This window comes from Euprymna scolopes, chromosome 4 (assembly GCF_053919585.1).
Source record: "Euprymna scolopes isolate OS-2025 chromosome 4, ASM5391958v1, whole genome shotgun sequence".
NCBI classification, from domain to species: domain Eukaryota; kingdom Metazoa; phylum Mollusca; class Cephalopoda; order Sepiida; family Sepiolidae; genus Euprymna; species Euprymna scolopes.
Genome location: NC_136485.1, coordinates 151,664,022 through 151,736,110, shown reverse-complemented (window position 1 = coordinate 151,736,110; position 72,089 = coordinate 151,664,022).

The window sequence follows — 72,089 nt, the reverse complement described above, 5'->3', positions numbered from 1 at the left end:
TTTAGATAGGATTGGCGTAAAGAAAACGTGCCACGGAGGTGTAAGATATCGATTTGTCTGTCAGAAATAGTAAAATGTGAAGAGTTCATGCTCAAATGTAGCAGTGATATTACGATTGAAACAATTTAAAGTAAATAATAATAATGATAATAATAATAATAATAATAATAATAATAGTAATAATAAAAATGATAATATAAATACAAACATAAACGTAAACCAAGGAAAAGGGAATAAATAGAGTAAGAAATAGAGGCTAGAGCGCTTAATACGAGGAATGTTAAATAAATAGAATACGAGCATTTTACATAGGAGATTAAGCGAAAGACGAAGACGACGAAACCTAAATAAACCATTGAATAGAATTGCAGGTAGTTGATGAAAGAAGAAGAAGAAGAGAAGAAGAAGAAGAAGAAGAAGAAGAAGAAGAAAATTAAGAAAAAAAACCAATTAAACGTAGATAAAATAGAATTTGGAGAAAAGAAAGAAAAAACTTATTGATATAGAGCTAAAACAGACTATTAGTCCTGTCAAAGAACGAACGGATATAAAAAAAAAAAAAAATGTATTCCAAGATGTTGTCTTTTGGTTGTTTCATATCAGGTTGACTCAACGGTTCAGCATACAAAAAGTTGGAAAAGAGTCGAGCGTGGGAAAATTTTCCATTTCGAAGTTGAACATTTTCGACTTACGATTATTTGCAATCTATATTATAGATCTCACATGTCTGTATGTATGAATGTATGCATGTATGTATGCATGTATGTATGTATGTATGCGGCTCTTATATGTCAGGTCATGTCATATGCTACTGATACCATGTAACCCAGTACTACCTGCCTCATGGTCGGGTTACCGGCGACTAAACTGGTTCCCCCACCAGACTTGTTTGGTGAGGAGGGCGGCTAGTCTCCCTGAAGGATTAAAAACAAGACCTTCCAAAGGGCGAATGAACTCTTTTTCTGGGTCAACGGCCAACTATCACCGTGTATATTTGTGTGTGTGTGTGTGTATATGTGTATTGGGGTAGGGAGGGTTCCCGTAAGCCGTGGTGAAGGCAACCTTTCTAGGAGAAGCAAATCTCTGATTAAAAAAAAAAACATAAAGCGGAAGACCAGTACCCGCATTAAGCTGGTCTGCAGTTTAATTTGTTTCTGGCTATCTTGCTCTTGCTTGTTGCTGGATCTCAACATTTTGAACCGAGAGAGAGAGACTTAGCTGTCGTACAAAGCTAAGACTCGGTCATATCATAATTGTATAGATACTCCCTCAGACATTTGGGCTCATGGATTTTAAATGTCTGAGGGAGTGACACTCGTCTGACAAGACGTTGCAATCATCATGCGGCTCTTACTCTAGTCCCAATGCACTTTGCAGTGCTTCTTGCATACACATTTAAGGATTGCGGTAAACGTGTCTTTCTCCGCTTTAGGACTACTGGCAAACTATTTAATCCAAGAAAATTTAATGCCAATTCACAAACATTTGGCGGTCTAGTTAAGGAACTACTCTATGCTGATGATGCTGATTTTGTGTCATATTCAACGTGCGATATGCAAAATATAGGGACATATTTTCAACAGCATCTGACACCTTTGGCTTAACTATTAGAAGACGAAAGTGATGTTCACCCCTGCACATGGTGCTCCAAATATTGATGCAAATATCTATGTGGGGGAAAATAGACTGGTTGTTGTGGACACATCCCTGAACTAAGCTACCATAATCTCCAGAGATGGCTCTCTGGATGCGGAGATACGTCTTCGCACCCAAAGGGCTATCATGGATTTGGAACACTATAAAAGCGGTTGTGGTGTGATGGAGACATATCTGTTAAAGCCAAGATCAGTGTTTACTTGACCTGTGTACTTTCTGTTTTGCTTTACTCATCTGAATGTTGGACAACAAAACGTCGGCACTTGAAACAGCTCGAGATATTCCATCAGAAATTCCTCCGACGAGTTCTTAATCTGAACTGGCAGTCACTTACACCTGACACGGATATTCTTGGGAAGGCTGGGTGGTTGAGCATTGAAGCAATGGTGATGAGACACCGATTGTGCTGAGTAGGTCACGTTGTTCGAATGGAGGATGTGAGGCAACCTAAGCAGTTGTTTCACCGAAATCTTAAGGCTGGGAAATATCCTCAATATCGACTAACGAGGCGCATACAGTGTTGCATAAAAGACGATTTTACGAGGTGCGTGCAATAACTAATGCCCCTGACCCACTTTCATTTGTTTGATCTAGCTGAAATTTTGCATGTTCAATGATTTATATGTCCACGGCTTATGAGGGAAAATTCATTGCTGTTTCTGTTTTACAGGTGTTTGAACTGGGTCAGGTGTGAAATGGAGCCTGTTGAATGTCGAGACGTGATCCGGTTTTTGTATTTGAAAGAAGGAACGTCACAGGAGACTTTTGAAGAAATAAAACACACTTATGGTGATAATGCCCCATCATATGACCTTGTAAAACGCTGGTATCGTGAATTCAAACATAGCCGGAAATCTGTGGAAAATGCTCCCAGACCTGGCCGCCCCCGCTTCTGCCATTGATGAGCCATCTGTCCGCCAAGTTGAAGCTACCATTTTGGAAGATCGGCGCATTACTATTCACCAAATAGCCCAAGATGTCAAGATTAGGACAGGGTCTGTGGAAACTATCATTCATGACCATTTGTATATGCATAAGGTTTCTGCCAGATGGATTCCCAGATTGCTCACACCATTCCAGAAGCGAAAACGCATCGATTGCTCGAGGATAATTTTGGAGATGTATCAAGAAGATGAGTCAAAGTTTTTCAAAAGACTGATTTCACAGGATGAAACCTGAGTCCATCACTATGATCCAGAGACCAAAGCCCAGTCAATGCAGTGGAAGCACTTGGACTCACCACCCCCCAAAAAGGCAAGACTGCAGCCCTCCGCTGGAAGGTCATGCTCACAGTCTTCTGGGACTAGGACGGAGTAGTGATGACAGATTTCCTGGAGAAGGGTACCACAATTACAGGAGCCTATTATGCTTCACATTGGAGGAAATTAATGGACGCTATCAAAATCAAGAGGTGGGGAAAGATCAGCAAAGGTACACTCCTTCTGCAGAACAACGCTCCGGTCCACACTCGCATGTCGCCAGATCAGAAACACGAAATAATACCCCATCCTCCGTACTCTCCTGACTCTCACCCTCTGACTTTCTCCTCTTTCAAGCCATTGAGTTGTTTTTGAAAGGAAAGCGTTTCCCAGATGATGCGGCCTTGATTTCTGAAGTCACCTCGTGGTTGGAGGACCAACCTGGGGTGTTCTACAAAAACGGTATCCATAGCTGCATCAAACGATGGGAGAAATGCATACCTCTGGCTGGTTCCTATGTCGAGAAAGACTAATAACTGTACCAAGTTTCGTTGCTCTATGACTATAGGAAGTGGGTCAGGGGAATTACTTATTGCACGCCCCTCGTAAAGCTTTTAAGATTCCTGTTCAGAACTGGAAAACCTTGGCAGAACGCCGGCCTGAATGGAGGACGCTTGTTGTAGGGAGTTCTGAATTTTTTGCGAGGAAAAGACTCTATCATTCCAAACTCAAGAGACACCTTTGGGAGGGGAACGTGTCGGTTTAGCCGATTGAACTGAAAAGCTGGAAATGTGAGGCTTGTAATCGCGTGCTCCTCTCTAAATCAACTAACATTAACCATAAAAAACACATGCAAGGAGAACAGTGAGACAAAATAACGGAACCAGAAGTGAAACGAGTTTAACGCACAACTTTGTCTGCTATTTGTGTGGAAGACTGTGCACATATTATGCTGGCCTGAAAAGTCATCTTGGAACCCACGGACGTGGTTTAGGTGTCGCTAAGAATTGACCTGATAACTACGATGAAGTTGGTGGGGAGCATTGGGATTGCTAACGTCTGTAAAGAAGAAACAATTAGTATGCATTTATGCCGGCTTAAAACATTCGACAGAGGTGACGAATTTTCACAAACACGAAAGCATTTTGTAGATGGGTCCGTCGGACGACAAATATCGAATAATTGACCGAAAACATTTATATCTTCACCCTCAACTGATAATTTTTCTACAGGGAGGGGGTCGCCTTTTTGCCGATATTTTCAAAAGTCATCGCCTCTTTTCGATTGTCCATGCTTAAGTTCTACAGAGTTGAACTGCTTATGTACATTAGGATTGTCGTCTTTCAGGGCATACATTTTTGGACATACAGACAAGCAAACTTCAGATAATTCGGATGACCAACAGCCGCGAATACTGGCAGTCAAGCGGAGACAGCTTGGTATGCATCATTCAACACCCCATTCGATCAGCTTAAATAAGTGTCTCCGCTATACTTATACATAGTTTGGTGGTCTTGGAGGCCCTTGCTAGTTCATCCTTTTTTCAGTTAATTTGTTGTGAACTCTGTATAGCAATATAATTATGTAAATGAATCTAAATTACACTCGCCAGTCTTCGTCAACATGTACAATCGCTCAGATTCCTTCATTTGGTCCGGAAAACGAGGTTCATGTCCCATGACCTTGGCAGGTGGCCACGAAATGCTCGTTCCACTGCCTTTCCGCTTACCATGTGTACGACGGTTTTTTTCCATAGGTTGTATTGTTTGGTTTGAGTGTGTATATACACTGTATGGACATACTGCGTACGTTTCTGAATGCGTATACGTGTCACTCAATGTCTATGGTGGTACTTCACTAGTTGAACCTCAGCCTATTGTGTTGCATAAAATGTTTTTATGATCTCTTTGATCCCATTGACATCCATCAAAATCCCAATGGCACACCACACATTCATTAAAATATGAAAAGTGCAAACAACAGTATAATATCCCTGATTGAACTATCATCTCTATAATACCATTTTAGACGCTTTCCAAAATAGGCGTTGATCAAAAGTTATAATAGTCGGCATGATGTGTTTTGATGACAGATTGATTAAGGTGGACAAAATACATTTTTATTTCCTGGATCCATGCTATAATTGGAAGAAATTGTACCGAATATTGTCCCGAATATATACACTCCTTATACAGCAAATTCATCATGCCTTGCTAAATGGGCGTACTCTTGTTGGAACGAAAATAAATTTCTTTAAAAATGTCCGCTTTGCGATCACAGATATCAGGTGTGTATGGAACTGATAGAAATTCCAAGACACGATTGACATGTTTTGAAACGCAATAATCTTTAATATCAATCTTCGTCATTTCGACAAGTTTCTTCATAGGAGCAACATCAGCACAGTGGCAACTATCTATAGTGGAAGTAATTGCTATTTTTACCTCTAAATAAAAAGTACTCCTGCCGCTCCCAGTCAACACAGGGAAGTATTCTGCATTTTGGTCAGATATGGGGGTGCACCATATTATCTGTCTCATATGCTTTATACACATAACATAATATTTCCTTTACTCGATTCCAAAAATAATGATTTCTCTCTAAGCATATTTCACCAAATCTCATTGGCTGAAAACTGACTATTCTGTTTACTCCAGAACTCCAGTAACGCTCCACAGATTTACAAAAGTACATGACCATCGTTTTTTTTAAATAACCCAATTATAAACATATAAACACATCGAAAACTGTTCATAATGCAAGCCTGCTTACATGTTAACATAAAATATATTATACATATTTACTTTTCTTATACAGCTACGCTAGCTTGCTACATATTTTGTGTTACCATACTGCGTACATACTGTTTTCCGACACATCGTCACATTCTTATAGTCGTTATTTCTTTTTTCTTTTCTGAATGGTAGATCAACATTTCTTTAAAACATACATAATTGACTTACATTCTTTCAATATACAATAATGAGGAAAAAATAACGATTATTCGATTATTAAAGTCGAGACCCGGCTTTTGTATGATTTGGACGCCTTTTAATTGTCTTAAACCTGTGATTTCTTCTTAATTTTTAATCATTTAAATAAACGTTTTCTTTGTTTAAAGTACACCTGAGTAAATGATGTTTTATACGCCAAATAAAAATAAATAAATATAAAATGAATACGCGATTACAACAGTCAATACCTGGATTTTGTGTGATTTTACTACCTTAACACTTTCACTGTGTTTAATGTTATAATTTAAAATTAAACACATTGATTAATAAAAATAAACCATCGGTTTACCTTTGTAGTTCTACAAAAGAAACAATGCAGCATGAAGTTTTACAAAATTAAATGTGTTTGGTTTAAGGATGTCAATTTAAAACTATTGAATATTAAAAATAAAATGTTGTGCAATTTTACAACAGATAAACTTCTGTTTACACTTAACGAATAACCTGTGTCGACGAATGAGTCTATTGTTGTGATTACATGCATCGAGGATACTTGTACAACGGAACGACAAATCTGTAAAAGCGGTATTTCGAATGCTGTAATGCCGTAAGTTCGCCGCAGGCAATATGACTAAAACGTTCCTGGGGGGGGCGCAACTTCTTTTCCTCTTAGCGTTTCACTTTTAAACATTCCAACTGCAGTTAAATTGTCGCGATCACAGGAATTTTTGCTGCGATTTATATTTTTAAATAGGGTCGTTTACTTTTTTTTTCTTGGCTCGCACGAGTAATAACTATTATTACATGTTTTGAGTTTATATTTAAACGCAAATAGTTGACAAACAAAACAATTTTTGAGGGCCTAATTTCCGTAAACTGCATTCTTTGGGAGTATATTGAAAATGTTTGTGCTTACTTAAAATACTTCTAAATTATATTAAATATTTTGTCTTTATTTTTACACGAAAAAAGTCCCAAAACATAATAAAATTATTTTGTCTAATATCTCCCGAATTTTATTTCCTTTTAAGTATATATATATATATATATATATATATATATATATATATATATATATATATATATATATATATATGTGTGTGTGTATACACGGTATTATATACGGTATGATACGGTATAATCTCGTTGACACACCGGTTCCCGTCAGGTCACCTACGTTAAACAACGTGCCTGGCTATTAATAAAATGGGTGACCAATTTGGGAATATCCGGTGCTGTATGTAGGACGTCGTCGACACCTCCCTGCAAAAAGTTGCAAAGACCTAACGTCGGCATTTCCCCTCGACTGGGGACGGCTTGTGGATTTCATACTCCCATGAAACTTCCTCCTTCGGAGGAAGCCGGTTAAACCCTGAATAGGGTTGGTACTGACTGCACACACTAACACACACATATCTTTAAACACACACATACACACACATACACACACACACACACACACACACATATATATATATATATATATATATATATATATATATATATATATATATATATATATATATAAAGGGGGTTAGAACAGTAGTCTAAAGAGCAGAGTGTATTTTAATGTGATAGTTAAATTATGTTTCTGTTTCTATTGTCACACACTTAAAATTCATAAAGCTTTATATTGTTTCATATTATAAAGTGTTCTATTAATATTGTTTATAGTATGAATGAAATTCGGTATGTAGTGTGAAAAATATTTTTGTTTATTATTTTAAGAAAACGGCATGTTTATATATATATATATATATATATATATATATATATATATATATATATATAAAGCTGAATGTCTGTCTGTGTGTGTGTGTGTGTGTGTGTGTGTGTCGGGTTACGAATAGGCTCCTATATGGTTGACTATTTAAAAAAAAAACTGATTACATATAATGATAGAAGATGTATCGGGACAGAGGAATGGGTACGTTTGATCCTGCAGGACGGTGGTTCATAAAAATTGTGGGCCTGCGATCGGCCTGGTCCACAAAGTACAGAATTAAAAAAAAAATACAAAATTAAAAAAATATGGTTACAAGGGTTTTTGATATGGAATACTTTGATAAGTATGTTTTAACTTAAATAGGGATAGTATAATAACATTTTGGGATCTGCGTTCGCGCCTGGCCTCCATAGAATGGAAACAGGCACAAACTGTAATCAAGAATTTTCATATATGTCTGTGTGAGTATACTTTGATAATAATGTTTCAGTTTGTAGAAATATGGTATAATAAAATTATGGGGTGTTCATTCGCGCCTGACCTCCATAGAATGGAAATATGTCACAAAGTTTAACACGGTTTTTTAACATAGATCCCCATAATATGGTGATAAATGTTTCGGTGTCAACAGGTATGGCATAAGAAATTATGGGGTTTATCTATTTTATTTTTACTTTCATCATATTTTGCTTTGGTTTTGACACCCCCGAATTTGAAGCTACCTCTTTACAACCCTTCCTTTTCATAACCTATCATACTTTCATGAATCTGAGTCCATTTTCTGTAGGCTGTTATTGAACCCAGTCAACGACAGATACTTTTGCTGGTATATATATATATATATATATATATATATATATATATATATATATATATATATATATATATATATATTGCTTATTTTAAACTGTTACTTTCTGCAACATCGTTTACATGTTCACCTTATAACTTTCCGGTGACTACAGGAATTTTATTCCTTTTAAGTGATAGAGGGTTCGAGAATATTCTGCCACCTAATCTCCCCCCCCAAAGAAAAAATTACCATATTCTAAACCATAGCCTAAATCATACCCTATCCGCAAGATAAGTACGCACGAACCAAACGGCACTTCAGCCACGGAATTTTGTTTGTTTGTTCATAGTATTTGCACGTGGTAATCCTGACACGGATTGATAAAGTTTTATTTCGGGAAAATTTTTGACACCCCCCCCCACGAACAAAATAATGTGTCGATTCCGAAAGCAGTTTTAAACGTAGGGACGTTGTGTCTGTCCATTTCGAATAATGTTCTTAACATGAGGAGGGTGGGGCTGTCTTTCCCGAAAGCCGTTTTTAACATGAGAAAGTTTAGGCTAGTGCAACAACAATAATAACTGCCGTACTTTATTTTTTTACGCGTGGGACAAAGAACCACCGGGCCAGACTTATCAGAATAAATCAAATTCATTTAGCGGTTCTCATTCAAACTTAATATTGAATGACGATATTCTTCCGTGTAATCTGTGTTGATGGTTTTTTTCTCCTTTTAGTTAATTATCCAAAGTTTTATTTCATGTAATTAAACAATAAATATCAAATAGTGAAATACATTATCACATTACATAGAATAATTGAAAGCAAAGAGAAACCCACAATGAACGAACTAAAACATACAGCCACGTGACTCTTACAACAAGTGCCCACTATACAGAAAAAAAAACTACGTTTACATAAAGGAATATTAGTAACTCATTCTAAAATAAAAATAAATAAACTGAATTCATCAGGCATTAGCTCTTATGAAATTACAACGTATCGACCTCAAAAAAAAAACACAGTATATTTAATATCGGCTGGTACTGTATACTTTTTTGTGCATCTCTGGAGATAGACAAAAAGGCTTAGTATTTTATTTCAAATTATAGCGAGCGTATATTATAAGGATATTGAGAGAATATTACAACTAAAAATTCAGATAATAAAATACTGATTGTTATCATCAAGGAATAGGGCAAAAATTTAAATAATAATTTAAAGATATAATTATATTATTATAATCTTTGGAGATTACAAATTGTTATATTTATTCATATTTTGCGGACTTCTATCCTCATTTTTATACTTGTTATTTCTCGACAATTCGGTCAATTATTCCTCTGGCTTTCGTCAGGTCGTTAACACGACGGAATAAAATACTAGGATTTTAATATTATACTCAGTAATTACTTCGTTTTATAGTGGTTTCTGTTTCACCATAATTTTGACCAACTCCTACTATGGCCCGCTTTTTATTAGGATTAAACCGGTATATTCAGACAATGCTCATCTGGAAACGTAAGAGATTCAATGGCTCCGTGGGTGATCAAGCTTGGATTGTTTAATCTTATAAATCTAAGTGTTTCGTTCTTGTCTGATCTTCAACTGTCAGAAGGCAGTAAGTACCGAAGCTATCGTTAAGAGATCGTTCCTATCCGGTCGCACTTTACCAGCCGACGAAGGCCAGATGAATAGTTGGCCGAAACATCGTAAAACAACCACTATGAAGATGATAATGGCAGTCCACAAATGAATAACTATTTAAAAGATTTTGTGATTACTGAAAATTGGAGAGCTAAAAAACACTAAGGGGTTCGACAGATTACCTATTACTGATCTTTATCAACACCTGTATAAAGAAATCATATATAAGAAAATCGATGATCAAAGTAGGCAGAAAAGTAAACCCAAATTAATTCGCAACAACAAAAGATTGAGAAACCTGGCTCTGAACTCGTGAAAAATATTCACCACACAATTTAATGTAAGACTTTTTTTCCTTTATTTGATGTAGATATTTTTGAATAATAAAAAGGATGCCCGGAAAGCGGCACGAAAGACACTTAACGTATCTTATATCAATAAAAACTCACTGAATGTAGTAATTCGCTCGAACGATTAAATGTTAAATGTATCACACAAACTCAACAGCTACATAGAGAGATCAACGTAAAAACGTCCATTCGTATTGTTAGAGAATTGTCAACCTTTTTTTAGACATAAATAAGCGAATACTAGTTGTTGGCGATTCCGTATATTTTCGTTCTCGTATTTAGACGATACTGAATGCATTATAAACTGTTATGCAAAATAATACTCTATATCATTTTATGTCATAATATTTTGTAAACAATCTGATCAATGTATCTTTCTCCGTATTATCTATATATTTATACGATAGCGTGTGTAGTATTTTCCGTGCCACGCTTGCATCCGGGTCGTTTAATTGTTAGGTACTTCCATTTCTTCTAATAAATAATTTTTCCAAAAATTCTTCATACGTTTTGAGATCGCTCTGATTATAATTGATGCCACTTAATTCATCTATTTTTTTATAAATAATATTACCAAAGGTTTTGGTGGTAATAAAGATAATGTCACCCTAACAATCTATTTAAAAATAATAATTTTATCAAAAATTGTTCACAAGTATTGGTTTCGGGTTCAATTATGGCGGAAAAAATGAAAGTTATATATATATATATATATATATATATATATATATATATATATATATATATATATATATATATATATACATACATATTTAGTAATGTGATTGATAATTTAAAATTCAAATTAGAATTACAAAAGTAAAAATCTGTTTCATGAGAAGGAACAACGAGAAAGTCAATAATTTGTACGATCGTTTTGAAAACAATGTTTTTATTGTGATAGACATTAAGCCACGGAAAATAATTTTGACATAGTATTTTTTAAACAAAATCTCCTCATCGGCAAAAGTATTGCGTGTTTTTTTTTATATGTGAAAGACACCATAAATAAACTTAGCAATTGTTTAGTAAGGCAGATGTATCTGGAAAAAAACTAAAATAAAAAGAAAATATTTACTTGATAAGAAAAGTAATATGGGTTGAGAATAAAAAATAGAATAAAATTATAAATCGGAATTGGGTTTGAATACAAGGTTATAATAATATGTTTTAATAAAAGTTAAGTATTATATATATATATATATATATATATATATATGAATATATATATATATATATATATATATATATATATATATTTACCTTTTAATTGTTCGCCTGTTGAAAACCGTAATTATCGTCAAAGCATTGATTTGGATGTTGATCGTAGCTTATAAATGTACGAAATGTTGAAGTTTCAAAAAGAACGCCAATGGAACATTTTTTTAGCGGTTAGAATATTGTTAATTTTGCATTCCAATTTGAATTTTAAATTATCAATCACATTACAAAATATTAAAGTAGCTCTAGGATATTTGCTTATCGAGCTTATTATATATCTGAATTACAACGGGCACTGTTCTTTTCTTTTATTTAATTAAATTAGTAATTTTAGTATCACATTAAAATGCACTCTGCTCTGTAGACTACTGTTCTACTTTATTTTTTATTTATTTATTCACTTTGTTTATTTATTTCTTTTTTTGCTTTTACCAATTGTATACCTTCTCTTTAAATGTATTTATTTAATGCATTTTAATTACATATGCGTAAAAATGGTCTCTAACACTTAGTCCCACACGAGCCGTTTTTATGGTCAGAAGAACTCTACTCGATAACGAATAGCCTATGCAAGAATATAGAAGAGCTAGGACCACCTTTCTTTCTACTATAGAAGACAGAAGTTTAACCTAAAAATAAAGAACAAAATAAAAAAGTAAAATTACCATACACATGTGCGCACTATAAATAGATATAAAATCCGGGGAAAGGAAGTGAAGCCGTCACACTAACAGGGTTACGCCTCGCTGACAGACGCGACAATTTTGAAGATAGGCAAACAATATAAGCTAAGTTAAATTAACAAATCCTAATATTACCAAAATGGCAACTGTTTTTTTTTTCTTAATTTTGACAAATGTATTTTAACTATATGCGCATATATTGTCTTTAACTCTTTGCTTCCATGCGAGTCGTTTGTTCTATTACTTTATTTTTTATTTATTTATTCACTTTGTTTATTTATTTCTCTTTTTGCTTTTACCAACTGTATACCTTCTCTTTAAATGTATTTATTTAATGCATTTTAATTACATATGCGTAAAAATGGTCTCTAACACTTAGTCCCACGCGAGCCGTTTTTATGGTCAGAAGAACTCTACTCGATAACGAATAGCCTATGCAAGAATATAGAAGAGCTATGACCACCTTTCTTTCTACTATAGAAGACAGAAGTTTAACCTAAAAATAAAGAACAAAATAAAAAAGTAAAATTACCATACACATGTGCGCACTATAAATAGATATAAAATCCGGGGAAAGGAAGTGAAGCCGTCACACTAACAGGGTTACGCCTCGCTGATAGACGCGACAATTTTGAAGATAGGCAAACAATATAAGCTAAGTTAAATTAACAAATCCTAATATTACCAAAATGGCAACTGTTTTTGTTTTTTTTCTTAATTTTGACAAATGTATTTTAACTATATGCGAATATATTGTCTTTAACTCTTTGCTTCCATGCGAGTCGTTTGTTCTATTACTTTATTTTTTATTTATTTATTCACTTTGTTTATTTATTTCTCTTTTTGCTTTTACCAACTGTATACCTTCTCTTTAAATGTATTTATTTAATGCATTTTAATTACATATGCGTAAAAATGGTCTCTAACACTTAGTCCCACGCGAGCCGTTTTTATGGTCAGAAGAACTCTACTCGATAACGAATAGCCTATGCAAGAATATAGAAGAGCTAGGACCACCTTTCTTCCTACTATAGAAGACAGAAGAACTTTATTTAAGTAGTATACTTAATATATGCAATCACCATACGCTTGCTTGTATTTAAGTGTCCTCCATGATACCCATACCATACCAAACCACTGCACGTTGCTCATAATTTGACTGACACTATATTTGTAACTGCAATATACATAATCCCAGCTGTGATACTAGGGCTAATTTTCTGAATAGATGCAACACTCTGCGCCTGACCTTAATGACTACAATTCCAAATTCCAACGAACTAGCTGTCCCTATAACTGGGAGGGAAAAACCTAGTAGCTAGCTACGAAATCTTATACATTTTACCTCCAAGACGATTGCGTTTGTCTTACCTGCATGCATAAAAAAAAAAAATCCTCCCTTCTTCAAACTAAACCTTACCTGCAACTCAAAAATCCTAGTGGAAATCCATCTGTAAATAAATAACCCCTCTTCTCTTGAACGCTAACAAGCTACTCCTTCCAACCTATCCGCCACTAAACTCCCACATTGCTCCGCATCTGTAGTGGAATCGCTAACTTCCAGCCCCTAATCCCTCACATGCAAACTGATTTAATAGCCATCACTAAACATCTATACATTTCTACCTCTAAGGCATGCATTACAGCTCATTCCTATCCAGTAAGGGACATAACAGCCTATGCACATAAAGGCAGGTACTTAACAGCCAAAGTACCCAGAAACAAAGCGATATGCACTACACAACTGTCTCCTCGAGTTTTGCAACGACTAATTACGTTATTGAAACGACTCTCCTTGTTATGCAAAACGCCCCATGACTCTTACTAAAAAATACCTACAACTTCAACTCTATTCGCACCTACTGAAAACCTGCCCATATATCTATTCACCTAATTACGCATGACTCAAAACTTGCTGTCTTATCCATGCTATATTGCCCTTACATCTTAACCCTCCTATCATCTAAAAAACTCGGGCAAAACTCGTAGCTCAATTCTTAATACCTACTCATACTGTAACACTATACTAGACCTAAGCTAACATTAATAAAATAAAAAAAAGGGTAAGACTAAATCACATTATCTCCTCCCTAACAAGCCCTCTTACAAACATAGACGCTTACACTGCATGAACTTCACCCCCCCCCATTATCCATTAACAAGTAAATAGCATGTCCCTAAATCACTTTGAGGAGTGTAACTAATCAGTAGAGATAAAATCCCTCACAAACTAACCCAGTAACACTAACAACGCGGGGTCGCAGAAATACCTGGATTAGAACCTAGGCGCGGAGAAAACCCTCTCAGGGCTGACGGACCCAGTAGGTCTTCCCAGATCATCCGTCTAGGAGAAGGAAAACTCTGAAACTAAACCAAAGGGGAGAGAGGCCTCTTCAGTCTTGGATGACAACCTTCCTAGAGCTGGTGACTCAAACAAATTCACCGGTTTGCAAACCTTAATTGCTTAAGGAGTAGATAGGCTCTGTCTATCGCCCGGCTTCCATACTCCTTCTTTGCCTATTAGTCAAGCGCAGAGACACTATCTCAGTGATTCGACAGAAACACCCAGCGGTAGATCTTGTTTCCTGGCTAGGGCAATGAACGCCGTTCTTCCCCATTCCCAGCATGCCCCACCCCTAAAACTGAACATTTGGGAGTGCTTGAGTATAAGATATGCCTGAGCGATTAGATTGGGTTGACCTTCTTCTAAAGGGTTGAGGGTACCGGATTGACAGTTCCTGGCTGCTGTTCCCGACTGGTAGTACAGGAGCCCTAACTCTTTGGTAGCGCTTAGAGCGGCTGCTCCATCAACAGTTGAATAATATCGGGTTGTTTGCAGTGCCATGACGCGCATGGAAAGAGACCCTGCACTCATCCCCGGTGGGCTTTCCTGAGGCCACAATCCTAATTGGAGAAAATTCAGCTGATGGTCTACTTGTGATGCATGTCTGAAGCTCCGCATAACCTCTTGTTTAGCTCCCCCTTACCGAAACTCTTAAAAAAAAATATGACGACAGTACAATCTAAAAATAAGCTTAAACCAGGATTAGGGACAAACAAATTCAACTTGCCTCCTCCCTTGAGGCTCTCATTCACAAATATCCGTGGGCTTAGAACTAACTTAGCTGATGTTGAAGCATTTCTCTTAACAAATACCCCGGATATCTTAGCACTAAGTGAGACTAACCTACACTCCTCCATTCCCTCTAACCACTTTAACATGCCTGGATATCTCCCACTCTGCCGTAAGGACTCTGACAGACATATGCACGGACTTGGAGTTTACATTCGCAATACCCTTCCCTTGACTAGAGAAACAAACCTAGAAACAGATGATCAAGCCTTTATGTGCTTTAGACTAAACGTGCAACACAGTATTAGCTACTATTATTTTCTCTACCGCTCTCCCTCGACTCAGGACTGCTCCATAATAAACAAAGTATCTGACAGCATAGACACGGCACTGTCCCTCGACACTAGCGCACAAATACATGTGTTTGGTGACTTTAATGTCCACCACAAAAACTGGCTTGGATTCTCTACTCACACAGATGCAGCGGGCAGCACAACCCATAGTTTCGCTATATCTCACTCCCTATCACAAATTGTTACGTTTCCAACCCGTTTCCCTGACCAGGAAGAACAACACGCATCACTTCTAGATCTGTTTTTGACCACAGTTCCCGATGACTGCATAACGAAGGCCCACAACCCACTCGGGATCGCTGACCATGCAGTGATAATGGTTGAAATCGCCCTAAAATCTAGACCCAAAACTGAAGAGCCAGTGCTCAAAACAACGAGATATTATAATAAGGCTGACTGGGAAGCCATCAGGGAACTAATTAGAGATGCTCCATGGAAAAATATTTTCTCTCTCCCTGCTGAACAATGTGCAAACGAGACCACTGACTGGTTCAAAACTGCAATCGGAGCGCATGTTCCCATGCGGAAATTTTATAGTAAGCCCCACTCTCCCCAATGGTTTACGTCGACTTGTGCAACTGCCATTACTCAAAAGCAGCATGCATACCGTAGGTTTAACCGACATAAGTCCAGTTCAAACAGACTGAAGTATATAGAAGCTAGAAATAACGTTAAGAAAGAAATAGCGACAGCTAAGAGAGAATTTACGGAAACCACTAAAAAGCGCATCGAAGCACAAAAACTAGGAACTCGAGACTTCTGGAAAATCTACAACAGTGTAGTAAATAATGGGCAATACACAATTCCCCCACTAACCAACAATCACGAGGTTGTCTCCTCAGCAACCGACAAGGCTAACATGCTTGCCAGTCGGTTTGCCTCAAACTCCACACTGGACCCTTCCAACCACCCCCTACCTGACTTCCTATGCGGACAGACGCCACACTAGACGATCTGAAAACAACCCCTGCTCAGGTGCATGCTATCATAAAAAACCTTGACACCTCAAAAGCATGTGGACCCGATCTTATCCCAGCTGTGCTATTAAAAAAGTGCTCAGCCGAAGTAGCTCCAGTTCTCTCCAAACTCTACAACAAATGTCTTAATGAAGCTTGTTTCCGGGCTGTTGGAAAACTGCTTCTGTTGTACCAGTATTCAAGAATTCTGGCGAAAGGACAGACCCATCAAATTATCACCCAATTAGCCTCCTCCCACTTTTTGCCAAAATATTTGAGACCATAATTAACCATGCTCTAGTCCATCATCTTACAGATGCTAAACTACTGACTGACAAACAATATGGATTTAGACGAGCCCGTTCCACAGCAGACATCCTCACTGTGATCTCTGAACGTATATACCATTCACTGGACAAAGCGGGGAAGGCAGAGCGGTAGCTCTAGATATATCTAAGGCTTTTGACAGGGTATGGCATGAGGGTCTCCTCAGTAAAATCAGATCATACGGTATCACTGGTAGAATACTTAACATAATTAAATCCTTCTTAGATAAGAGAAAAATCCAGGTAGTCCTCGACGGTCGCACATCTAAACAATATGATATAAATGCGGGAGTGCCCCAGGGTTCTATCCTTGGACCACTATTGTTCCTGATATTCATAAATGACCTCCCCGACAACATTGCCTCTGAGATGGGTATATATGCTGATGACACTACACTCTATGGCAGACACGACAGGAAGACGAATGAACACATTTCTAAAGAAATGGCAGAAACACTAGAGGAAGACCTCCAATCTGTAGTGGAATGGGGACAAAAGTGGTTGGTCGCATTCAATGCTGCCAAGACTAAACTAGTTTCATTCAATAATTACAAGAAACCCTCTCTACCACCCATAGCAATGACCAACGACTCTTTATCTGAGAGTCCATCTTTCAAACTCCTTGGTCTAACGTTCACAGGAAACATGAGTTGGAACAATTACATTGAAGGCATTGCCAGGGCCGCTGCAAGAAAGGTAGGCTCTCTCTACCGTGCTAGAAAACTACTAACACCCGAAAGTATCCTGTACCTCTATAAGGCCACCATTCGCCCATGTATGGAGTATTGCTGCCACATCTGGGCTGGTGCATCTGCTACTAGTCTCTCGCTCCTTGACAAGGTTCAAAAGAGAGTCGCAAACCTGATAGGCCCTAAACTGGCATCTAAGCTTCAGCCTCTGTCCCATCGACGAAATGTTGCATCCCTCTGCCTTTTCTACAAGTATTTTAGTGGTGAATGCTCTGAGGAACTGCAATCACTTGTGCCCCCACGACGCGAGCACCCTCGACAAACCCGACAGGCTACTAGATCCCACCCCCACACTGTAGAGGTCCCTAGATGTAAAAAATCTTTTTACTCCAATAGTTTCTTCCCCAGAACCGCAAGACTCTGGAATTCCATTCCAGGTCCCTGCTTCCCCAACAGTACTGACGTGCAGAAGTTCAAGTGTAACGTGAACCGACACATTGCTGCCCAAATCCCTACATAGTACCCCAGTAGTTGTTGCCCCCGATAGTAGCCCCCTACACCAAAGTGGCAATTTGCCTTGTTTGGGGTGAAAATGTAATAAAAAAAATTAAAAAAAACCTATATATATATATATATATATATATATATATATATGTATATATATATATATATATATATATTAAAAAGTTTGGGATTCGGTTTGGATTCAAGCCGATGAATCCAAGTCATATATATATATATATATATATATATATATATATATATATATATATATATATATATATTATTTTTGAAATCGCAACTTTATAATATATAAAAATCGATAGTACATGAACTCTATAATAGTATATACGAAATCTGCAACAATTAAAATATCATATTTAAGCATATTTTACGGCGTCCTTGCTAGGGTTAATAAATACTTTTGCAGTTGAAAAAAATATTCTATGCTATGCCTCACCATTTACGCCGAATGTCTACAAAATGCTCACATCAATATATTACATATGAATCAGTCCCCTATAAAATTTCCACGGGTCCCGCTAGTTATTATTATTATTATTATTATTATTATTATTATTATTATTATTATTATTGACTCACGAGAAGCGTTTACACAAGTCTTCAAAGACCTTTCCTTGAAAACAGCCTGTGGTGTTCCATGGAAGCTGAGTGACAACAAGTATCCCTAGATTTCCAGTACTTTCAGCCTCTTTCGATGACATTTGGAAATTAGTTTGCCAAAATTTGAGTGGTAATAAACCTCCCCAAGATCCTAGTTCTCTTCGTACTTATTCGGATGTTTACTGATCAGTTCATCTGTTTTTCATACCACCTTTACTCTACTTGGTCTTGCTCTTTATTTTTGGGGATGGAGCAATGGGAGTGGGGTTATGTTAGAGAACTTGTATATATGCTGCCTCAGTGTTCTTGGTTCTATGTAGTGTTTCATGTTTCGCCTTTGTAGTAACTTGTCTCGCCCGTACATGTTGCAGTGTTTTTAGGGCTTTCTTTATATTTCAGCTGTTTTCATTATTATTGTTTGTTGTATTTTTCGAGTCATTCCTTTGATTCCAATTTCCCCAATTCTTTTTTTCAAAATTGTTCTGGATTGTTCCGTGTGCGTCTATTATTATCGGTATTCAGATCGTCCATGTACATCAGCTGGTTATTTTTTTCTCAGTGTTTGAGAACTTGTATCCGGCTTGGCATTTCTTAGTATATTGTTCAGGGGCATCGTGTTTATGATGAACAGTAATGTTGATAGTAGATCTCCTTGGAAGATACCTCTTTGTATATTGATTTCTGTTATGTGTTGTCCATCAGCTGTCAGTTCCAGTCTCCATGTTTTTATCCAATTTTCAATAACATTGATGATCCTGTTGGGAATTGTATACATTTTAAGCATTCTAATATCCATGCTTGAAGGATCCTGTTGTACGCCTTTTTATAGTCGATCCATGCCATTACTAAATACTTCCTTCTTCTTTTAACCTTTTTAGGATCGTTGGTTTATATATATCAAATAATGTGTTTCTCTTTTTCCTTTCTGGCATCCTTTCTGTTTCTTGGTGAGGAGTCCTCAATTATTCAGGGAGTGGTAGATTTGTTCCCTCAATTGTGCTGTCAGTATTTTCCACATAGTGGATAAGCACGTGATATCCTGTAGTTGCTGGGGGAGGTTCCTTTCTGTGTGTCTATCTGTATCAACGTAGTTCGGCATTTTGTCATCCAAGCTAGTACTGTTGTTTCCTGTATATATCTTTTCATGAGCAGGTCTTTCGTGTAGAGTTTTACATGTTTTTGAACCAGTATGCATGTATCCGTCGTGTCCTCGTGCTCTCCAGTTTTCCATTTTTCCCATGGTTTTCTTTATGGTTTCTTTGCTGATTTCATTAACTGTTGTTTCTTCGATTTGTTGTAACTCTTCTCTCATGACTATCAACCATTCGGAAGTTCTGTTGTAGTCTTGTCATTCCTCTCATATCTTACTCTAATAGAGTTTTTTCTTCTGTTTGGTTTGGTTGTTGCGTTTTAGTTTTGCCTCCGTTCACGTTTTGGTAGAATTGGCTTTCAATGTTTTCAGATGTTCTGTTTTGTTTGCATCGTTCAGATTTCCATCTATATCGTCTTAATCTTCCTTCTATTGCTGCTACCTTTTTGATTCAGATCATCGTGTTTCCTGTTTAACCTCTCCCTGCTAGTCACATATCCAATTATCGCGTTCTATCTGTTTATCGTTTTGGCTTCTTTTTCGTATTTGATTATTCAGGTTTCTAACCGTATTTCCCATCCAGGTTTTGTCGAGGAATCTTTCCCAAGCTGTTTTTCTGAGTTGAATTTTATAGTTGCTATCTTGGCTCCTGCATGAATTAAATTGTTTACGTCTGTGATTGTATCCGTTGTGATTCGTTGGAGGAGCTTGTAAATCTTCTCTGTTTTTGTGTTTAATTTCTTCTCTTCTTGATACCTTCCTCACTGGTTTCGGTTTTTTCAATCATCATTATTATTATTCCCTAGACGTTTTCACACATGTGATTATTAAGGAAGTCTCTTTTAAAATAACTTGTGTTGTTCCCGGAGTTTGAATGACAACAAGTTCTTCCAGATTTGAGGAACTCATCACCTCTTCCAATAACATTTGCATATTAATTTGCGCTATCACAATATCCGTTTACCACTGATTTTTTCGTTAGTAGTGACCATTGATCCTACTTTGGATCTGGGTGACAATAACCATCCTCAATATTTTAGTCTTCTTTGCAATCATGTTGTGGAGGTCTGGTAAGTGCTTTCTCCCTTCGATCCTTCCCTCTTCCTTTACCCTCCTCACCTGATGTGGGACCAGTTTGTCGTGATACGAACAAAATAAATGGGTAGCTTGGAATACAAGGACACGAAGGGGTTAGCTTACAATTCTATACTTCCATAATTCAATGTGATATTTCTTTGTGTTTTCCCTCTGTAGCAATTTCTATATGCTCGGTTAAAGCCTATGGTTCATGACTATTAGTCCTCACATTCCAGAGCTTTATATTAATACATTAACCGTTAATTATTTTAATCTGTTGTATATTCTCAGTTATTCCTCTGATTCCGTTTTTTTGGTATTGTTATTGGTGCTTCTACTAGTGCACTTTCATTATGCTGGGCAGTTCCGTGTATCCCCTTTGTAATCTTCACTCTGCGGTTTGCTTGACGATAAAATTTACAATGTGGCAGGACGTTTCTTTCTTGTTGACTATTATGCCATCTAATCTTTTTGCTAAAAGAGATGTATCTCGTTGTATATGTATGTCCGATAATATTTTGTGACTGCCATTTCCAAGCACTTCTGCCGGTTTGATATTGTATAAGTTGCCTGCGTGTTCAAGATATATTTGTCCGTGTAATTTCCAGTGTATGGGCTCCTTCGTTTGAGCATGACTATTTTTATATAATTTCTGTGCCAGTTTCCTGCATTCATCAAATTATTATTATTATTATTATTATTATTATTATTATTATTATTATTATTATTATTTATTTATTTATTTATTTGTTTGTTTGTTTATTTTATTTACTCGTAGAGGTGTGTAATTTGTGCTTAGTCACAGTCGTAGCGCTCTGAAAAAAAATCCATGTTTTTTGTTGGGATTTCACTGTTTGAATATAAACGAAGGACAGGAAAAGAAAAGGGAAGGAAAGGGAAAGAAAAAAAGGAAAAGATCAATAAAAAATAGTTTATTGGTTATCATTATTATTATTATCTTTATTATTATTATTATTATTATTAGTAGTAGTAGTAGTAGTAGTAGTAGTAGAAGTGCAGTGGTGGTGGTATGTTTTTATTATTACTGTAGCTGTAATTGTAGGTGTTGTTTGTGCTATCATTACTATTGTTGTTGTTGCTATTATTATTATTACTACCAATATTAGTGTTATCGTTATCATTGTAGATGTTATTTCTATTGTTGTTGGTGGTGGTAATGATAATAGTGGTGGTGGTGGATAGGAAAGGTCGGGAGGGGATCTTTAACCTTAGTGGGGAACCCTCCTAGAGATAATGTCTCGATAAAACTATCGGTGGTGGTGTAACATAAGATTTACTAACCCCATTTATGTGCGAATGGCAAATCAAAATATTGAAAATAACGACGTGAATGAGGGGTGAATACCTTGCGATAGACTCACGTCCGATAGGTGTCCCACTGGTTTACATGGTGGGGGCTGTCCCCATCCAACAACTGTTCGAAATTCTGAGGATGTGGCTGGGTATAGTGGAAGTGAGAATTGCCAGAGAGGGTCTAAAAACACGAAGAGAGTTGGAACAGGAAATGTCAAAAAACCATGGACGGATGAGGAAAGAAGAGTACCGTGGGAATGCTTTGTAAGAAGTGGAGGTACCAAATCTGGTGGATATATCAGAAAAGTGAAGGAAGAATAGGAATCGAGAGGAGGAGGAGCTAGAAGTTTCGCGAGTTTGTTATCCCAGTTAAAACAAATTAAAAACAACAACCTACTTTCAGTGATTGCAAGAGAAGAGATTGAACTGGTGGTTAGGAATGAAATGAATAACGAAAGTAAAATTGATGAAACTAGCTCTACTGAAAGAACTGAGAGAGTGGAAGTGCAGAAGGAAAATGTAAGTGATGATGGGAGGCGCACAACTGGAAAAGAATGGAATCCTATGGTTAGGGGAAGTGATGAGAAGGAGTTTGAAGGATCTAAGGCAGATGAGATCATTGACTCTGAGATAATGGAACCAGTGAAATATGCAGATGTATGGAGAAGTGGTGATGAAATTCGAACTTTAACTTCTGTAGAAAAAGAAGTACTTCAGAAGTTAAGATAGGTTCTCATCGACGATCTCATAGATATCCAAAGCATGAAGAGTAGTGATAAAGGAAGATGAAAAGCGAGGTAATAATAGTTCAAGGAGTAATACACATCTTACGAAAGACGGCACTTAACAGGCTTCTTTATACAGCGTCATACCTTATTGCGAATTGTCTTGGCTTAATACAGAAAAAAAAGAAAGGAATGAAGGATAGAAGGACACACTGGCAAACGCGGCTTGAAGAAAGTATAAAACGGTGGCGGAAAGACATTGATAGAATCGAAGAAATTAAAAAAAGAGATAAACTAGGACATAAAGCTAAAGACGAGCTGGAAAGAAGGTATATATGGCTGAAAAAAGGGGACTATAAGCATTCTAACAATGTTGTAAAAGAAGACCCACACTGGTGTTATGAAAATTCGGAACATTGTTGGAAAAAATGTTCTGTTGCGTTAGAACAACCTTCTCCGGAACAATCAGTCTCAGTTGTGTAAAGAATTAAATCGTAGTAAACAGGCGGAAAATAACGACACTCCAAATGCAAAAGATGCAAGGAAGATCTGGAGTGTGATTTGGTCTGCCGAAAGGCGATATAATAAGAAGGCTTGCTGGTTGGGAGAGGTCAGATAAAGGCTATCAAAAACGCAGCAGATTAAGAAAGTTGAGATAACCATCGATGACGTTAAGGCTGGCATACGAAAGATGGCAAACTAGAAGTCACCTGGTCCAGATGGAGTAATGGGCATCTGGTTTAAACAGTTCCCATGCCTTTATACACATTATTGCTGCTGCCCTGTAAACTGTTGTAGAGTCGGGAGATATCCCTGATTGACGTGTAAACGGAAGAACAACAGTTATTAGGAAATATCCTGCAAAGGAAACATATGCCAATAATTATAGACCAATTACATGTCTGCCACTGATGTGGAAACTGTTGACTGGAATATTTACGGAGAAAATTTATGAACATCTTGAGAGTAATGGTGTTTTCCTGACGAACAGAGGAGGTGCTGGAGAGGCTCGATAGGTACCAAAGAACAACTACTAATTGATGAAGCAATACTGCAGGATGCGGAGAAGAGGAATCTGAGCGTAGCATGGATCGATTACAGAAAGGCTTATGACATGGTTCCTCATTCATGGATACGTGAAATACTATTGATGATGAAGGTTGCTGGGAATATGGTAGGACTTTTGGAGACAATTATGGCTCAATGTAAAACAGTGCTGACAGCAAACAGAGAGGAGATGGGCAGGTTGGCATTAAACGTGGGATATTTCAAGGAGATTCGTTATCGTCACTTCTTTTTGTAATGATAATGATGCAACTGAGCATCCTCTTGAAGAGAAAAAAAACTGGGGTATAACCTGGGATCTGGTGTCAGACTCATCAATCATCCATGGTTTATGGATAATTTGAAAATATTCGGTATAAATAAAAAAGAAATTGAGAGACTGGTGGAACTTGTGCGAACATACTTAGAAGACATTGTGATGGAGTTTGGGATTAGTAAATGAGCGGGTCTGTTGATGAAAAGAGGAGTAAAGATTTAATCGAATGGGATTGTACTGACAACTGGAGAAATCATGAAAGAAATCGAAGATACAGGGTATAAGTATTTGGGAGTGTTGGAGAGTGTATTCACCATGAACAGAGAAATGAAGGAAAAAGTCAGGAAGGAGTATCTTAGAAGAGTGAAACTAATTGCAAAGTCGAAAATGTATGGAGGAAACCTAATGAAAGCAGTGAATGCATGGAGAGTCAGAGTTTTAAATACAGTGTGGGAATTTTAGAATGGTCTGACAAGGATTTGCATGCTTTGGATATCAAAACAAGAAACGTTTTAGCAATACTTTGTATATTTCACATTCAGAGTAACGATGTGAGACTGTATCAAAAGAAGAAAGACAGTGGGAGAAGATTGCAAAGTGTACAAGATTGTGTTAGAACCAAGGAGATGTCGTTGAAGGAGCATGTGGTTAGAAGTGAGGAGTGGATGATTAACGTTGTGGCCAATGAAATGGAGGTATGTGAGACCAAGGCTGATTATGTGAAGCGCATGGATAGAAAAAGGGCAGAGGAACAAGCTAGGAAGAAAATGCATGGAAGGTTCTTCCAGAATATAGAAGAAGTGGCTGATGAAAGATCATGGCAATGGCTTAGAGCTAGGAATATGGCTAAGAGTACTGAAGCTTTTGTTTGTGCAGCACAAGAGCAGACATTAGGAACACGATTGGTAAAAAAGTATTTCTAGGAGAAGAAGTTGCTGCAGACTGCCGGATTTGTGGTAAAAAGTCAGAGTCAATTGCTCACCTTGCAGCAGGTTTTAGTGGACTGGCCCAGAGAGGTTAGGGCAAAAGACACGATCGCATGGGACTCCGGATATATTGACAGGTATATAAGAGGGTTGGTGTGAAGTGTGTTGGAAAATGTTTTGAGGAGGTGCCTGATGAAGTGAGAACAAGTGAGGATGGCAAGGTAGAGGTATGGCAAGACAAAAGTGTCATAACGGCCAAGCAATTGGAACATAATCGTTTGGATTTGGTCGTCATTGACAGGGTCTAAAAAAACTAGCAGATTGCAGGTTTTTCAGTACCCTGGAACAAGAATATGAGAGAGAAGGAGAATAATAATGGAGCAATTATGCTCCATTGGCCTTGGAAACAAGGCGTATACACGGGGTTAAAACACAAATAATCCCGGTCGTAGTTGGTAACTAGGAGTAGTATCAAGTCGTCCGGAAAGATAATTGGAAAAACTACAAATCCCCGATGTTTTAGGCGGCCTTTTGACCTCTGCAATTTTAGTTACCTCCAACATCCTTAGGAAAACTCTTGATCTTTGAAGCTCCTGGTTTGAAGCAGGGATTAAGGAAAATCGTCTTGAAATGAACGTCATCCCTTTCCAGAGGGACGTTCATAAACGAAATAAGACTTATTATTATTATTATTTTTATTATTATTGTTGTTGTTGTTGTTGTTGCTGTTTCTGTTGCTGTTGTTGGTGTTGTTGTTGTTGTTGTTGTTGTCCAGGTAAATTAAAAACCGCAGCGGTTATTTTTAACAATAACTTAATTTATTACTAACAGTCGATTATTTCCCCTGTATTATTAATGATAGAAACTTCCTCAAATATTGCTGTACCTCTTATATTTTACTATTATTGATTTAACTCACGACGTGCACTAGAAACTTGACGTAATCAGTTACTAGTAACATTCTATTACTAGTACATAATAAATAGTTGCTAGTACTATTATAACAAGTTCTATTTGTAATAATATATTAATTGTTATATTATTATTAGTAGAAGTAGCTGTAATATTACTCGTAGCAGTATACTTTTTACTAGTATTATTTCCTGTCGTTATAGGATTTGCTTTGTTTTTTTGATAGTTTTTTTGTATTATAATTTGTAATGGAAGTAGCATTTCTAATAATATGGTAGTAGTATTATCAGTAGTATTGGTAGAATTCTTTTTTTTTATAGTATAAATTTAGTATTATTGAGAGTAACAATAGTTGGTATTATTTAGTAGTAGTATTAGTAATATTTGTCCTAGTAGTAATTGTGCTGGTAAATATTTGAACAAGTTCAACTCTCACGGAACACTGACAAAACCGGCCTATCATACGATTTAGAATGTTAAGTTGAATAATCTGTATGTGGCATAATGTCCCCTAGAGAATCATGACAGTTTGATTGTTCGTGTTATTGAATCAAGAATGGGTGTTAACATAAAGGGAATTTGCTATTCAGTGATACTGCTCACTGTCAAGAGCCAACGAGACTGAGAGAAAGGATCAGATTGTTATAAAAAAAGGTTAAATAACTCCATCTATAATAATAATTTATATACCTACCACTCTCCTTGATCTCCGAGTGGTCATATCTCTACGCTGGTATGGCTTACACAGCATTTTTTCTAGACGCCAATTATATATATATATATATATATATATATATATATATATATATATATATATATATATATATGTATAGTGTAAACATAACGGAAGGGTTTTGAACTAAAATAAATTCTTTATTTTCGATGATAATTTTCTGTAATAAGACAGAAGGACATTTTAAATGAGGAAAAATATAACTGAAATGTATTTTGAATTGAATCTTTATTTATTGAAAATTATGTATTTTTAATGTTGTTATTCAATGTGTATTTATGGAAAATAAGGTATTTTTATGTTGCTCATTCACTCTTTATTTATGAAAAATTATGCATTTAAAATCTCGCCTCTTCAATCTTTATTTCTGAAAAATTATGCGTTTGAAATGTTGCCCATTGAATATTTATTTATTGAAAATTATGTATTGAAAATGTTGCCTATTTAACTTTTAGTCATGAAAATCATGTATTTAAAATGGTGCTAATTCAATCTTTCTTCATGAAAAATTATGTATTTAAAATGTTGCTTATACAATCTTCATTAAAGGAAAATTATGTATTTTTTATGTTGTTGATTCAATCTTTGTTAATGGAAATTTATGCATTGAAAATGTTGCCCATTCAATCTTTATTTATTGAAAATGAGGTATTGAAAATATTGCCCATTTAACCTTTATTAATGAAAATTATGTATTTTAAATGTTGCACATTCAATTTTTATTCATGATAAATTATGTATTGAAAAGGTTGCCCATTCGACCCTAATTTATCGAAAATGAGGTATATGTTATGTTTCCCATATAATCTGTATTTATTGAAAATTATGTGTTTTTTATTTGCTAATCTAATCTTGATTTATGAAGAATAATTCATTTAAAACGTTACCCATTCAATCTTTATTTATTCAAAATCATATACTGAATACATTGACCATGCAACCTTTATTTATGAAAATTATTTATTTAAAATTTTGCCTATTCAATCTTTATTATTGATGAATTATGTATTAAAAAAAAGTTTTCTATTCGACCTTTATTTATGGAAAATTATGTATTTTTAATTTTCCCATTAATTATTTATGGGCAATTATACATTTTTAATGTTGCTAATTAAATCTTTATTATGAAATATTATGCATTTTAAATGCTCCCATGAAATCTGTATTTATAAAGAATTATGTGTGTAAAATGTTGGCCATTCAAACTTTGTTCATGAAAATTATGTTTTGAAAATGTTGTCAATTTAATCTTTATTTATGTAAAATTATGTATTTAAAATGTTTACCATTCAATCTTTATTTATAGAAAATTATGTATTTTAATTTGTTCTATTTCAATCTGTATTAATAAAAAATTATGTATTTAAATATAACTCATTCAATCTTTATTCATGGACAATTATGTATTTTAACGTTGCTCATTCATTTAGTTATAAAAACATATGCCTTTAAAATGTTGCCCATTCAATATTCCTTTGTGAAAAGATATGTATTAAAATGTTTTCTCTTCAACCATTATTCCTGAAAAAATATGTACTTTTAACGTTGCCTTTTCTATCTTGTTTCATGATAGATTATGCATTTCAAATGCTGCCAATTCAATATTTATTCATTAAAAACTATGTATTGAAAATGCTGCCCATACAATCTTTATTTATGAACAAATATGCCTTTAAAATGGTGTCCATTCAATCTGTAGTTATGAACAATTACGCATTGAAAATTATGGTCATTAAATCTTTATTCATGGAAAATTATGTATTGAGAATGTATTGAGAATATAGCCCATTCAATCTTTCTTCATGGAAAATTATGTATTGAAAATGTTCCCCATTCAATCGTTATTTATGGAAAATGATGTATAGAAAATGTTGCCCATTCAATCTCTATACCATGAAAATTATGTATTTGTAATTGTTATGTAATTTGTAATTTCCCATTCAATGATTATTTATGGAAAATGATGCATTTAAAATCTTGCCCTTTCAATCTTTATTCATGGAGAATTATCTATTGAAAATGTTACACATTTGCACTTTTATTTATGAAGAATTTTGTATATAAATTGATGCCATGTCATCTTTATTTGTGGAAAATTATGTATTTTAAATATTGCGCATTCAATATTTTTTCATGGAAAGTTATGTATTTTTACTGTTCCCCATTCAATCTTTATAAAAAATATATATTTAAAATGTTGCCCATTCAATCATTATTTATAAAATATCATGTATTGGCAAATTTCCCTATTCAATCTTTAATCATGAAAATTATGTATCTTAATGTTACCCATAAAGTCTTTATTCATGGAATTTTTCTTTATTTTAATGTTGCCAATTCAATATATTTTAATGGAAAATTACTTATTTTTAATTTTACTCATTCAATCGTTATTCATGCAAAATTATGTATTTCAAATATTTCCCATTCAATATTCATTTATGGAAAATTATGTATTGAAATTGTTGCCCATTCAGTCTTTATTTATAAAAATTCATGTATTTTAATGTTACTCATCCAATCTTTATTAATGAATAAGGATGTATTCAAAATGTTACCCTTCAATCTGTATTTATAAAGAATTATGTATTTAAATCTTGCCGATCCAAATTTTATAGCTTAAAAATTATGTATTGAAAATGTTGCTCATTCCATCTTTCGTCATGTAAAATTACGTATTTAAATGTTGATTATTCAAACTTTATTTATAGAAAATAAAATTATTTTAATTGTTGCTCATTAAATCTTTTTTAATAAAAAACTATGCATTTAAATATTTCCCATTCAATCTTTAATTATGGAAAATTATTTGTTTTCATGTTGCCCATTCCAGCTTTATTTGCGAAAAATTATGTATTGAAAATGTGGCTTATTCGATCATTGTCCATTAAACATTATGTATTTAGAATATTGCCAATTCAGTCTTTATTCATGGAAAATATGTATATGTTTGCCATTCAGTCTTTATTCATGAAAAATATGCATTTCTAATGTTGTACATTCAATCTTTATTGATGAAAAATTATGCATTTTAAATGATGCCCATTCAATATTTTTTTATGTAAAGTTATGTATTGAAAATGTTGCCCATTCAGTCTTTAGTCATGAAAAATGATGTATTTAAAATGTTGCCTATTAAATCTTTACTCATGCAAAATATATCATTTTTAATATTCCTTTTAATATTCAATCTTTATTAATTAAAAATTATGTATGCTAAATGTTGCTCATTCAATCTTTATTTATAAAAATATGAATCTTTATTATTGCTCATTCAATATTCATTTATGAAAAAAATGTGTATTAAAAATGTTGCCCATTCAGTCTTTGTTCATTAACAATTATGCATTTTGAATGTAGCCCATTCACTTTTTAATATTGCAAACTTATATATTGAAAATGTTGCCCATTCAATATTTGTTTATGAAAAATTATGCATTTTAAATGTTTCCTCTTAAATCTTTATTCATGAAAAATTATGAATTTTAAATGTTGCCCATTCAATCTTTATTGATGAGAAATCATGCATTTAAAATGTTTCCCCCTTCAATCCTTGTTGAGGATTTTTTTGTGTGTTGCTCATTCAATCTTTATTTTTGAAAAAAATATGCATCTAAAATTGCGCATTTACTCTTCATTCATAAAAATGTTTACATTTAAAATGTTGCTTATTTAATCTTTATATATGGAAAATTAAATATTTTTAATTTTGCCACTTGATTCTTTATTTTGAAAAATTACGAATAAATATGTTGTGCATTCAATCTTAATTTTTGAAAAATGTTGTATTTAAAATATTGCTCATTCAATATTTATTTATGGAAAATGTTGTATTGAAAATGTCGCGACATCATTTTTTATTCATGGAAATTATGTACTTTTAATGTTGCCTTTTCAATCTATACTTATGAAAGAGTATTCATTTAAAATGTTGCCAATTCAATCTTTTTCATGAAAAGTTATGTATTGAAAAGATTGCGTATTCAATCTTTATTCAGGGAATATTAACTATTTTTAATGTTGCCCATTCAATCCGTATTTTGAAAAAGAATATGCATTTGAAATGGTGCAAATTCAATCTTTATTCATAAAAAATATGTATTTTTAAAGTCTGCTAATTCACTGTTTATCCATGAAAATTTATATATTTAAAATATTCCTATTAAACTTTTACTCATAGAAAATTTAGTATTGAAAATGTTGCTCATTCAATCTTTATTCCTGGAAGATTAAATATTTTTAAGTTTTCCCATTCAGTGTTTATTTTGAAGAATTATACATTTAAAATGTTGCGCATTGAATCTTTATTCCTGGAATATTAAATATTTTTAAGGTTGCCTATTCAATCTTTATTTTGAAGAATTATGCATTTAAAATGTTGCGCATTCAATCTTCATTCAAGAAAATTTATGCATTTTTAATGTTGCTTATTCAATCATAATTTATGAAAAATTATGTATTTAAAATCTTTACTATTCAACTTTTAATCATGAAAAATTTAGTATTGAAAATGTTGCCCATTCAATCTTTACTCATGCAAAGTTGTGTATTCTTTATGTTGCCTACTTAATCTTTATTTATTCAAAAAATGCCATTAAATGTATATTTATTAAAAAAAATGTAAATTGTTTCCTATTCAATCTTTATTTATATAAAATTATGTATTAAAATGTTGCCCATTCAATCTTTAGTAATGGAAAATTATGCGTTTAAATTGCTACCAATTCAATCGTTATCCATGAACAGTTTTTTTATTGAAAATGTTGCCTTTTCTATTTTTATTTATAAAAGATTATGCATTTAAAATGTAGTTCATTCAATCTATATTCATCAAACATTTTGTATTGAAAATGTTGTTCTTTTAATATTTACTGATGGGAAATTATGTATTGAAAATGTTGCCCATTCAATTTTTTTAATGAAATAATATGTATTTTTAATGCTGCTCATTAAATCTTAATCAATACAAAAATTATGTATTTGAAATGTTTTCTATTCATCATTTATTTATGGAGAATCTAGTATTGACAATGCTGTCCATTCCATCTTTACTCATGGAAAAGTATGTATTTTTATGTTGCCTATTTAATTTTTATTTATTAAAAACTAGGCATTAAATTATGGTCATTCAATCTTTATTCGTGAAAAATTATGTATTGTAAATATTTCACATTCAATCTTAATTTATGAAAAATTATAAATTTAAAGGATTTCCTAATCAATCTTCATTCGTGGAAACTTATGTATGAAAAGCGTTGCCCATTCAACCTTTATTAATGAAAAATTATGTAAGTTTAATGTTGCCCATTCAATCTATATTCATGATACACTATGCAATTAAATGCTGTCAATTTTATTTATATTCAGGAATAATTATCTAATGAAATTGTTGCTTATTCAATCTTTATTTATGAACAAATGTGCAGTTAAAATGTTGTTCTTTCAATATTTATTTATGAAAAGTTATGTATTGAAAATTTTGCTCCTTCAATATTTATTAATGAGAAATTATGTATTGAAATGGTGTCCATTCAATCGTTATTCCTGGCAAATGTTGCCCAATCAACATTTTACATGGAACATTATGTATTTTTAATGTTGCCCATTCAATCTTTATTTGTGAAAAATTATGCATTTAAAATGTTTCCCATTTAATCTTTATTTATGAAAAATTATGTATTTTTGATAATGCCCATTCAATCTTTATTCATGAAAAGTTATGTATTTTAAATGTTGCTCATGGAATTTTTATTCATGGAAAATTATGCATTTAAAATGCTGCTCATTCAATTTTTATTCATAAAAATTATGTATTTTTTACCGTTCAGGTAACCTTTATTTATGAAAAAAGATCTATTTAAAAGTATGCCCATTCACAGCTCTGCAAATGTATGCTCTTTCCAAAACAATATGCATGACAGATTGCAGAACTCTAAATCCCGATTTAACTCTCTTATTTAGCCTTTGCTTTATTCCTCCAATTCTTTGCAATGTTTTGGTTAGTTAACATAGTCTCATCCGTGAAGATATTCCCACGCGGAAATGCCTTTGATTAAAACAAAATATGTCTGTACTCAAACATAACAGATCCTGTAATTTTTAAACCAGCCTGAATACCAACTTAAACACAATTATCTGGTCATATCCGTAATGTACACCGCGACTATAACGACAAAGGGAAACCAATATCTTAATAAATATCATATTGACATGTATGATAACACCTTCGAAGACATGTTTTCCCGTTATGAGTATCCTTTGAATAATCCCAAATATAAAAATAGAACATCACTTGTCACACACTATAGCAATGTAAAAGAGAAAATCTGACAAAAGTTAAGAAATGGGACATTTTAATTAGAACTAGCACCTGTAAATTGCTCAACTCCCTTTGTTAAATTGTGTTTGAGTTAAACACTTTTTTACACAAATTCAAGGATAGAGAGCTCTTAAATTAAAACAACGAAATTGCAATTTACTGCGGACATATCTAAGTTATATAAATTCACTCATATACAACATGTTTGAAATAATTTACTATTTATTATTAGTAGAGCAGATTGTGTGTGTTTTTGTTGTATGAAATAAGCAAGGTTGACTTTGATGCATACCTTGCCTGTTCCTTTATAATCAATTTATATACTTCTAGCTATAACCTAATCTATTCTATTTACAATTATATAAATATATTGCAAATTCACACCTAATACACATTACTCGTGGACACCATCCTATATGCCTTTTTATCTTTATTTTTTTATTTTTTTTATTATAGAATTAACAAAGTGAAGACACCACCAATAATATCCGGAGAACTAGGAAGTAAATAATTGTGGATATTTGATTCAGAGGGGGGGGTAAAATATAATGCATTATTGCAATGTAAAAAGTTGAAGTATTAATTATACCTATGAACATTGAAACTAATTAACACGTGCTAAAAACGCTAAATGGAATTTGCAAAAGAAGTATAACAAAATATACCGAACACAACATGGAAGCAAGAAACTAAAACTATAATCGTACTTTAACTCTGCCCCACCTCCATATAAAAAACAATAGTGCAGGCATGAACTTGCATAACACTAATTAGTCGTTTATTGTCATGGGAGATAGAACGATAACGATAGAAGAGAGAATGAGGAGAGAACACATTTAAAACACCCGTACTGCATGAGTCCTTTGACCTTGGACCTTGTCGGGGCTTGTTGCCACCCAAATTATTGTAAAGGTCCACGGTCGTTGCAAGCGAAAAATTAATGGTAAATTGCTGCTTCGATTACGCAAATAATTTGTTAACGTAATTGAAGAGGTACAAGTACTTGTCATCTGAAAATTTTGTTTTACGCAGATTTTTATGAACATTAACTATTTTTGCTAATGGGTAATATTTAATGAGGGTATGTGGGGAACTCCTAGTGAGCAATAATAATAACAATAATAATAATAACAACAACAACAACAACAATAATAATAATAATAATATTGATGAGAACAAGAGAACTGTATATATGTATATACATACATATATATACATATATATGTATATATATACATATATATATATATATATATATATATATATATATATATATATTGTGTACCAATGACCATAGCAAAAACATTATTATTGTCATCTGTACAACCATACACCCGGAGGCGAGAATGGATATATTTTGTTATCTGGCGATCACTAAATTATAAATATTGTGATCTGTACCCACCAGAAACTTGCTAGCAATAACTTACACAAACAATGACTTACACAGAGAGTCGAAGACGAACGTATCCATCTAATTTGGTTTTTGAATATTGTAGTATACTCCATTTCATTCTTAAAGAATTAAGCAGTATTAGTCGAGCAAGTACCTGCTCGGCTAAAAAAATGTTACATGAAGACGTCGGTACTGCATAAAAAAAATAATTTCCTCTCTAAATATATAATGATTCCTTTGGAATAGTGATGATAATAATCTCCATGTTCTTCTGCTTCATTTCAGATATTATTTCATATAATTTGATGTAATATCGATTAAAAAAAAAACAAATGTTTTACAAAATCGGTTCTTAAGGGTTTTCCTACCGGGCGAATATTCATTATACCATAACATAACATTTAAAAACTGTCCTAGTACTATTACTGCTACTACTACTCTTTATTTATAACAGCATCAGACTGACTGCTTGCTAGAATTGTTGATGATACTTCAAGCGGTTTATATTTTCTTATCGCTTGCACCTTGATTTTTACAGAGAGAAAGTGATTCTTCTATAGATTTTTAGTCATCCATTCACGTAAGCAAAATCACGATTGTATACGATTATTTTATTCGTATTTTCAAATTATATAATATAGTAAAAACTAACATTGTAAAAAAATTATTTTTGTATCAATATAAAGGGGCGGGTTTTTATACATTGTAAGTTGGATAGTTAAACCAGTTATGTTTTGCATTATGCATATTAAATTTGGCAAACAAAAACAAGTAACTGGACAAGAAAATCCATGTGAAATTAAATTGGTAGGTGTTACATTGTTAAATAGAAATATAATTAAAAATACACCTAACATTTTATAAAATCGTTTTTTATAATAGAATTTGGGATGGTGAAAACGTAAAAAAACATGTGTGATTATGCTTACTTTCTATAAAACATCAACTGTACTTCATCGAATTCATTTTATTTAGTTATTTTGATTAATAAAACTATTACATAAATAGCTACCAATTTGCCCCTTCTTTAAAGATATACTTTGCTAAGAGTTCGGTTTAGTTTTTCTTTATTTATTTTCTAGTAATTTTGTTTACGATTTTACTTCACCACCAATTTTCTTCTAAAATTTGATGATGAATTTAATGCCGCCTGCTGTTGAATGCTCTGTCGTATTATCAATCTCTACTTTTCTAACTTACAAAATCAAATGTCTTATACATACTCTCATAGACATACGTATATAATACTCTCACAGACATACGTATATATATATATATATATATATATATATATATATATTAAAAGTTAGGTATTTTCAGAGAAATGTATATATATATATAAATGTATACATATACACTAATATATATATATATATATATATATATATATATATATATATATATATATGTATATATCAGTGAATATGTCTGATTGTGTGTGCGTATGCGGGTGTCTACGTTTGTAGATTTTTCTACCTAACTACTCTGTCAATTGTCAGTGGTATTGTAATTTGGGAATATTGTTTTCATAAATTTTCGACCAGAAATATGGCTGTTAAGGGGTCTACGTTCAACGAGTTGACCTTTAAAAACTGTACCAATAGCCTCAACATTTTAGAGTCCCAACACTTGTAATTTTTGATTTAGGTTACTTGGACATGGATCTAACATTATAATATAATTTGAGCCCAACACAATAAAGGTTAAGGGTTAGAATTGGGGTCAAAATTTAAAAAAATTGATCTATGCGGACTCAAATTACTCAGCAATGCTTTCGTCTAAATATTTGAAATTTTACATAAACTTTATTAAGACATAGGCGAGATTTCTAATACATTTTTGACCGCGGATTTGGCTGCCAAAGAGGCAAAGTTCAAAAGATTGACATTTGCGGTCTATAGCAAAGTATTTAGCCAATTTTGTGTTTAAACATTTGAATTTTATGCAGCAAGATGTTAATTATATTTTGGCGAAAATTTGGCTGCCAGGATGTCAAAGTTGGGGGAGTTGACCTTTGCGGACTCTACCAAAATCCTTCGTCAATTTGGGGTCAAAACACTTAAAATTTAGATGTAGGTTATGTATATATATATATATATATATATATATATATATATATATATATATATATATATATATACTAGCTGCACCCTGCCACGCGTTGCTGTGGCTTAATTTGGTGTAATAGAAAATTCTAATAAAAAGAAAAAATACATGTTTCTTATATTCTTAGTACAGCAATCCACTCAAAAAAAAAATGAAAAAAATGATACTCTTGCAGAATTGGATCCTGATCCTCAGGATTACCGTCAATCATGGCTTGGGCTCGACCAACAATCAGTGGATAAAAATAACGTTGAAACGCTAATTTTTTTTATCTTTCTTTCTTTTCTGTATACTAAAATGTGAGTTAGTAATTAATATTTGAGTGATGGGGGGGTTACTGTACACAGATTCGAAAAAGTTGTCCAAAAACAAATGAAAGCAAAGGTAAGGTAAGTTACATGTCTACCTAACTGGATAATTGTTTAGTGTTTTTATGTAAGGTAAAATGTTTAATCGGCTGGAAAAACAGAAATGGTTGCAAACTGTTGAATACGTTAAGTTTGGGAAATTAAGTTGAAAACTAAAAACTATACAATACAGTGTCAAAAACCCTCCGAACATGTTACCATGACATAGGCTGACATAATCGATGGGTTTGTGACAGTATTTTGTATAGTGTTTTAGTTTTAACTCACTTTCTCAAACTTAACATAATCAACAGTGCCTGCCACCATTTGTATCTTTCAAATACACCGATAAACACTGTTTTTCGAGCTGACTAAACGCTACATTAAATGAAAAGTGTTTGTATTAACAGATACAAAGAAGTTGTCAAAAAATTAATATATAACAAATAAATGTTATCAAAGGCAAGAAAAGTAAATGTTCTACCAAACTGGATAAGATTGTAGTGTTTTTATGTAATGTACAATGTTTAATCAGTTCAACAACATACAGTGTTTATCGGTATATTTGAAAAATACAAATGGCGGCAGACTGTATCGAACACGGGAAATTTTGGGAAAATGAGTTTAAACTAAAAAATACAAAATACTGTACGGAACTCACTCAATATATGTTACTGTGATGTAGGCTGACATATAATCAGTGGTTTTAAATTTTGATCAATACAGGTAACGACTTTTAAGAGTCCCTTTTAGTGATTACCTGGTTTGAGGATAAATGGCAAATCTGCCCCAAAAATCCGGTATTATTTTACTTTAAGGCCCGTCTCATGTTCGTATATAGCGAAATATTTTATTGTAGATTTCAGTGTACTAAAAACGAATCTGCAAACCGTTTCCGTCGCAAAAAGAAAGTTTTCATGATATGAAGAAATTATTTTTTCGAAAAGTGGGTGATCACTTTTCAATTTAAATTTAACTTAGAATGAGCACCCACTTTCTGGCCAGCTGAGAGAGGGGCATTTTTCTGTGTGTGTGGGGGGGGGGTGGCTGGCGTGCGACCCCCCGCCCCTCTAACCAATTTAAGCAGGTAATTTTAAAGGATTTTCCAAGGGTAGAAAGAAAGTCCCCACCCCAAAAATCGTGGCCACAAAGTGGGTGATCATTTTACGTTAAATTATTATGGAAAAGTGATCCTTCACTTTTTTAAACAAACATTTCTTCATATCTTGGAAACTACTCGTTTGCTTTAATCATAAAGGTTATTTTCGTTTTCAGCGACCCTGAAAACCTAAAGGAGTGGTAATTTTAAAGGAATTTTCGAGGATGGAGTAATTACTCATATTTACCTCCCCCCCCCAATAACATAAGAAATTAAGAATTAGACAAATTTATGGTGCTAATGCACTTACCGATCCGTACTATTTATTAAATCGTATTTCCAAGTTTAATTAAAGTTTTTATTTTTATTCAATTGTATTCTAAATAATGTTAATGCTTCAGTACTGTTCCTTGTCTGCTTAAGTTTAATTTTTGTTTATTAAATCGTTAGGTGAAAGTCCAGAATAGTTACAAAACCCCCTCTTCTCCCCATGTTAAGAATGGCTTCTTAAATAATAACGTTATTATTTCAGCACGGATCAATAAGTGCACGAGTACCCAATTTCTTTAATAAAGAAAAAGCATTCATATTTTAGAATAGATGCAAAACTCCCTACCCATGTTAAGAATAGCTTTTTAAATAACGGTATTATTTCAGCACGTTACCTTCTCTGCAAAAGTACCATGTTTTGTTTATTAAATTGTTAGGTGAAAGTACAGTACTCATGCAGAGAGTGATCCGTGTTGTAATAATAACGTTAATATTTAAAAAGCCATTCTTAACATGGGGAGGGGAGGGTGTATTTTAACCTTACAATTGAATAAAAAACATAATCAAACTGTAATTGCCTGGAAATACGATTTAAAAAATAGCGCGGACAAAAAAAAACAAAAAAACTGTAATTTACCAATCAATCTTATATCGAAAAACACAAAAAAAAACTCCAAAAGCAAGCGACCAACCTTTTTTTTTGGCCTTATATATTAAAGAACAATGTGTAAATAAAAAAAATTGGAAGATACACAAATGAATTATGTTTTTTAATAGCGTTATTTCAGTACGGTATCTTCTCTGCATAAGTACCATCTTTTGGTGATTAAATTGTTAGGTGAAAGTATAGAATAGTAACAAAACGTCCTCCCCATGTTAAGAATGGCTTTCTAAAAAACGTTATTATTCTATTATTGATCCGAGTTGTAATAATAACGTTAATATTTAAAAAGCCATTCTTAACATGAGGTGGGGAGGGTGCTGGAAATACGATTTAAAAAATAGCGCGGACAAAAATAAACTGTATTTACCAATCAATTTTATATCGAAAAACAAAACAAAAAACTCAAAAAGCAAGCGACCAACTTTTTTTTGGCCTTATATAATAAAGAAAAAATGTGTAAATTAAAAAATTTGGAAGATAAACAAATGAATTATGTTTTTTTTGTTTTTTTTTTTACTTATCGAGTTAACAGAAAATGAAATCTTTCGTCAATTCGTGGCGGTGAAATGAATCGAACCGGAAGTTCAGTTTTATCAACAGAACAGATTCGCAGTAACGGTTAAAAAATATATTTATTTTATTTAATATTTTAATTTTAATAATTCGCAAGCTAAATTTATTTTAATAACACAAAAACATACCTCGAGTCTAAAAATGGGTTGTCTGAACATTTCAAATAAATTGGTAACGTAGAAATATGGTTTTATTCGTTTAGAACGAACCAACATTTACATTATATACATATATATATATATATATATATATATATATATATATATATATATATATATATATATATATGCCCATTAACTTCTAAAGAGTACATACGGCTCGAGCAAATCCGGACTAAACCTCTAGATAAACCCCACAATTTGATAGACAGATATCAGGCAGACATATATACAGTGATGATCATATTTATTGGCACGGTAAAATAAAAGTTAAATTTTGTCTAATAAATTCTAAAAAAGGGATTAAATTAAAGAAAATAACAAAGTATATTATGTATTTTTAACTGGCCTTTCCGATGCAGCAATCGGATTTTAGAAAAAATAAATAACAAAGGAACAACAAACATAATTGCAAAAAACCCTTGTTCAAAATTATTGGCACGATTTATTTAATAATCAATTGTATAGCCTTTGGCCTTGATTACCTTCCTCAGTCGCTTTTCATAGTTTACAACCAAGTTGTTGCACTCTTCAGTAGTAATTTTAGCCCACTCTTCCTGACAATAATCCTCCAATTGAATAAGATTCTTAGGCTTCCTTTGCATTACCCTCAATTTTAATGTTCTCCATAAATTTTCAATTGGATTAAGGTCTGGGCTTTGTGATGGCCACTCCAAACCATTAATATGATTGTCCTCAAGCCATTTCTTAGTCAGTTTAGCCGAATGCTTTGGGGCATTATCTTGCATGAACCACCAACGACGACCAAGTGAGAGCTCTTTAGCAGAGTCTTTCAGGTTTTCATCCAATATTTTAACATAATCTTCCTTTTTTATGCTACCTGTGACCTTAAAAAGTCGCCCTGGTCCAGAGGCAGCAAAGGATCCCCAAAACATCAAACTGCCTCCACCGTGCTTCACTGTGGGTATGGTGTTCTTAGGCAGGAAAGCTTCGCCAGATTTTCTGTAAATATAAGACACTTTATTATGGCCAAATAACTCTATTTTCGTTTCGTCAGTCCATAGAACACGTTTCCAGAATGCAACATCTTTATCAATATGACGTTTTGCAAAGGCTAGCCTTGCTTTCAGGTGCAAAGGCTTAAATAAGGGAGTCTTTCTCGGACGACATGCTTTTAAACCAGCTCTCTTCAAAAATCTACCAACTGTATGTCGAGATACATTCACTCCAGAGGTGCTCTGTTCATCAACAATCTCCCCAACAGAGATCCCTGGGTTTTGTTTTACTTGTCGAACAATTTTCCGTTCATCTCTTGGGGAAAGAATCCTTTTTCTCCCTCTACCCTCTAAACTCATAACGTGGCCTTGCGATTTGAACTTGTTTATTATGGCTCTAACGGTGGATTTGGGAAGGTTTAGCTTCTTTGAAATCTTATCATAGCCCTCCCCATTGGTATGGCATGCTACAACAAGCTTCCTGACGTCTTCGCTGTGTTCCTTAGTTTTAACCATGGCGATTGAAAATTATAATTTAGTCACTTATAATAGTTTAAATAAATCGCTATCTAAAAATTTTCTGAAAAAAATTATTCACTGAATTAGCGTTAAACAAGCATAATATGGCTATAAAAAAGTTCAGTAAGCACGTAAACCGGAAATTGATTGATATTATACTGATACTATAAGAAAAACAAAGCCGTGCCAATAATTTTGAACAAGGGTTTTTCGCAATTATGTTTGTTGTTCCTTTGTTATTTATTTGTTCTAAAATCCGATTGCTGCATCGGAAAGGCCAGTTAAAAATACATAATATATTTTGTTATTTTCTTTAATTTAATCCCTTTTTTAGAATTTATTAGACAAAATTTAACTTTTATTTTACCGTGCCAATAAATATGATCATCACTGTATATATATATATATATATATATATATATATATATATATATATATATATATATATATATATATATATAAGAAATAAAAATTACAATAACTTTACCAAGGTAATCAAAATGGTAAACTTAAAATATATTATAAATATTAAAGAGTTAATATTTACAAGTAAAGTAATCTTCGAAACTCCGCGGATTAAGGACTATCCACTTAACTTGTGCTTCCTCTTTAAAATTAAATATGTTTTTAACTCTTTTTCAAGATGACTTTTAACATGTTTTTATTAATCATCTGTTCATATATATATATATATATATATATATATATATATATATATAAATTAAAAGTCAGGTATTTTTAAAAAAAAAGATATACCCATATATAAAAATATATATATATATATATATATATATATATATATATATATATATATATATATATATATATATATATATACTAGCAAAAGTACCCGTCGTTCACTGGGTTCAAAAACAGCCTACAGAAAATGGACTCTGATTTATGAAAGTATGATAGGTTATGAAAAGGAAGGGTTGTAAAAAGATAACTTGGAATTCGGGAGTATCAAAATCAAAGCAAAATATGATGAAAGTAATAATAAAATAGATAAACCCCATAATTTATTATACCATACCTGTTCACACTGAAGCACTTATTACAATATTCTGTGGATCTATGTAAAAAACCTTGTTAAACTTTGTGACATATTTCCATTCTATTGAGGTCAGACGCGAACTAACATCCAATAATTTTATTATATCATATTTCTTCAAACTGAAACATAATTATCAAAGTATACTTACGCAGATATATAAAAAAAAACTTTGTCAAGTTTGTGCCTATTTCTTTTCTATCGATGCCAGGCACGAACTCAGATCCCACAATTTTATTATACCATCCCTATTTAAGTTAAAACATACTTATTAATGTATTCTTATGTACATTTATATAAAAAAAAACCCTTGTAAACATTTTTTTTTAATTTTGAATTTTTTTTATTTCCATACTTTGTCAACCAGGCGCGAAGGTAGACCCCACAATTTTAATGAGCAACCGTTTTACCCGATCAAACATACACCTTTCTCTGTCTCGATACATCTTCTATCATTATATGCAATAATTTTTTTTAAATAATCAAGCATATAGGAGCTTATACATGACCAGGCACACACACGCACATACATTCAGCTTTTTATATATATATATATATATATATATATATATATATATATATATATATATATATATATATTTATATATATATATATAATAAAAATTACAATTAAATTTACTAAAATGATCAAAGATGGTAAAACTAAAGTATATTGTAAATATTAAAGAATTAATATTTATAAAGTTATCTCAGCCGGATGAAAAAGCTCGATAAAAACAAATAGGAGATAGAGCTTATAATAAGAGCAAGCATTTAATAAAAAAATGTTTAAAAAAACACTTTGAAAAAGAGTTAAAAACGTATTTAATTTGAAAAGGAAACACTTGATAAGTGGATAGTCCTTAATCAGCGGAGTTTCGAATAAATACTCTCCTTCTAATCAGAGGGTAGGAATTAGCAAAATGCGGGATCGGATTTTGCATACAAAAGTATTTGCTAAAACAACAAGTAAGTACAAGATCTTACTTAATAAGAAAAAAGGGAAGCGAAGGGAATATGGTGAATAAAAGTAAGTACACGTGAATGGATAGTCTGGTGAAAGATAAATAATCCAATGACGGTAAAATGTAGAAATATAACTTCAAGAAGTTAATTGAATTTCCATTTGCACAAGTAAAATCCAAGGGAATCCCGTAATTGGAAGATGGTCCTAAAGAATCTAAAGGCCGAAATCCATGGAATAATTCACAAATATGTATAAGGGAAACGGGGAAAATGTTCAATAATATCAATAAAAGAAAAATAAGATATGCTTTAATCACTGCTGCCGAGACATACTTGTTGTTTTATCAAATACTTTTGTATGCAAAATACGATCCCGCATTTGGCTAATTCCTACCCTCCGATGAGAAAGAAAGTATTTCTTCGAAACTTCGCGGATCAAGGACTATCCACTTATCAAGTGTTTTCTTTGCAGATTAAATATGTTTTTAACTCTTTTTCAAAGTGTTTTTTAACATTTTTTAGTAATCGTTTGCTCCGATATATATATATATATATATATATATATATATATATATATATATATATATAATACACACACGCATATATATATACATACATATATATATATATATAAATATATGCGTGTGTGTACATATAGGAGAATTGCGATTATAAAATGCTTCCGGTATACAAAACCATGTCATATTGACGGAAACATAGGCGCTATTTATCTTTATATATCAAGAAATTTACAGAGAAAATCTCTCTCTCTCTCTCTCTCTCTCTCTCTCTCTCTCTCTCTCTCTCTAGAACACACACACACATACACACACCACATATATATAAATATATATATATATATATATATTTATACATATATATATACATATATGTATATATAGCTTAATGTGTTAACCACTATTAATAAGCGATGTACATACATTCATGTATATATTTATATAAAATCAAATTAATTTTCTTAATTATAAAAAATCAGGATGTACTTCTTTCGACAACTATTACATGGTTAAACGATAAATCAGCGCTATAAAAACAACACTACAGCTTTATTTTCAAACTTTTATTGAAAAACTCAACTCAGATTAGGTTTATAATGTAGTAGAACTGACATCTACTACATTTAGTGGCCTTCAACCTAATCACCGCATCGATTGGGATCCGGAAGTAGTGGCATGCCCTTCCAAAGGCGATGGCAGCAGCCTGGCGAATACCAGCGATCAGGCTTGTTTTGGTGATGTGGGAGGTCATGTTGGTGAACTTATCTATGTATGACCAAAAGAAGAATACCAGCGCGTTCCAGTTGGGTTGAGGGTTGTCAGTGTAAATGGGTACTAACTCGTAGCACTTCTTTTGAAGCCAAGCGTTGATCTCTTCGGACTCAGGGACCGGCAATGTGTCGGACTGCCACACTCAGGATTTGTCAGCGGCCACCTAATTGCACCATATATCACTACACTCTTCAGTAAATCCAGGCACACTTTGGTGTTGACGTTCAAGCCGATTTCGAAATTATGAGTTAGAATTATATGGCCTGAGCTTGAACCACCGTAAAAATTATAACTGTAGCCGAAAACTTCATTGAGCTCTACCCACAGGCGGTAGAATCTCCGGATTTGCACTTTGAGTGTGTTGGCAATGTTCCTGTTCTGATTCTCTAGAGAGCATGTGTTGTACACGACACATTTTTCTCGTTGAACAGTGTGTTAATTTCAATAATAATAGAAAGCTCCTATCACACTTTGGATTTGTACACAACTAGCCAACTAGTAGATTGTCTGCAACATAAAGTAAAACCGGTTTAAATTAAACAGAAATGGAAACATGTCATTTTGTCTAGGGCGAAATTGTTTTGTCCCCCAACTCTATAACTAAACAAAATTGGGATATACAGTTATCTTAAAATCAGTAATTGGTTTTTATTTTTACGACACATCAAGATTAAAAGAGATAATTATTTGTTTTGCATTTTACGTAAGAAACAGAACCTGATTTCTGTGGAAGTGCACTTAATTTGGAATTAGGTTTAATGAATTTTCTCATAGCTTAATTACAGAAGAAACGCCAAATTGAAAGAATGAATAGACTAACAAAATACCTAAAATATTATTCCTGTGCACAAAAATCCATACCCAATGACTGTTTTCCATTCTCAACCTTGTTTCAGGAAAATATGAGAAGCACACAAAAAACGTGCAATTAAGGCAAGTCGAAATTTAAATAACACAGTTGATCTATATAACACTGTAATCACAAGTATTTGTTGCAATGTTGCAACAAAAATCCATATTTCGGCTTTATTATCAGTGTTATATTTTCTTTCATTTCTTAAATATTAATTACGACACACATGACCGAAAACTGAGGTGTATTTAATGGGCACATCATTCATTCAATCCAGATAAAGTCAAGAGATTACGAATTTCTCACATTTTAGTGTCACTTGTTTAAGACTGGAATAGAACATCTGTGTGTTTCGGCTATGGGCGACATTACTCTTCCAAGAATGAATACGTTTTTGTCTTTATCGCAAAGTATTTTATCTAATATTTAAAAGGGGCCTCGGTTCACTTTGCTGATTCTGAGTTGATGAATTTGGTCGACTCGATTAGAGTCTTGCAAAACAAAGCGCGGAAGAATGTTGTTCATGTAAACGTGCTGTTCCAACGGAGAATCATTATAATAAGGAACAAATAAAAAAAAAATCAATATCACCTCGAGGAAGGAAAAGGGTATAAATAGACGTGGGGAGCATAGCGCAAGAGAAATAATAGGGTTGTAGATTGAGAGGGATAGTAAACGCAAAAGAGGTACAGGAGTTAAATTGGACTAACCTGAAAGCTGTAGAGTTGAACACAATTGTAAATAAGGATAAAGTAAGTGTTTTAGAGGCTGGTGGAAAGGAAAAACAAAGAATATGTATTGACAAAAAGAATGAACGGAATAAATATGAAAATAAAGTAAAGAAACATTAACACGACTTAACAGAACACCACAAAGAGAAAGAAAAATACAGTGTTTGAAAAATTAAAATAAGGGTTAAATTTTTACATTTATATAGCAATAAACTAATCGTTAAATCTGCAAATGTACTCCAATATACATATATGCTTGTTGGAAAACCAGCTGGTTCCTGGATTGTATAAAAAGTACTTCATATCAGATCATCAAATAATCATTATTTTTATTATTTCCTACATTTAATTGTATTAGTCTTAAGGTTAGCGCACAAAAATATTCAGTCATTATTGAATGAAAAGAAAGTAGACGCAAATGACGTCCATGTGGATATATGTAGATAACTATACAATTTAAAACGTTATAAAATTACAATTGTTGTTTTACATACCTCGGCAAATCTCTATGTTGCTCAAGGCTTTAGATTTATTGAGGGTATTAATGATGTGAAATATGATTTAATTTATAATAAGAATCCAGATCCTGCATCAACTATAATCAGTTAAAATGTAGATGAGAGAATAGTAAATGTGCATCAACTAAATAATCTGTAATGTATCGTAAATTAATAGATTATAATTATATTGCTGAGTTAACATAAAAGAACAGAGTATAACAGTAATTCTTGCAATAAGACTAAACACCGTTCTTAAACATAAAGTAATGTGAATGGGCATAACAGCTACCATATCATAGCCTCCAATCAGCCTTGAAAGACATAATAAGCTAAAGTATATTCTCCATAAAGGTCCCCACGTAAGTAGTTGTGAAGCAACATGCAAGGTTAATAAAGCCTGTTTGCAAAAAAATACTTAGTGTCTGGCTTAACAGATGTAGACGAGACGCTTTACTGGGAACAGTTCAATACTTGTTGTAGAAATTTCATGGTGGTAATTCCTCTCTTTAATTAATTAATATTCTACTAATATTTGTTTTTTAAAATGAAACTGGTTCTAATCTTTATCTTGTCTTTTTTGTAAGTGTCTGATGGTGATTCGAAATTAAACTATATTAAAATCAGTAGGAATAAAATTGAAGATATATGAAGAACGCGCCCTAGTAAGAGATATATAAAAAATAAATACGTTGTTGTTTCTCTAAAGTTTAAACTAGTTGTACGCACTTATAAAACTGGCTAATAATAAACTATAGTTTTGGCTAAATAAAAAGATGATTTTTAATATATACATATTTGAAATTTTATGCACGTGTTTCCAGAAAATGAATTTATTTCGAATAACATAGTGTTGGTTTGAAATCCAATTTTCTTTCCTCAAAGTTTATGTTTGCAGCTAAAATTTATTTGTCTGTAAAATAACTTATAAAACAGTTAATATATTCTGAACATATGAATGATTTTATTTCAAAACAAACAAAAAAATTAAACGAGGCAAAAGAAATAATAAAATACGTATATATATATATATATATATATATATATATATATATATATATATACGTATTTTATGATCCATATTGTCATATATATATATATATATATATATATATATATATATATATATATATATATATATATATATATATGCATATACACGATTTTTCTTAACATTTAATAACACTTACCCATTTAACAAATTGTTTATCATCTTTTTCATTTGTTTAACATTATTCCTCGTCTGGTTTTACTTTTTTTTAAATTTAAAATGCTACTCCCTTGCCTTTTTAAAGTTAAATTTTGCCTTTATATTTTTTCACAAAATAATCATATAAAATTAATGTTTGCCATGATAGTAAATATAATGTTATTTGTTTGTGCAACGTTCATGAAGTCACATTTTAGTTGCAGGACCGTCCATATAAGAGTCGTCGGTGTGCAATGTCAAACTTTTTTTCTAACGCATTGGAACTGCGTTATTTCTTAGGCTAGTAGCACACAGGGAAAAATGGAAATAATGCTGAGTTTAAAAAAAAAAAAAAACTCATAGAACACCATGTGTATCAAAATCATCACGTATTTAGTAATGGCCTGATTCAACCACTATCAAGTGGGGATAGACCAGGAAATAATTGTCAACGCGAATTTGCCTCATAAGCTACCATAAAAGTTAATAGAAATTTAGTCGGGGATGGATGAGCATTACAATTTTAACCAAAAGTGATAGAGAATTAAAACATGTGTTATAACTAAAATGGATCGAAATATTGTTTTTTATAAAACAACTATACACGTGCAGAATGTATTTATTGCAACTAAATATTTACCATTAGATGAATGCTCGCAAGGTCTTGACGAAGAACTATGTAGCGTGAAAGTTGAGTAAATTGCTTGGAAAATAGGTTCGCTGGAATGTGGTTTCCTTTCGTATCACGGGAATTTTAATCTTTATGAGTTCGAGTCGTTTGTGCATACATTTCGCCTCACAAATCTTTCATACGTCAGTAGATTATAAAAGTCATTCGTTTAATTCACATTTTACACAGGCGTGCTTGTCTGAACGTTAATTCCGGGCATGGCTTTATATTACACTTGTCAAAGTAGTGTTGAACATATTTTCCCTATAAACGATGTATGTGCAGCTTACGTCATAACTTAGATGAACATTTGGAATACGCGAATTTCTTGGCAAGAGGGGAGATAGAAAAAAGTATGTATATGATAACGGTAGTTTTCCAAAGACGATTTCTATATCTATTTAAGTGAACTTTTCTCTGTGTGGGTGTCTGTGTGTGTAATTTTCCATACACAAACTATTCGGTCAATTTTCAGTCTACGAACTTGAGATGTGACATAAGGGGGTTTGAGATTTGGGAACATCTTTTTAATCGTTTTTTGGCCGAAATAAACCTGTCAAGGTGTCAAAGTTAAACGAATTATGCTTTGGAAACTCTACCAAACTCCTCCGACAATTTTGAGTCTAAACACTTGGATTTTTAGATAAAGATTACTATGTTTTTAATTCGATTTGAGCCCATAAACAATAAATGTTAAGGGGTCAAAATTCGGGTCAAATTTAAAAAAAATAACCTCTGCAGTCTCTACAAAATTACACATTCCATTTTCGGTCTAAACCTTTGGAATTGTACATAAAGTGTATACACATAGGGCAAACTTTTTTATTGGCGTTTGGATTAAAATTCTGCTGCTAATGAGTAAACGTTCCAAAGAGTTTACCTTTGCGATCTCTAGCAAACTAATAAGCCAATTTTAGGTCTAAACATTTGGAATTTTATATACAGGGTATTCAGATATGCAGTAAGCATTTTGATCAGGTTTTGAGCGAAAGTTTGTATGCCAAGAGGTAAAAATGGAAAGAGTGTACCTTTGTAGACTCTACCAAATTTCCCCGCTAATTTTGGGTTCAAACTCCGACCACTGCTCTACTCTTCCTGCTTAATCTAGTGTATGGTAGAAACATAAAGAGATTACTGTTAGGATATCTACTGTAGAACAGGCTTGCCTAAATCTATATTGTTGGTTAGTCAGAAGTTAAGCAGCTGTGGAGTGATGGGCTAAAGCTTAGTTAATTATGGACTCAAATATTTTGTCAAAAAACGGGAGTAAGCTAATGGGTAGAGGATTTTATGGGGCAGTTGTTTCGGTAAGATTCTTATAAACTGGTACCACAGAAGCAGTTTTCCAGCAGTCAGGAAAACAAGATTCGTTAATGCATTTGTTGTAAATTTTGGAGGGAACTGGAGCAACATCGTCGGAGAACAGCTGGGATGATATCGGGTGCACGCGCTTTCGAGGTGTCTAGGTTTTCTTATGTACCATGCACCTAAGAAGGGTGAGTTTCAGTCATTTAGTGGGGCGTCTGACTGCAAATGAAAATACGGAAGGGGATGTGTTGCTGAGTCTAATATGGGGTTTGAGGAAAATCGTCTGGCAAGCATGTTAGCCTTCTCACTTGCTTTGCAAACAACCTCATAATTGTTTGATAGTGGGGGAATTGTTTATCTTCCATTATTTACTACGCTACTGTAATATTTCCAAACATCACGGGTTCCTAATTTCTGTGCTTCGATACGTTTTCGGATGGTTTCACTATATTCTCTCTTAGCTGTTGCTATTTCTCTTTTACAATTACGTCTATCTTCTACAAATCTCTGTCTGTTTGAACTGAACTTATGTCGGTTAAATATGTGGTACGCATGCTGCGTTTGTGCAATGGAAGAGCGCAAGTAGAAGTAGCCATTAGGCAGACTGAGACTTGCTATAGAATTTCCGAGTGGGAACATGTGCTTCAATTGATATTTTGAACTAGTCAGTGGTCTTATTTGAGCACTGTTCAGCAGGAAGAGAAAATATATTTCCCCCATAAAGTTTCTCTGATGAGATCTCTGGTGGCTTTTTAGTGCGTATTACACCCGCTTTTTTCAATAGTCCCTTGAAAAAAACTGTGCAATGTGCAGTGTAGTTTCTAACGAAAAATCAGTATGATATTCATCAAAATAATACAATATATTATCAAAGTAATAAGTATCGTCTTAAGGTTAGAGTGTTAGAACTGAAAAATTGTTGCAATTATATTTATTTAGTAAACAGCACATTTCATACTTTATTTTTCAAATTAACATTTGAATAATAAATATAAAATAAGAAATCGCAACGAATGATCCAATCATATGCCCTCTTAGTTTCGCAACATTATCTAGACGGCTAAAGAACATTTGAATACTTGATCGTGGTTAAAATAAAATGAAAATATGACCACTTTAAATTGTTTTATTGTTTCAATGATGGTAAAGTAAGAAGAAATAAGTTTTAATTTGCTTAACACAATTTTTGAAGAATGATTAAAAGAAATATTTTGACAAATCTCGATTCCAAAACTTTAATACACAATAGCTTCCACAGTAAAAAACAATGTCGGATTTCTAATAGTTAAAGAAATATATGCGTAGTTCTACATACTTTTAGTTGTTTATTAATATAAGCTACAAATATGAGATTCATTATGACGCATCGTTGACAACATGGGTGTAACAGAGACGTACACATTACTAGTAATACCACTATATAGTTTACGAAACGAGAATTTCACTACATTTGCCATGAAACATGCAATACCATATATAGTAATGGCTCGTAAAAATTATAATGCAACAACTTCTTACACAATTAGCGATTGATTCTTTCTAAGATACAATACTTAGTCGAATTGCCATCAAATTCTTAAAAATAATACAATTGTACGGTTTTTATTGAAGAGTCAAGCGAGTTATCCTGTTTCATATTCCACAGTTTACTACTACTACTACTACTACTAATGCGAATAATACTTTGTGTAAGGCTATTTTAGAAGACTAGATTTATAAAATTCTGAATTATACTTATTATTAAACAACTAACCTCGGATAAGATCCAACCATAATGCGTAACTATTTATCTTAATTGAAATCCAATTACATTTCTAATCGGTTTTGCAATTTACCATAATTGGCAGACATTTTATTCACAAGTTCTTTACATAGCTAAAGAGCAGTATAACGCCATTTACGTTTCTGCATTTTTTTTTTAGAGTAGGACGAATTATTTGAATTATTTATATCATTCAGATTACTATGTGAGTTTTTACAAGCCCGCCATTTCAGCCGATGTAATCTTCGGCCTTATTTGAAAGTATCCTACCAAACTCGCCAAATTTTCTGTCAAATTCGGGAATCTGCGTACCATTCTGCATAAAATCATTTATTTAATATAGGGGCAAGCTAGCTTGAAGAAGTGGCGCAACGGATAAATTTCTAGATGAATTTATTCATAAGCTACACTCTTCCTGACGTTTGTTAGCCAAACATCTACGGGCGCAGTAGGAAAATTACAATCATGAATTGCTAAGGGCGTGTAATCGTTGAGACCTGACGAAGCAGTGCCATTAGTGGGTTAAATAAATCGATCCATTGATATTTCCGAGTTCCATTTATCGATTATTTAAGTTCAAACGAAACCATTAAATAAGGTTATGTATGAGTACAGTAGTCCGATTAATCCTTATAATAAAACATTTTCTTCATTAAACACTTGAGCCCAAACTAGAGTTGAAATGTGTTTTGTTCTGCCTATTGCATACGAATCGATGTTTGACTTTTTAGATATCTAGATACGATCCTTAAAAATCAAACCGGCTTTGGTGGTAATCAGATAAATATGGAATTGCAAGCAATTATCTCTCAACTCTAAATTTGCTATATATCTTAATTTATTTTAACCACACTCTATTCTATATCGTTTACCATCTATCGGTGATCTTTGCTTTTGGAGTGATAAAGAACAACTACCAACATCTATTAAGATTAGATTCCATTTTTATAGATTTAAAACAGGTCTGTCAGATATAGCTGATACACATACATACAATGTGTCCAACGTGTATTTTTCTTTCTCAAATTTCAACTTTGCACCCCAGCTAGAGAATAGGCATTTTATGCTGGCAATAAGTTAAGCAAATACTCTTTTATCAACTACTTTCAGGTTCTGGATCATCACGTTTGTAAAATAAAGAAAAACATAAATATCTAATGAAAGCACTTGAAAACAATAAGCAGTTCATACCCTGGTGAACCTTACTTTATGTTTGAGGAGGTCGTTGATAAAGGAAATGTAGTTGTAAAAACGTATATATGCCTTGAGGCTTGATCAGAGCTAGACAGTATAACTGCTAAAGAAAATAATCCCCATTGTTTTTCGACGATCGAAGTATTCAAGAACCGACAAGAAAAATCGTTTTCTGGACAGATTCGGAAACGCTTATTGTCTGCTTCGGGAATCAATAAACTACCTTGATTTTTATTGTCCGTATTTTTATTTTCTGCTGTCCAATCCTTTTAAATCCGCTAACGCCATTGGCCATAAAGCTTTTGTAAATTGTTTGGAGTAATTTTGAATTGTTTCTTCACTCATGTTATTTTGGTTTTGCATATTGTTTTTTTAGCATTTTTTATCTCGTTAACATTTCTTTCATGTTTATTCTTCAGTTGTCCTTTCGCCTTCGGTCAAAAACAGATTGAAATGTTTCTTCTTAAATTAACTGACTAAAAAAACGAATGGAATATGTTGAAACAGTTGCTTTCGAATTGCTTTTATTTTCTTATTTTCTTCTCTGTTAACATTTGTTTTTTTTTATATATTCAATATGCGTTTGGCAGTTTTAGTCGGACAATTACAAACAACGTGAATTGTGCTTGAATCAAGATATGCTAATTCTATCAATGTAATTACAACAATATGTGTACAAATCCATACGAAATATTTTACTTCTACGGTCTTTATTTCTCTAGATGTATGTATGTATTCACACACACACACACACACACCCACACACACAAACACACACACACAAACACACACACACAAACACGCACACACACATATATATATATATATCACAATTTAGAAATTTAAAATTTGTCATTTGAAAAAAGTTAAATTTCAAATAAAGAGATGGTATTGTGTGCAAGGCAAAAAATACAATATAGTTAAACATATTTCCTTAACCCATGAGTTGTTGATATTTATACATCTCCTGGGAGGGAAATATTAGCAAATACTACAAAAGTTTTGCACCTGATTTGCTATAAGTAATACACATAGAAAATTAAATTAAATGTTTTTAAAGATTTTAAATAATGCTAGCTACGTAGAATAAGGGAAATTGTATATTGATGCTGCAAAAAAAAAAAAAAAAAGGATATTGAACTTCAAATCGAAAGTACATGCTAAATCTTGTAATTGAAATTCTTAGAATTCGGCAGATATATATATATATATATATATATATATATATATATATATATATATGTGTGTGTGTGTTTGTGTGTGTATGTGTGTTTGTGTGTGTATGCATATGTATATATATATGTATATATACATATACATATATATACATGCATATACACGCACACCCATATATATATATATATATATATATATATATATATATATATATATATATATAGAGAGAGAGAGAGAGAGAGAGAGAGAGAGAGATAGAGATAGATAGATAGACGTTGAACTATTGATATGGATTAGATAACAGATTTTTTAATCTAGTGGTCTCAAATCTTATAGAATACTGGAAAGAAATATTCACATGGGGGAATACTAACTAAATAAAATTGCTCAATATACTAGACAGAGCCAATAAAATTCCAGTTTATATGTTCAAATTTCCAATATTAGTATTTTGCTAGAATTTCCCCTCTGAGGAGTCTACTCACATTGAAAATCTATGGGGTAAGGACAGTAATTGTGACTGAGTACCTTTTGGTACAAACAATCAATTTCTATTTTTAAAATTGATTCTTTTAAATAAACATTGCTCATATAAACTATAATTTATATATATATATATATATATATATATATATACATATATATATATATATATATATATATATATATATATATATATATATATATAAGAGAAGTCAGTTTTATCATATTCATTTTTATTTGATATATCTATATTATAAAATTTAGTATCAATTTTCTAACAATGTACGTAGAAAAAATGCTGGAAATTTTCTTTAGCAAATACGCTGTCTAATGTAAACATAATAGGGGAAATAAAAATAAGTCTCCTGACTTTTTTCATAAGGTACTTTTATTGATAGTGCACACATGAAACGTTTGTTCTTTTCAAAGTAATCTCCTCCGGTTGGAATACACTTGATTCACCTTCAAACAACTTGATAAGGAACGCACGGATGTCGTTTCGTGTGAATGTGTAAATTACATCCTTTTTCATCTTTTTCAAATTGTCTTATAACGAAAGCTTCTAATTTTTTCCATGAGCTGAGGGAATAAACAAAAATCCCATGAATTAAGGTCTAGAATATATGGAAAGTGAAGAACTGCCTTGATATATGTGTTGTTCAATTAGTTTGTGATGAGAATTAAGATGTAAACTAGTGTATTGTCCTGGTTTTAATGCAACTGACCTGCATTTAAGAGGGCTGGTGTCTTTCGGCAAATCTCTTCTTTAACTCCGTTAAAACCTCAGCATAGTATTCCTTATTGACTGTCGGTCTTGTGGGATCGCAATGCATGTAGAGCATGCCCATAAAGTCATAAAAATGGTATAATATAAAATTGTTAGGTGAATTTGCTCTATTTTTCCTTCTTGGGTTTGTCAGTATGCTTCCACTGGGAAGTCTTTTGCTCTATTTAGCATAGCAGTAAATCCAGCGGTCAGCGCTAGGTCACCAGAACACTAATAATTGCGGGATCTAAATTGATCCACTCGATAACTTTTTCTGCTGTGATGACAACGTCTTCCTTTCTGATCTTCCATGAGTACCGTTGGGGCAAACCTCGAACAAATCTTCCGCTTTTCCAGTTCTTCGCGAATAATTGTGTGTATAATTTCTACAATGACATCAGACTGTGCACTTATTGTCTCTATAGATACACATCCGTGTTTATCCATGTAATTCTCTTTTAAGGTAATAAACACTCGAACCCTGAATTTCATACTACTCCCACACTTCTCATCATCTCTCCCAAACACCCTACTGTCCTTAATATCTTATGGCAATGAAAAACGAATATTTTCTTCCCTCAGGATGCACCAAGTGCAGTCTGAAGAATTCCATACTTTTTAGCATTTTTCGAGTTAAAAACATAATTTTATTTTATATATTTCTTCTAAAATGTCTTCACGTTCCGATTGCATTTTTTAAATTTTGTTTCTGTGACGATCAGGCTTTAGTACGGTGTATGCGAATTTCTGCTCTAGATGTTCATTTGCATCTGACATCATAAAATCGGTTAGTCATCTGATAAGTAAAAACATACTGAATTTTCCAAGCGTCTACGGCAATATTTACTGCCATTACAAAAAAAAAAAAATTCTGGAAACTTATTCCCGAATGTCTAGGGTTTCTCTGTTCAGGACCTTGTCAGGACAACCTGGCATGAGAATATGTTTGCTATGATTAAACCTTGATTAAATATTAAAAATCACATGGTATTCTCGCCTTAAATAAATATGGCTAATTTACAGTAGTTTCTGCGAGGATTGGTTCATCGTCTTCATATGATGTTGTTTAAAGAGACATAATAGGCTGAATACTTCAACAAATAAAATCTATGTTTTTCCTGAAACTTAGCAAGATCCAGAAACAATTATAATGGTACAATATAACATATTTAACTGGTCAATTGGTAAGAAGGAAATTAATATTCTTACTTTCTTTAAGTAACTCAACATTTTAAACCTAAATGAAAAGTTTAATAGACTATTCTACATTTATACATATCATATAGAGATCAGATGTTAACCCCCAAGTAAGAGCCGACTTTATTTTTGAAAACTTCAACTAAAATACAATTACGCATACACATAATGGATAATCGAATGTCAACTAGTGCAGTACAGTGCAGATCTGCAATGAGCTAATGTAGAAAAGATCTACAATCTGTAGAAAATGTAAGCCAGGAATAGACGCAAACATTAAATGCATTTTTCTTTGAACAATTACAATAAACGTTTGAAACAACTAATTGTAATAGGCTATGCTACACTTGGCGAGAGTCCAACGTTCAAATCTTTTGGATGCATATTCGCGTGTTACATTATTTAGAATAATATATATTAACGATGCGATTGACCTCCTCCGCTTCCTTGCCAATACGTGTTGTTTGATGTGAATCAACTTAATTAAAAATGTCCTATTGCCATATTTGCCTCATTATATTGTGAGAAAAAATTGAGTTCCCGACTTTTCCAATAGATTAAGTGTATTATGATGACTCGGCATTATTGCCTTATTTGAATGAAGTAATGCTTTCATGGAAACAAAATTGGCGTTGCTTTATTCATTAAAGGAAACCGTTTCAATTGCGTATGCTTATAATCAATAAATACTAACCTATTTTGAGTGTTGGAAAATACATTAGTATAACCGTAGATGGAGTAAAGTTAAGCTTAATTACCGCAAATGGGAGGGAGAACAATGATACCCCAGAAGAGAAAAAGTGAGACAAGTGGATCAAAAGATGGAGTTGCATTATAATTTTCAAATATACGGTGAAACATTCTGTTACCATTCTTAATACATAACACATTGATTCCCGAGCGGGGCTCGACAGAACATAAAACACGCGTATGGAACTATTTTTGTTTGTTTATTTGAAAATACAAGAGTTGATTATTTGCTGTCAATATTCTGTGCTTTCATCTAACGTGTCAAAAAAAAGTGTTATTGAGATTTTCAAAGGTTTATTCGGATTTTTTAAACAAATATTAGAAAAAGGACTCTTTATGTTTTATTTATCACAACCATTTTAGTAAAATATATAGCTGTGTATATGAGATATACAGGGTGACCCCCCCCCAAAAAAAAGAAGCTAAATGGAGGCCATCTTGAACATATGTTGTAAAACAAAGAAAAAAAAAGGACAAAGACCCTAGTATTTTGATGTGAGGTTTTGAATATAATAAACTAGTTATGACCACAGTTTTATTTCATTTGGACAAAACACTAAGAATCGGGGCCTAATTAGAGTTGGACCCGGTTTTTATGGGGGGTCACACTGTATTAAATTAGCCTCATTGTGTCATACATGCCGAATAAGATGAGCTATTACTGATATTTTATGTCTATGTATAAACCTTAACAACTGTGTATCTGGGATGCTGTGATGTTTCTATGTAAGTTATAAATAAAAATAAAGAGTTAATCAGCAACATGAACTAAGAATACATACAATGGACTTTTTTCAGTAATGAAGGTAAAACTGTTGCTGGATACCGAAGTTAAAACGTATTGGCGACTGTGAAGGCCAAGTCCTTTGGAAAATTCGAATAAATATTGTTTGCATGAGCATGTATTCATATTCGTTAAGTTTACCAGGTTAGACAAATGACACTGGTGCAGGACCAATGTTAAACGTTAAAAGCGTACAACATATCTTTATAAATTTTAACTTTATGTTGTCATTAATCCAGGTAGTTTTCTGCCCGTTCATAAACTTGTAATGTTATATAAAAACAGGGTATGTAAAAGGGCAATAAAAACAAACCAATGTATCTGTTGTTTTTAGTATAATAAAAAAATGGTTTCTTTGTAACCATCCTTATTTCATCCCAGGCGACGTGGGTTATTGCGGAAAGTTGATACCGTATCTCAAATATCAGTCGCATGGCATTGTCTGTTGATTGAAAGTCAACAGGAAATATTGAAACGTTTTATTTTATTTGAATTTACTACCATATTCATCTTTTAGCGAAAAAATAGATTTTTATTGTCAAATTCTTTTGACAAAGAAATAGATACTTTTTGCCAAATTATTACCAATTAGCACATTATATGGCGACTGCATATACTCTAAGATATCTTTCTAATAAGTCTATCTAGCCCATGCAATAAATAGCCATTTGCGTGTTGTATTACATATTTGCTCTTATTAATTCAAATTATTTTCTTTTTCTTACTCGAACTTTGTTTTGTGAATATAGAAAATAGCAAACAGAAATGAAAACTGTTTTACGGTTTCGATGCTTCTTTCTATTCGGCGATTGTAAAAATAACTGAACAGAAAGATATATCGAAATAGATTTTTTAAAATAGCAAGATGTAAACGTCATATTTTACGCCCCCGGCCGTTTTTTTTTTATCGTAATGCGGTTCACTAATTTTTTTTGTTCGTTCACGTCATATATCTGAAGTACCGCATGCGTCGACATACATGCACACGCACGCACACACACAAACACAAGCACACACACACACACACACACACACACACACATATATATATATATATATATATATATATATATATATATATATATATAGAGAGAGAGAGAGAGAGAGAGAGAGGAGCTTCCTTTACTGTTGACAGACTACTGATACTCACCGTAAGGATGCCTGCGGATTAATCTTTTGTGAGAAAAGTTACGCAATCACCAACCGCGCATATCTCAATCACCGCTGTTAGATACCAGCCGGAGGTGCATGACAACTACAACATAAGTGAGGAGTAAATACACCGCATAGAATTCTAAAATGGTAATTCATGTTACACAAGCTAGGCTTATCGTTGCTTAACTTCGGTGATGTGACGGGAACGAGTGTGCCTTATGTAATGTATATATATATATATATATATATATATATATATATATATATATATATATATATATATAGAGAGAGAGAGAGAGAGAGATATGCCTATGTGTGTATTTGTGTGTGTGTTTGTGTTTGCATGAGAAATGAAATCAGATAAACCGAAAAGTGTGTATTCGTTCGTCAACTTTTGACATTTATGCCAAAAACTTCTCAAAATGACTTATTTAAGGAACAAGATAACCGTCTTCAGAATTCACTTTACGAGTATATGTTCCTGTCTCTTCTTCCTCTATCCCACTGAGGAGACATTGAGGGTCTATCTCTGCTATTACATTATTTTCATGGTATGCGTAAGATTGAATAAGGATCCATGCCCCCCCATTCTGTAAAATGTTTGTGATGAATAATTATTTAGTTACTACAACCGTCAACAATTTCCCCCATTTTCTATTCGTGCCTAAGCGTAAACTTTTATTACACGAGCAGAGTTTCTCTTCTAAGTTTGTTCGCCTGTATAACGTTATAGTGTATAGCTGCTTCACGGCTAAATTTAACTTGGCTATTTTCAAGTCCAATGTAAATGGGTTTTGTTAATATGTTCTTTTAAATTACTAAACCCTACCCAATTCCTCCATTACTGATCATTAGAGTTGGTACAATAGCATACACTTTTCGTTGGTTTGACTCTCGAGTTTTTATCTGTGTATATCTCATATGCCTTTATATAGAGTGGTGTGGTTCTCGGTTGATGAATTCTCTCTAACTGTGTCGGCTATATACTTGAGCGTAAAAACAACGAGAAGACTATTCTCTTGTCATATCCCTACTGATCATTATTGAGTTGCCCCATCAAAGGCTTTACATTTGTGAAAATTCAATCTTTAATTTGGTTCCTGGCTTTGAGAAAAGTTCAATTCAAGCACAAAATGCATGCATGTAAACAAACAAAAATAAGCAATATATGTTCCATACTTACCAGTAGCGTTTTCTCTTTAAAACTTATTAGTGGACTCATCCTCGGGTGAAAAGCAAATGATTAAACAGTTGAAGGAAAGAAAATAATTTAAAAAACCTGGCTATGAATATTTTGTTTCAAAAAGTGGAGTTTCATAAGCATACATTTTAAGTTTTTAATTTTATTCTTGCCGAATAAATATTGGCTTTGCTGTCACTTCTGAGGGAACAGGAACGGACCCAACTAAGTTAATATTGCCCAATGACGTCAAGTATTATTTTACTACTTTTGTTAGTATGTACATAAATCCTGCCTTCAATTCAGGACTGAAATGTGGAATGTATGTTATTTCAGGTGACCGCTATCCAAGATAGTGTCCCTGTATTTGACGACAAGATTATTTTAAATAATAAGGGATACTCAAACGTAAAATAATTTTGAAAAGATATACCTAGCGACATTTGTAAACTTTTCAGTGTTCCGTTTTTTCTCATATTAAACAAAAGTCTAGTCTCTTTCAGACGCATATATATCAGGTAACGAATACGAAAAAAAATGACCTATTAAGATTAAATCCGTTCAAATCACCTAAACTGATTTCATTTACATATGTGATTAATTCAGCGCTTCTAGCAAAGACTATTTATTCAGAGATTATAAAAATAGCATTTGAGAATGACAACAAATAAACAAATCTTATAATCCTACTTTAATACTTTTTGTAGAAACAGATCTCCTAATATTAGCACATAGAGAAAAATTGTATTTCTTATTTTCATTTAATTGTATTTTTCTTTAAATGAGCGTTTATTAGGTGCTTTATAAAATTTGCGATTTGCATGAAGCATAAACCGCAAAGAGTACCTTTTTATGCAATGTCATGTAATTGAGGCGGTTATATTTCCATTTGCACTTTATCACCGGCTAATTCTCATACAAGAGATGCCCACTAGTTGTTTTAAGAATTTTATTTGATTTCAGTATGTTGCTTCTTTTCGTCGTATAACTTAAAAAAAACGTACCGTTTTAATGAATATCCTGTATAACCGAATTATTTTTATTCAGCGTTCTCTTGATAGAAAACGATAAAAATATCATTAATTATATTCCTGTAAAAACAAAGCTCTTTACGTCGTTGCAAGGCATAGTGATACCTGAATAAAATCCATCAAATTATCCAGTATTCTAAATGCATATATAGTGATAGAAAAAGGAAGAGACGGATGCATACACATACATCAACACTTTTTACACACACATGTCTCGATAAATTCCTACTAGTGAGGTATCGGTTAAGTCAGATTGCGATGATAACATTCCTTGTTCAAGAAAAAAGTTAGACGCATTCGCCAGTCGGATTTCCTTGCGGTTTGCTTGATCTATGATAGCTAATAAGACTTTCTTGTGTGCTGCTTGTTTGCTCAGTTGGTAGAGTGCTTGCCTCGCATGCAAGAGGCTCAGGATTCGAATCCTGAGTTCGGATGTGTATACCTGATGAGCCCAAATGAGGGCGAAGCTCGAGTCTTCGACTTCCGGTTTGTTGGTTTTCGTGGCTCTTGCTGGCGGCAATGTTGTCTGGCATTGGAAATAATTATATTCATATATATATATATATATATATATATATATATGTGTGTGTGTGTGTATGTGTGTTCGTGCTTGTGTGTGCAGGTGTGTGTGGATATAATATAATAGCGTTCTCCTAATTAAAAACACCCATGCATATATAAAAACAATCATCATCATATTGTTTTTAATATTTTACTGCAGGCCACGTGCAATTTCAAGGCTTTGATTGATTTATATTTCACAATATGATAATTAGTACGCCAATTTTCAGTTGCAATACGTGCAGTGGCATCCATGGCAAATATATCTGTTGGATTATTAACCACTTTATCTGCTTCCGCAACAGTCGATCGATTGGGATTTTACGTTAAGTTCATGGACAACTTTGTATTGAGCTGCAATAATAGCTCGTTCAGTCACTCAAGTCGAATTCATATAATCAATTTGAAGATCTGCAAAAATATTTTAGACCAACTCTTCTTTTGATGTAATAAAATAATAGCAGTTAAGAGTCCAAAAATTTCGCCCTTAACTAAGATCAGCTGCCACTTTATCGTACCCAATTTCCCACAAGTGATGCAAAAATTTATGTGCGGATCGAGCAGTCTGCAACTGGATACGCATATTTCGAGAAAAAATTAATGTCCTCACATGGCACCAAAAAGTAGACTATTCGAGGCAAGCATTTATTTTATCAGCTGGTGTTGATTGAGGAATTACAAGTAACATTTGTCTTAAATCCCCTGCAAGAAATATTACTGCATTCCCAAATGGTCTGACATTTTAACGGAAATCTTGCAGGGATCGATCAAGAGCCTTGTGATTTTTTTCGTACTATTGTGCATTCATCTCAAACAATATGTTTGCGTCCCTTCCCCATTCTGGAGATATCAAACATGAGATTTAAATTTAATGTTTCAAACTAGAATAAATTGTTCTATTTGTTAGCAAGGCCGCAGATATTCCGCGTGCAGAAAAGGTTTAGGCTATGCCATTTTGTCACCGAATGGCTGCCAAATTCAATGTAATTATAAAGGTTTTACCAGTTAATCTTGGTGCAGTTCAAGGTAGCCGTAGTTACCAAATAACTTACATTCTCATATTAAGTAAATTAGGTGACTAAAATAAGATTTATCCATGTTTTTACAATGCCTTATTTACTTTAATTAATTTAGGATAATGAAATAGGATGAGGGATTAGAGATGGGCAGATAGACAAAAAGATCTATAGATAGAAAAAAGAGTGAGAGAGAGATTCACGTTTTCTTGTTATAACCTTCGCTTATTTCCTGGATTTTTCCATTACAGCTGTTTCATTAATAGGTTGGCAATTTTACGATTTATGTTTCCGTAAAGCTGTCCTGTCCCCACCAACTTATTCAGATGTTTATCCATTAGATTTTTACAACAAATGGTATATTTTTAACATGCTTGACATCGTATTCGGGTAAAAAGATTTCCACAACCATGCTTCCTCACTTCTTCCATCTTCTCATGTTATGCAAAGATAATTTTCCGTTTTAACCCGTACTTTCGTATTTTCATTTTTAATTTATTAATTGTTTAATTTTTTTTTTAAGTTTCCCTGTTTTCCTATTTGTTTTTTTTTTCAATTATCATAAAATTTTATTCCTATATTTACGCGTGTTTATTTTAATATTGTTTTTTTTTTGCTTAGTGTTTGAATTCGTATTATATTACCCGATGCAGGGGAAGTCACGCTCGTGGTATGATTTTTTATCTAGGATTACCTCCCTTGTATTTTTCTTCTAATTTGCTTTGTGCGTGAAATTAAATATTTGTTTATGTGTAAACACGCATGGATTACATCTAGTCTTTTGTTTAATGATTTTTCTTTTGATAGTATTCTAATATACATAGGTTGCGTCTTTTCGATTTTCTAGGTTTATATTTTCCCCCTTATCAATTATTGACCATCATAATTTATATTCAGTTTTATTTTCCTTTAATTACTTAATCCATACTGCTAAAGCGATTGAGTTTTTCTTTGTTTTCCCGTTGTGTTCGCTATTACTATGGGTTCTGTTTCTATTTTCGTTATAGTAATTGTGGTTGTCACTATTGTTATGTTCCTTTCTACGATTGTTTTCATTTTCATTTACATTGTTGTTATTTTCGTTATTTTGTGTGTCCTTTTCTTTCTCAGTTTCATTTTTAAACGATGCTATGTGATTACGATATCTGTCCTTAAAGCAAGTTCCGGTCCTCCCCAGATATACTTTAGTTTCATTGTTTGTTATGACTTTACATTTGTATAGTACGTTTGAACTTAAACAGTTCCTCCTCATTATGCATTCATTAGGGTACTGGCAGTTACATTCTTTTACATTGTTAGATTCATTTACTGTCCTATTTCTGTTTTTCCAAAATTTGTTTAATTTTGTGTTATTTGAGCCAATTATGGTATTTGCTAAGTTACCAGACGTTGAGAAGGATAGCTTAATATGGTTTTTATTAATTATTTTACTTAGTTTACTATCTTGCGGGAAATCGTTTCCTATAATTTGGTAAAATTCTCTTGGGATGTTATTTTTTTATATGGTGGCTGAACGGTGGATTGAACCACGTCTGGCCCGTACTTCTGTTTTTCTTTTTAACTTCTCTTTCACTTTTATTATGGTATATCTTTTCATTTTTCTTTTTCGTGTTTATAGTATGTTTTATTTTTTCATTTGTTTTTGCTATTTTCCCCCTTTTTTATATTTTCTCATCGACATGTTGCAATATACTATACTTGCATTGTTTATTGTTCTTTGTATACTGATGTTATTGTTTTGAGTTTCCTTAACAAATTTAATTTGTTCTTTATATACTGAGATAGCTAAAACTTGGTTGTAATATTCCTTGTTTTTATTGAATAATACTTCATTTTTTATATTTTTTATATTCTATGTTGGATATTATATTGAACATATACACACACACACTCACACACACACACACACACACATATATATATATATATATATATATATATATTAATAACACATAGTGAATTCTACATATTTAAGTTTTAAATTAAATATAAATGCCATACAAAGCTACGAGGGGCATGCAATAAGTAATGCCCCTAACCCACTTCCGTTTCCTTGATCTAGCTGAAATTTTGTATGTGCAATGATTTATATCTCTACGGGTTATGTGGTAAATTACAGTTCTGAACTGATTGTGGTTTCTGTTTAACAGGTGTTTGAACTGATTCAGGTGTGAAATGGAGGCTGTTGAATGTGGAGCAGTGATTCGGTGTTTGTATTTGAACACACACCCCACAGGAGACTTTTGATGAAATGAAAGAAACTTATGGTGATAATTCCCCATTATATGACCTTGTAAAACGCTGGCATCATGAATTCAAAACTGGCTGAAAATTGGTGGAAACAGCTCCCAGACCTGGTCGCCCCCCTTCTGCCATTGATTAGGCATCTGTCGTCCAAGTTGAGGCTACCATTTTGGAAGATCGGCGCATTACTATTCGCCAAATAGCCCAAGCTGTCAAGATTATTACAGGGTCTGTAGAAACTATCCTTCATAGTCATTTGCATAAGGTGTCTGCCAGAGCGATTCCCAGGTTGCTTACACCATTCCAGAAGCGAAAACGTGTCGAGTGCTTGAGGATGAATTTGGAGATCTGCCAAGAAGATGAGTAAAAGTTTTTCAAAAGACTGATTACACAGGATGGAATATGGGTCCATCAGTATGATCCAGAGACCAAAGCCCAGTCAATGCAGTGGAAACCACCTCCAAAGAAGGACGGGGTGCAGCCGTCCGCTTGCAAGGTCATGTTCACAGTCTTCTTGGACCAGGACGATGACAGATTTCCTGGCAAAGGGCACCACAATTACAAGAACCTATTCTGCTTCATTTTTGAGAAAATTAAGGGAAGGTATCAAAATAAAGAGGTGGGGCAAGACCAGCAAAGGCACCCTCCTCTTAACAGATGCATTTTGTTGTCTGAAGAGTAGCTATTCTTAGAATATTTTTGAATCATTAATTATTTAAATTCGTCCAAATAGTTATAAAATAGTTGTAATGCATAAAGAAATACACCATATAATGTTCTCTTTTCATAATTTGTTTTTCTGATTTAGAAAAAATATAATATATCTATATATCTATATATCTATATATATATATATATATATATATATATATATTTGTGTGTGTGTGTGTAGATTTGTGTGTGTAACTGTGTTACAGATAATTTTTATTTTTATTTTTGTAGTAACTTTTTCTCAGATTTACCATGTGATTCCGCGTTCTTCGCTATTATTTAGTGGAGCATTGATTGAACGGCGATTGATGGACGAATAAAATAATCCGTTTCTGATGGGTAGTAATGTGTACTAGGAACCAAATATTTACTTAAAGTTTTTCTTAATGGAAACAGTATTTTAAATCTTGAATTAAAATGCCTGTTCTAAATCTTTTTTTTAAACTTGAAATCGCCTGAAAATGCAAACACCTAATATACAAATAGAAGATGAAAAAACTCAATATGCAAAAAGAGAAATAAAATACACACAAACCACATTTTGCTTAGCACTTTCATAAAGCAAAACTGGACTAGACGAAAATATTTGGGAAATTGATGCTATCTCTAAATTGAAAGACAAATATTTTTTTATGTCTGTTTTCTTTTTCGCCAAGTTTTTCTGGTTGATGTAAATAGGAAATCGACTATTTTTTCGATAACAAAAGACGTAACGGATGGAGAATACTTACTATAACACAACACCATACCTACAAATAATCATATATATAAATATAAATATATATATATATATATATGCATGCCTAAACTTATACACATATATAGATAAGTGCGTGTGTGTGTGTGCGTGTGCATAGTTAATTGTGCAATATATTTTATTATTTTATTTAATGGTTATTTATTCTTACTGAAATATATTTTCCTTCTTCTAACCACCGAGTTCACTGGAGCAAATTTCTTACAATTTCTCTGAAAGGGAAACATTTATCGCCTGTTATGAGTGCAGTATCATATGTGATTTTTTGCTCTTAATGCAGAAGTAATAAATGTTTCACTTGCTTTTTCCTTTTACACCTACGATTTTCACTAGGACCATTTTCTTTTTCTTAATGTCATTCAACTGATTTGCTTAAAACCACACTCTTGAAAAGTTCTTCGGTAAACCGCCATTTCTTCCTGTTTACCGTGACATTTTTGTTTGTTTTCCTAGCGACTGCGTTTTTTTAGGCTACCCCTTTTATCTCTTTCTTCCCCTTCCACTTCAATCGATCCCACGCTCCACCCTCAACCTCACATTTTTACTCATTTGTCAAATGCCTCCAATCGTTCCGGATAATCCTAAATCAATTATGCTAATGCACTCCGTCGTGTAACAAAGTTATTTTCTCTCAGGTTTGCGCAATTCGAACACTTTATTTTCTACGTTCTTTTTCTTTTTTGGTGTTAACTTCACGTGTGTTGTTTTTTTTGTTTTTTTTCGCTAACATTTTTGCAATTGTGTTAAAACATTTCGGTGAATTAACGCAATATTGAATGAAATTGACTGTCAAAATGAGTGAATTGCTATTTACGCTAAACTAAAAGTAAATCAGTTAAACGAAAAAAAAATCGATAAATGTAAATGTATCGATTAAGAAAACCTTGTCAAATATTTTTTTGTTTACAAATTCGGTTGCCTTTTTTTCTTCCTGGCAGTTTAGACGGATCCAAATGTAAGCAAAAACGAGAGATAATGATTTCAGAAAATGATTGTTAAAGGATGTTTGCCGTATTTAGTACATTACAAATTGTAGCAGAGCACATCGCAGTTTATTAAACAATATCACATCCATACAAAAAAATACATCAGATATACTGAAGTATGAAAACTTTCAAATATAAGCGATGCATAGTAAGAATAAATTATGATTTTTATAAAACAATATATATAGAGAGAGAGAGCCGACTGTAAAAACTCCATACGAATTGATTCTGTCTCATCTCTATTAAATCTTAAGTATTTACTCTGCATATACATTTACTTTCCTCCCATTTTATAGAAAATTATATCTCACGAGCTTCATATTCTAATATGATTCGCCAACAATCAATACAAATGGTTGATGCTTGTTTACGGAGAATATTAAAGCGTTTCGTTTGATTTTAAAGAATTTTACATTTTTTCAAATTTAACAGCTCTCAACAGTTTCTTAACGCGGGAAATCGGAGGAATTTTCACTCTCATGTTAAGCCGTTGGCATATGTAAAGAATCAAGATACAACTTATAATTTAGTTCGAGAGTAAGAGACTATCAGCTACATTAAATATAAAGTTTACTGCAAGAAACACTGCTGATTTAAAAAGAAAATGCCTCTAAAATTAGCGAATTATCCTATCTTAGAAATAAAAATCTCATTGGGCCGTATTCGTCACAATCGATTCAAGCCAGAATGGCAGAATTTAATACATCTTGTGGCATAACACATGACATGTTAACAAAGCCAACGAATAAGCACGTTTGCAGCGATAAAAAGATAAGACACCGATAGCAAAATGAAGCACAGTTTTCTTCTTTAAAATAAATATCATTGATGGAAAAAAATCGGTGTTTATGCGCCTTTAAAATAGTTTTTTTTTTCAGGTTAAATTCAAGTTTCACGACACATTTTTTAAAATTAAATTGTAAGATGGAAGCAGAGAATATTTACTAAACCCCCTCCCTTCCAATATTAAAATAGGTTTCCAAAAAATATGGTTATCATTTCAGCTCGGAAACAAAAAATCAGTCAATATAAATATACTTTGTTCCTACTTGACAGCGTTTCTAAACATCGACATTTATACGATTAGTAGCAAGGATGTTCCTGTTCTGCCTAATCCTCTGTATATGTACAGGAAAAAAACAAACAATATACAGTGTGTAGCAAAGTTAGAAACTGGCAAAAATAAGAGACCGACACTAAAACCGAAAGTAATGTTTACTAATGAAAATAGATAAACCGTGATTGAAAAAAAAACAACAACTAAAATTATACGATTTTCCTATTTTAATAACAATTGAAGTATTTGACTTTTCTGAATTTTTGAGTTGAAAATTAGTTATTCGTATTATCTGGATTAATCGGAGTACTGTTCTCATCTTGAGTGTGATTTTCACCACGTTTCTGTCGGTGTTCTGTCCAAATCCCCGAGTTAAACAGAAACATTCCCGAGGATAAACCAAATAAGATCGGAGGATACATCGACCGAAACTTTGCGAAAATCACACTTAAGAATAGAACAGTAGTTCGATGAATGCAAATAATAAAATTTGCAGTATGTACGGTGTATATTGAAATATTATCCGTAGTTATTAATACAACTACGAAATGCGTACTTTAAGGATAAATTATTCCGTTCTTTTGCTTTTAAAAGTTGTTACATTTTCCTTGTTTACATTTCCTCTCATCATAGACTTCCATAAAGAAAAAGTCGTGGTAATTTTTACAGTCACAGTAGATTATGCTATCTCTGCATGCCACTGAGACCGGAAAGTTCCTTTATAGGATGAATTATTCTTTATAGTACCATCATTACATGTTTCACTAAAACTCGTGCTTTATTTTCAATGCCTTTTCTATGAATAAAAAAGAATGTTACTTTTTATTGCCCGTTCCTGCGATACACCAAAACTCATAGGTTTAAAATTTACTAAAGGATCACATAACCCTATAAGTACTACTATTTCGGAGAACGATTCTCGAACCTTGATTCCAACGTGGCAAAATGTAATACTAAATATACTAACAGTAAAATCGTCGGCATTTCCCGGTACAAATAGTCCATGCATTTGAATATAAACTAGCCTCTTCTGAACAGAAAATGGCAGGGAATTGGAGGGTATGACGTAATAGTTCTATCCGCAACAGTATATTATAGCCGAAAAAAACTGGACAACCAAAGCCACAGCAGTTCAACTTCTGATGGAATGATCTTTAATGGCGTACCCTTGACTAGTATAAAGTTACGGAGATAAATACAACTATTTAATAGATGAAACAAGCATTTACGACAATAATAACAACAACAACAACAATAATAATAATATAAAAAAAACACCCGTCTAGCTTAAACCACTGTCGACAACGCCCCCCACTCTTTATCTGTGCCAAAATCAAAACGAAGATTCCATGAACAAAGTTTATTTTCTTAGAAGTGCACACCGTTGGAACTCGGTTCCGTTTACAGTTTCCCACCTGACTCCAACCTGGATGTCTTCAGGTCCAACATAAACAAATTCCTGCGGATTTGATTTTCAAAACGTTTTTCATGTTTTGTATTCTACGTTGTTTTCGATTATTCTTTTTATATCTCTTTCGCAGTCGTATGTATCTACGTGTATTTGTCTTTATTTTGTTGTACCTTTGCATTTATGGCTTATATTTATTTTTTCACAAGTTCCCATACAGAATATCATAAGATATTTCTCACCGACAACACTCAGTATGGGTATTTCGATTCCTGGTAAAAGCAAGAACTCATCATATCATATGTAGAAGGACAAGTTAAGACAAAAAAAAAGAAAGAAAAATATTCGACAAATTTACATGACAGAACGGAAAATATTTAGAGAAAAAAATCGAAAATCAAATAAATGTTTCCAAAAATATTTAACCTGAACATTTGAAGCAGACTCAAAAAATATACAGAAGGTAAAAACTAAGTAGCAGGATGAAGTTATGATAAAGTAAGACATGCATGAAGATAATCGATTATATGTTTATATAAATCATTTTCTGCTCAAAAACATATAAAACATTTAGCTCTAATAACGATGCAACTATGATCATGTATTACACACTGCACTTGAAGAATGGCATTGATCCTATTTATAAGATTACATCATGGGGAAACTGTTAAATGTAGAAGTTTGCTTGATTGATACACTGAAAAGGAAAGACAAGTAAATGACCGCCAAACAGACTCAACCAATATCGTTGATGAATAATTATTAATGACGAATACACAAGGCAATAAACCTTTAACATAGTCGATATTTTTTTTACAAGGAAGTGACCACTTACAAAGGCTAGGAAGCCACTCAGTGCTAAGGACTATTGCCTGTACATTACGTTAGTATTGGAGATTTGATAAAGTGTCTTACTTTAAGGGGCGGTTTAGCGGGAATTTGTTTATGTTGAACATGAAGACATCAAGATTGTAGTCAGCTGGGAAGCTGCAAACGAAACAGAGTTCCACAGGCGTGCACTTCATAGAAAAAACTTTGTTCATGGAATCTTCGTTTTGGGTTTGGCACAGATAAAAGTGGGAGGACGTTTTTGACAGTGGTTTCAGCTAGACAGGTGTTTATTGTGAAAAATTTGCGAGGGGGTCCAGAGATTGGAGTTCAGACGAGCACTTGCCGACAATAAAATATATATATATATACATATATATATATATATATATATATATATATATTAACATTCGGGACCCACAAGTTGTATGCAGGCATTTGCAAAGAAACACAGACAAGGAAAGAATTGAACTCCTTCCGTTTTGTGTGAAAAAAACAATTATTTATTTACAGCTATGTAATAATATGAAATCACACTGTGTTTCTTGCTCAAAAGTCAGCTCGCTCTCCCATGTGTTTAACAAGATTCTGCCACGTCGAAGATGTGGTAATCTGCCCCTGTCTGGATACTTTTAGAGTCTTTTCTTATCGTTCTCGGGCCATTATGCAACACGTCTATCCTTGTCATCTGGTCTCAATGTCTGTATATCCTTTTTAAATAAAATTTTTCTTTCATTCCGACGTGACGTCAACTCGCACAGGGCTCGGCATTTGCATATGTTGGGTGTTGCCGCTACTGCGATCCACAAATGTGCGGTATGTTACAAAACGAGAAACTAAAACCTCAAAGTATAAATAGAAACGTCTACAGTGTCACTGCATAAGACTTACAAGAGGATTAATCCAAGAATAATTGTGAACATACCTACCAAAAATAACCTTGTGCAGATAAACGAGATCTCTACTATCATCATCATGGGCTAAACTAATACTAACACCATCAGAACAATCGATATAATGTCACAATAAACACACAGGATAAAGATAAATATGTAGACTTTGTGGAAAAAAGACGAAACGATAAACCACGCCATGTGAATGAGGAAATTAGAATAAAATAAAACTAACATGGTATCACTAATTTGGGGAAAGTGGTCTAATAATTGCGATTATATTGGAGGCAATTAGAATGTAAAAGTAAAATATACCAGCATAAATCGGAAGTGGTTTTAG